Raw genomic sequence first — 60,948 nt, forward strand, 5'->3', positions numbered from 1 at the left:
ATCTATTGTTGCTTGGGTTAACTTTACAGCCCTTCAGATCCAATTATTTATTTAGGCCATTAAGTGTTTGAAAAATGAAGACTTAGATTTGAAACCCAATTTGGTCACTGACTGGTTTCAAGAAATTGGAGAAAATTATTTCCTTTCTCTCTGTTTTGATTTCCATATGTACAAAATTGGAATTAAAACATTTTCTCACTTTATCTCACAGATAGGTGTAAGGAGAACATGAAATGCAGTTTCAGAAAGAACTTAGTAAATTACAATGAAAAGTGAAGCATATTCTCTTAATGATAAGGAATTAAAAGTTCATAAATTGACATATTTGATTTCTCATGCACTGGAGATTTCTAAATGGGAGTAAACCTGTTAGGGTTGTAAGGATGAAAGTTTTATAATTACTTCTAGCCATTCATTCCAATATCACATCCCTGTATTCTTTGTGAGGTTGGTAAATTTAAGATGTTCTGGGTTCCCTTATAAGTGAAGCTGCATATTCTTGCTTTCTCAGGGAAGGACTACTTTTCTAAGGGTCTCTTTCATTTTGGCTGTGAGGGATCAGACATCTTCATTGTTCAGATGATAGTTTCACGTTCAGAGAAAATTAGGAAGGAAAAGAATAACTGGAAATCAAGCTATTTTCACAATTTGGAAAATTTATACACATTTCTAAAATCATGAAAAATCATACAGTAAAAAGTCATGACCATAAATCTTAAAAGAGCAATTCTAATGGGTTTCTAGACTGAATATATTATAATGCCTTTCTAGGAAATCATTAGTACATATCACTAAAAAATATTTCATATCTTAGGTTAACAGTTATAAGGGGGGAGACATATGGTACAATAAAAGAAAATGTCATGAGTGGTTTTTTTTTTTTTGAGAGTTTTAAATTTTATATCAGAAAAGAATATCTTATTGCCTCTCCAATTTTATCTCCTGCCATCAGACTTGGCCCAGGGAGGCCTCATTCAGACCCTCCAGCAGCCCAGGATCCTTGGTATCTTGTGGTCCACATATTTGTCACCTGGGATACACTTTTCAGAATATCTCCTGCATATCATTGAGACATTAAGTCTCTTCTGGGATAACATAAATTAGGTCCCCTTTGTAAAATCTATCACTTGGCATGTTGTTAAATAATTAAAAAAAAAAAAAAGTCCTGTGTTTGTGGTGAACATGAGGTTGTAATATTCTGCTGAATACAATCCTCACTGGTATATTTTTATAGTTGTATAATGGGTATATTTTTGCTGAATATATTTCAGGTTAATAAATATTATGTTGCTTTAATTTCCTTAAATCAAACCACTTGTATATTAACACCTCTTCCTTATGTGGTGAGAAATATTTATTCTATTCAGCCAATTTACTCAGTAGGGAGCTGTTTCCTCCTCACTGGCATTTTTACATTTGACCCTTGGGGACTTTCACTGGCTGGTAAGTTAGACAATGCTCTCCCCTACACACAGACTCCCTCCCTGACATGATCTATTCAGCACATCAATCTTAGGTCTCTGCTCTTTTTGAAAGCATCCAAACTAGTTGGCTAATGTCCTATCACTACTGTCATTCACATAGACAGAATTGAGTTTGCCAGGCTCCAGGACAAATGCCTATGTCTAATTTAAGTCCAACTATAGGCAATTGCAAAGGATTTACTTGAGGAAATTCACAGGGGAAAGCTGCTCAGCCCACCCAGACTCAGTGCCCAGCCAATGAATTGCAGTCTCAGAACCCAGGGACCCTAGTCATGCATGTCTTTATGCTTACCTCATTTCCTGGCCCAGGCCCTCCTCTTGGAGGCTTCATCATCAGTGTCTCACTGCAGAGGAGGCTCTCAGGCACCTCTGCCCTGATAACCTTATCAGGGACCCTTGAAAATATTTTTCTCTGTGCTATCCTAGCCCTTACCCTTTGGCTCCCCACAGACCTCAGATCCAACATGACAGGAGCATTTGGTTTGGGGGCTCCTTGGAAAGTAAGACAAATATTTTCATTGATCCACCTGGCCATTTCCTTGGGCAATATCCTGGGGGAAAGTGAACCACCATGGGTGCTGGCACTTTCTCCTGTTTAACCTCTAACTGTGTCATCTCAACAAGTGATAGAAGGCTTCACTGTTACATTCATCTGGCCTTTTGTCTTGATAACTACTTCAACATCTGACAGCTTATCTCTCTTTAGCTCAGCAGGCTCTGGGCAAGACCCAGAGATGGTGCACAGCAACAAATGCAGCATGTAGTAATAGAGCCAGAGCTTAGGAAAATACTCTATGAAAATCATCATTTGGGGCCATGCAGCTGTCTTTCAGTTATATTCTTTTTGCATTTACACATTTTGGAATACTCTAATTCTAAAATTTGAATATTCAAATTAGTTTCTCACCATTGTCCATTTAAGTCCAGAATAGCCACAATTCCCAGGACACAATGCTTCTCTGACTTTGAGGAGGAGGGTTACCATGGTCTCTCACTCTTTGCTGTGTAGGATACAGTTGTAAGAATAAAACAGGAATTAACATGTATTAAACAATCCTGTCAAATCTGTGACAGGAAAATCTTCTTTCTGTGTTATCCTTCCAAGGCTTAATTTCTCCTGTATCTTAAGTCAATTGCTCTCTTTCTGGGTCACACCTGCTACATTGCTTCTGTTTCCTGTGTGTTAAATATTTATGCTAGTGGGTTTTTGACAGCATTCTCTCTTATGATCTTCCCCTCCCCTCTACTCCTCTTCTCTTTCCTTATTTTTTGGGGTTTGTGTTTTACACTTGTACTTTGTTTGTTTGTTTGTTTGTTTATGCATGTATGCTTTCTGATGGAAAGGATAGTTCACCAACTTCTGGCCACTCTGCACTGTTACATAGTGTGAGAACTTAATGACAATACAATGGGGAAATGGAGAATGTGCACACAATCAGAAAAGTGAATCTTGTATCACTCTTGTTGTCATGCTTTATTCCTCTTGACACTATATTTTTTTATTCTGGAATTTGCCATGCATCAGTGTTTCATGCAGATTGATTGGGTGGGAGCGGTGCAGGGAAAAAGACACCATTTGTACCCTTGACTCATACAACATGGTTCCTTGACTCTGTTGAGAAATTCCAGATCATTTTTTAAAATATAAACATTTTTCCCTAAGGGAAAAACTAGATTTTGAAAGGAATAAAATCAGAAGAATATATGTCCTATGGATAAACATGATTGGCAGCTTCAGGTTTCAAACAAGAAAGAAAAGAAAATAGTAGAACAAAATGTATGGTTATCCATATTTTTTTCTAAAACTGAATTTCATACTTGTTTCTATTTATTTACAATCCCCAAGTTTGAAATGGAGAATATAACTAGTCTCTTAAAATATTAACTCTCAAACAGTATTTTAATATTTTAAAGAAAATATTTTGAGTTTATTCCTTTAATAATCTTACAACAATTAATTTTTGAATGTCCTAAAAATAGCTTTAAATGCATCTGAAACTATATACATCAGATATGTTATTAGGATCTGATAGACAGCATAATATCAATAGATGAGAAAGATCATCTGCAACCCTTCTTGTCTTCCTTTATGAGTATGGAAATGAGATACTGTCAAATATCTCGTTTCAATTATCTATTTTCAAATATCCATTGTCAATTGCTCAAAGTTTTGACATTGTCTGGGGTTTTTTTGACTTGTAATAAATCACAACTGTCACAGATCCAAATTTTTTAAAAAGCAACTTCCTTAGAAAAAAGTGTTCCCAAATTTGTATTATAACCAAATAAACTGACTTTTTTATTTTCTTTGATGTAGGGCAGCTCTCAGAGGTTATTATGCCCCTTTGGAGAATTACTGAGGAACAACACTGATAGAAAGTGAATACTGTTTGGAAGAAATCTGTGAGAATCAGATTTGTAAGAGGACAATAAAACATGTTTTACTATTGCATTATTCAGTAACCGTTTGGTTAAAAGTGACATTGATTCAAACTAGTTTAAGCCATAAAAAATTACTTATCAGTCCATACTTTGAGAAGGATAGATACTGTGATAAGGGAAATAAGAATTATCATGGTTCTTAGTGAACTGAAAAAAAATTAATGAGAGATAGAAAGTGTGATATAAGCAAGGTTTTTATTAGTAAAGTAAAAAGGTACTAAAAGAGAGTACACTCCTGAGAATCGGGAGCAGGACAACCGAGGGGAAAAATGCTTATTTCAGGTGAGAATGGATTCCAGGCTTCAAATATGTAACTAGCAACCTGTATCATTTTCTGCATCTCATTTCTGACTTCTTTCTGAGACACCCTCTCTTCATCATTATGAATGCTGCTCAGAGTTCCAGTTTAACAAAGAACTTATTTTTCAGGACCTCACATGCAGAGATATCCTCCTTTCCAAATTCCACGTTGAAAACTCCACATATGTCTACTTCTACCACCCAGAAAAAAGAATCAATCAAGATAAATCAAATTAATCAAGCAATCAGGCAAGGAAGCAATCCCAATTCTGTCTTGCTTAGCTTAAACCACATAATCATCCTTAAACCAATTGCAATCTGTGGAAGATTCATTCGAACTGAAATGTTGGTCTCTGTGTTTTGCAATGACTGCTTCTTGACAAATTATCAAAACTTTTGTTGTGAAAATTCATTTTGCTGGTTGGTTCTGTGGGTCAGTGTTTCAGACAGGGAATGGAGGGGAAGCCTTGTCTGCTTCACTTGACATCTGCCAGGGCATCTCAGAGGCAGGGGTCTGAAGTAATCTGAAGTCTCTCTCACTCATATGTCTGCAGGTTGAAGTTAGAGGGAGTTGGACAGCTTAGGGACAGAATAGACAGGAATCTTATGGCATCTCTTCCTTACTCCATGTGGTCTCATCACCTGACCTCAGTATGAAGCTTAGGGTAACCAGGCTTTTAATGTGTCAGCTCAAAAGTTCCAGAACAAGAGATCCAGGTGGAAGGAAGTTGCATTTCCTTTTTCTTTGAGTCACAAGTTATACAATGTAACTTCTGACACATTATATTCATTAGAAATGAGTCAATAAACCAGTCCATATTCCAAAGACTCATATATCTTGTGAGAATTTGAGAACATGTTTGAAACAACCTCAATGTGCCTAATTTTGGGAATGGTAAATGACACATTTTGGTAGAAATTTCCACAAAGTAGAAGAATAGATAACCAAAAAAAGGGGGTGTTTGTATTTGTTACAACCATGTAAGAAATAAATACATAATAATCACAATCAGTTTTAGTTTTAATGGTCCAATATGCTATAGATATTATGTTATTAATTATAATTTGCTGTTACAGTTGTAATAAAGTTAACAATTATTTATATCATCTCTGAATTACCATTAAGCCTTGTTCATTGTTAGACATTTTAATCAATCTTTCTATTTAAGAGTATTAATTTTCCTTTTTCTATCAATTGGTTAAAATAGATCTTTATTTATTTATTTATTTTTAGGCAAAGTAAACAGGTTTAAATTATTCTTGAGTCCTGTTTAATTTAAGTGGATTTTATCTTAAAAAGGAATATCTGATCATGAGCTTTTATTTTCAATATTAAACTATGGATGATGCTGTGAGTTTATTTTTTCTTCTATCATTTTGTGTTTCAAAAGAAAATGTGAGGAATATGAGTTTGTTTATTTGCTATTTTTAGTATGAAGCTAACCTTTATCTTTGACTTTTCTGTTATATATTTTATGGGATGAATTTCCTTCCTCTCTCCTCTGTGTTTACATATAGGTGTCTTAAGAATTATATTACATGTAACATAGGGAGCATTTCATTGCACATGCAATGATTTTTAAAATTTTTCATTTGTCTAGAAAACATATCCACACTACAATTTTGGCTACCACTTCTTCCCTTTTTGTTCTGTTCTATCAGTAATCACCAGTAATCTGCATTTTAGAATCACCAGTTTACAGGTTCTATAGATACTTGCATATTTTTTCTGTTAATTTTCATCTTGTCCTGTGAATTCAGGGAAACCTTTTCAAATTGTTCCCCATGTCACTTAATCAATAATATTCTTCTGAGAATTCAAAACAATTTCCCAAACATTTTCCAAATTATGGAACAGATCATTTTCAGAACTAATACCCTCCTTTAAGTGTTTTGTATTTTGTTCAATATATTTGATTCTGCACTATACTTTCATGGCTCACAAGTTGTTAGTAACTATGTTTTTCTTTTAATATCATTTGAATTGTAATCCCTCCAACATTGTTTATCAAGAGGTGGGTTATGTTAACTTGATCTCTATCCTTCTGACAGTGCCACACCATCTTGAATAATGTAATTTATAGAAAGTTTTGAAATTGGGAAATGTGAGTCTTCTACCTTTGTTTTTCTTTTCCATTTTTGTGGTATCCTGGACCCTTGAATTTCCATATAAATTTTACAGTCAGCTTATCAATTTCTGTGAAAAAGTTAGGTAGAATTTCAATAGGGAATTCACTGAATCTAAATCAGTCTGGGAACTACTGATCCCCCCAAAATATTGTTTGCCAATGTATGAATACAAGATTCCTTTCCACTTATGTAAGTTTATCTTAATTTCTTTAAAAGAGGTTTTACAGTTTTCAGTGTACAAGTCTTATAGTTCTTTTGATAAATAGATTTTAAACATTTTATTCTTTTATATGCAAGATCATAAATGTATGAAATTTGTCCACTGCTATTGTATAGAATTACAACTAATATTTTATACTGATTTGATATCCAACAATCTTGCTAAACTCATTTGTTACTTGTAATTGTGTTTGAGTGTGTGTGAAATACTTTGTAATTTCTGTATCCACTCACATGTCATCTGTAAGTATATGGAAACATTTTTATATTTAGCAAGGCATAACTCTTATGTTTTCCTTTAGTTCATTAAACATGATTTAATTTGATTCTTGGGAGATATTTGTAGAAGTTGATATAAAGTCTTTGTAAAGTGTATCCCACATTTAAGTTTTCTTAGGGACAGTTTCTTTACTCTTTTTTCCCTATTGTGTAGCATAGTTTTGTGATTCTTTGCATGTCTCATAAATTTGTTTGTTTTTTTTTTTTTGAAAACTGAACATTTAAAGTAATATAATGTGGCAATTGTGGAAATAAGATTTTTGTTCTTACAGCTTTTTTTTTTTTTTTTGGTACATTTCCTGAACAAACCTGTAAAGTCTGTGTTCTATATCACTTGTCACCAGAACTACCTCTTTTATTAGCTTAGCGGTCACCTAATAAGTGCACATATTTTACTTAAATGCGATGTTCCAATAAGTCTCCTGGATATTGCTGAGGGGTTTTATGTGCATGTTAGACACATCTTTAATGCTCCTTCAGTTTACACTATGCTTCTTCTCTCACTTTGAAGTTTCAATATCAGCCAGAAGTGAGATATTAAGACCTTCTTAGTTCCTCCTGGGCTTAAAAACTGCCCTATACATGACCTTCCACATTCTCAGGAATATATCAGAGCTATTTAAAACCCCCTATGGATGTCCTATTTTCCAATTTTTCCTTTAAAGTCTTTTGGTCATCTTCCCATTTGCTCCAGGTGTTGTTATTGGCTCAAGCAGTTGTGGTACTAAACAATTATGGCTGATGGATTTTAACACGTGTCCTGGGGTAAAAATTTCCACTCTACATGCTGACTCGTATCAAATAAAAAGCAGCTGTTGAATTTGGTTTTACAGGGGGCTGCCATGCCAAATAATAATAAAAGATATCTGTAGGAATAAGGCTCTATGGGGTAGTCCAAATCTATTCTACCCTATTGGGACACCAACTTCAGGAAGTGATTATATTTGTTTATATTTAAATAGATACATAAAAGTATTTAAAGAATATTATCCTATTAATGCAATGAACAGAGGGTAGCTATTTTAAGATTGTAAATGATATATAACTTTCTGTAAAAGTTAAATGTACTAGAAAAATTTATATGGGTTTTTTTGGTATTAGTTTCAGGTATGCAGCATCGTGATTCAGTATTTTTGCAGATTTTATTCCAGTATTTGTTATTATAAGATATTAGGTGTAATTCTCCATGTTATACAGTAAATCCTTATTGCTCATCTATTTTATATATTGTAATTTGCATTTGATCATTCCATATTTTCTTAAGATTGACAATAAGACCAGGTCACCCACTATCACTACCCAAACCATCATAACTTCAGTGAAGTTTAAATTATAATTCCTGACAAATTATTTTTAGTAAATACTCAACATACATACACAAGAGCATCAATTTAATAATAGTTCAATCATTTCAAAAAAAAAAAAAAAGATCCTGGAAGACTTTTCCTACCTGAGAAGATGTCATATTTTAAAGAAACAAAACAATGTAGTATAAATATCACAGTAAACAAATCAGCTTCTTGGAATAAATTGGAAATTTTTAAAATAGAAATAAAAGACATATGAATGAATCTATTCTATGGTAAAAGTATCACAAAAATTGGACAAAGTGAAGCTTGTTTAAAGGAAGGTATTGGAAAAACTGAATCATGGAGAAGATTATAACTTTGGATCTCTACATATCAATATACACAAAGAACTATATGGGAATAGTAAAATTGTAAAGGTAATAGAATAAAACCAAGGAAACTATATTCACCATTGTGTTCAGTAAGGGATTTTAATAAAGCATTTGAAAGCACATATACAAGGCCAAAAATTAAAAATTCTGGTTCAGTATTGGCAAATTTAATATTGTTGTTCAATCAAAGGCACAACTGAAAAATAAGCTGAGATAATAGAGATATGAAGGTATTTGCAAAATTAGTATCTGAAAAATATTTCACATCTACACTGTACAAGTTTATATCAACATAATAAAAAACAGTAGAGACCAAATGCGAAGAGGACAAAGCTCACTAATAAGCAAAGGAAAGAGGGGCCTCTGTACATGATATGTCCTTTAGTGTATATTTTCAAGATGTTTATTACAGCATTCTATGTGGAAGCAAACAATTGGAACCATCCTTGTTACTGATTACTAAAAATAACAATGTAAATGTAGGATATGTGTAATACATACGATGCCATAATAGGTAGCAAATGTAGGATATGTGTAATACATACGATGCCATAATAGGTAGCAAATGTAGGATATGTGTAATACATATGATGCCATAATAGGTAGCAAAACAAATATGTATAAACTAGAGGCCCTCAGAGCATTTTGATGGATCTTAAAACATGAAGTTGAGCACAAACAAGAAGAAAAATAAAATGTCATTGTATTATCATTTCTCAATCACATTTATGCATGTAAACAATGAAGATATGCAAGAAAAATACATTATACTTAAAAGCATACATATATATTCAACATATGTGTGTAGACACATATATTCAATTATTCATGCCCAAAGCATTAGAATATCTCTGTTGGGGGAACTGGGGATATTGAAAGCATGTAGAAAGTAGAATGGGGAAATATGTACTTAATTCTTGTACTACAAGTCTGCAATAGTGAGAGGAAAAACAAAAATAGAGCTATTCTAACCTAATGGGTGAAACTTAAATCTTAACCTGTGATACACTGGTTTTATACTTTACCTCCTACAATCTCTTTTCACAATCAACCTATTATTTATATAATAAATAAATGTTAAGTTCCTGGATGCTGATGCCCAATATCTTGGATGTGTTTTCCTATAATATCAAGATAATACAGAAACCTAATTCATGGTGTTGTTTAAAGATTACATGATTTAATATGTGAAAATATTTAGAACAATGTTTGAGACATATTAAATGCTCAGCAAAATTGCCTTCTTGAAATATTTGATTGTTTATATATATATAAAAAAATTTTAAAATAAATAAAAATATATGTATGCTATAATATGTACAATTTTTAGAATAAATGATATTGCAATGTTATTTCTTCATTATTAAGTGATTAGAAATCTGAATTCAGCATTGTTTCACTTACTTCTAAGGCTTATTGGTAGTCTCAATTTTGAACTTGGTCTTTGAAAAATTTAAGAGTTTTATGGTTAAATATAACTATATACATAATATATTTAATATATGAAATATTTGTAAATAAATGTATATATACTCATTTAAATAAAAAGGTAACTGTTTAGATCACAGAGCAGAAAACTTAAAAAGAGCCCTGGATTCTTTTGAATGTTAATTTCCACATTCACACATCCTCAGAAATTTTGCTTTATTTCTGTGTATTCTGTGATGTTTTGGGCATTTTTTTCCTCTGTGAGTCACTTTCACCATTAGGACAGCTCATCTGATGAGTAAAATATATATAGGAGTTCCTAAAATCCCTATGCTACTCCAACCAGTCAAATATTCTGTTGTTCTCAAGGAGTTAGACAAAGCTTCTTTCCTTACTGCCTTAGCTAAGTGTTCTCAATGTCACATGACCTGGATTAGGTCTTGTGGTCATCTCAGAACTGAATTCTGTGGCTAGGAGAATAGGAGTCCTTCACGGAGCTTAAGATTAATCATTCCCATCGAACTCAAGGAGAGAGTGGAATGGGAATGCCATTTCACAAAAGAAAAACTGAGTGCTCTAGTTAGAATTCTAGGGAGTGAGTCTTAAGCAAAGAACCAACAAATAGAACATTTAAAATGAATACACAATAGTTCCATGCATTCCCTCTAGAGTCTTTTTTTTCTTTTTTTTTTCTTATTATAAAGGATTATTCAAGATGTGTGTCTCCATTTAATCTGTTTTCCTCATGTTTTTAAAGACTTTCCCAATATATCTAAGTTCTTGGCTTCTCCTTATGACAACATTTCAGATATTGACAAATCCATTGGTTTCATTTGTTCATATTGTTTGTGGAGTATTTAAAGGCTCTGCTGTAAAAGGCAAAAAAAGAAGAAGCAGCACATATATTTTCCTGAAAAAAAAAATTGTCCTACAAAGATATTCAATGTTGTATTTCTTTGTTATTCTTTAGCTTTAGATGAACAAATCCAAGTGCGTGTATTTTGATGAAGTCTAACTGAAATTATCATGGTCAAGCTAAAGGATATAGGTTGGTTGCATCATCTAACTACATATTCAGTTTTCCCTACAGTGCAAGCATAAAATCACAGATGCTGACAATCTGAAAAGGCCCATCAACATGATGCTGGAGATGTGCCTAGTGAGGGAGCCAGGAAAATTTCAGAGGATGTACTATGCTTTTCTTTAGAGACATGATATATATTTGAGAATGCTTTCAGAGAATGTGTATAAAGAAAGAAATGAGTGTAGGGCTTTTCTCTCTCACCTATAGGTGTCAGATTGCAGAAAAAACACAAGCAAAAAACCTCACATTTGGGGGATTGAAAGATTGTTTAGATAAAATAAAACATAACAACAAAAATAACCATAATAAATTTATCTCTGACCACTGAATGGCAAGGATTATATTTTATCCAAGGAAACTTGGATTTTTTTTCATGATTAGTCTAAGCTGCAAATGAATATTTTACTTGATGTTGCAACGTGTAACATGAAAATCACTAACTCAGCTTGTTTTGCTCCTTTCACTAAGTATTTAATAAATAAAGAAGGTACAAAAATAAGAGGAGCATTTCTCAGTACTGAAAATTTTGCTGTTTGAAAATAAAAGTTAGAATATATTAAGGTACAGATTTTAAGCCTTAGGCCATAGTTTATAAAATTCAAGTGTTAGATACAAACCTTCTACATCCCAGAAACAACATTGTAAGGCAATAAGTCCATCAGGAAATTTTCTAGAGAATCAAGCACAACAGGCTGGTACATATTGTTAGATTTCAAATAACAGAAGACTCCTAAACAACTTGCATTTAACTGTATGTATATTATTTGTATACAAGACATTTAGAGACAGGACATTATGAAACTGTATTTGTTGACATGCAGTGACATCAACAAAGACCCAGTTCTTCTCATCTTTCTTCTCTGCCATTCTCAGAGTGTTTGATTTGTCCAGCCCTCAGATGAGGCTAATGGCTGATGAACAGGAAGGAAGTTGGTGCATACTGATGTAGCCAAGGTGGGTAAATTCATCCTGCAGTAAGAATTTCTTTTTCTGAAGACAAAGTCAATGAATTTACCTAGAACAAAGTCCACAAGCTGGGATTAATAGCCCAGTGGCCTGCATTATCAAAAACTCATGAAAATGATCCCATAGTGCATTTCACAGCCAAATAAACATATGAAAGACTGCGCTAGACTAAGAATTTCAATGAGATTTGTGTCTTGAATGGATGAATTTTTTTTCCCCAACAGGGATTCCTACAGAATTGAGAATTTTCTTAACAAATCTGAATAAGAATAATATGCTTTCTCATCTAGTGTGATACTGGAGGCCATGAATGTGGTCATTCTTTGATTCTTATGTGTTCAATTCTGCTTTACAGATTTTTTGGTTGGCAAATTTTTGAAGCTGGCTTTACTTGTTTTTGTCTGGGAGTAATTTTTCAAATGTCAAATCTGTGAGTAAATTTTAATCTATTTTGCTGATAGAAAATTTTCTTATTTTATATGTCTTGATGAGTTCATTAGAAATGTTGGAGACTAATCTTGTGGGGGGGGAAACACATCCGATTTCAATATGTTTTAATCTTTACATGATACCATGTGAGCGTTTCTATTTTATGCATATGGACATTAATACATTAAAAATATTTTGCATCATTATGAACATTTTGATCAGCTGTTTTATCTTAAATTACTTTATAGAAAAAAATGAACTGTCATTGATGGCAGTACTATAGGATAGGTAATTATTGCTATTCATATAATTCATTAACAGGAAAAGATAACAAATTATTTTAATGAGTCTCCCAGACATAAATTTGTTTCAATCTACAAACTCATTTATGGTTTTGTGGTATATCCATATTAAATTGTCACTCTCTGATATTCTCAGAATTGTTCTTTCTTGTAAAGTAATAAACATAGAATATAGATCAAAACAATTTCTTTACTCAAGTGTTATAGCACTTCCAGGAAATTATTAACACTTCTGGCAAACCTTCTACTTATGATTTTAAAAAACAATATCATTTTCCATTCAATATGTTAAACTCAGACATCACTATATGATTATGTGCAGTAGAACCATGAACAGCCACTTATCTAAAGAATCTTATTTAAAATATTTCTAAATTATTTTATCCAAACAATTGCAGCTATCACTACATAAATGTACAAATGTTTAAAATAGTAAACTCTAGAGTAAACTGCGTGGATTGGAATTCTGGCTCAGGCATGTTCTAGATATAATCAAGTAACTTAAAGCCTTTATGCTTTAGTTTCCTTATCTGTAAAACTAAGGATTAAAATAGTACTTTCCAAATGAGTGATTATGGCAATTGATACTACAATATAAGTAAAATGCTCATTGAAGGCATATTATTTTAATTATTAAATATATTTTCTTATCTTGAATATATGAATATATGTGAAACATAGGATATGTATTTGGTCTCTGCCACCAATTTCTGACACAGAGCTTCTAAATCTCTTGTAACTTCCTGGATGATGAGAATATCTTTTGTTCTAATGAGTAAATTCTTGGTGGGCTTTTGGATAGCTTCATCATCAGAGCTGGTCACCAGACCAAGCCATTATCAGAAGTTTGGAACTTTCAGCCTCATCCCCTGTTCTCCAGGGAGGAGAGATAGGCCAAAAATTGAGTTAATAATCAGTGATTTCTACCTGTACCTCAGCACCTCCCTGTGTCTCAGGGCTGACAGCTTTTCCTTTTCTATGTGAAAAGAAGTGTTTCCTATGTTCTGTGCATTCTCTGAAAGGCAGAGAAGGGCTTCTTGTTTCCTTTTTTCTGGACCACTACTTATCATCTGCTTCTAAGCAAAGATAACTCATGCTATTTAAAATTGAAAAGATTCAGTTCTACTATCTTTAAGATGTTAATAAGAAAGAAAAAAAAAGAAAAAAGACAAAGATGGAGAGGACAAAAGAGAAATAAGCAAAGAGAAGAAAAGGAAGGAAAGGAAAGGAAAGGAAGGAAGGAAGAATGATATATGGAAAATGATAGGCAACAAAAATAACATTTAACATTGTTTTGTTAGCTAAACTATAGAATATAGGATGCAATAGAAACATCAGAATTCTTTGATATGACCCTTTAACATCAGATGAGAAAACTGAAGAACTGCTGTGCTTGGTATCCTTGAGTTCATTCATCAGTGTTTATTTAGTGCTAATGAAAGTCAGGCTTTGTTCTAGATGCTAGAACACTGCAGTAAATAACAGAAAGTCTGGGGATTTTCTTAGCAGAATTAAAGTTCTTGTTCTGATTTCCCAATTCCTAATTATTCTGCCTACCTCATTTCACCCATGCCCTAATGAAAGTGACCTCACTGATGCCATGAGCCTGGTGTGTATTTTTGGAAGAACTGGCTACATTTAGCATTTTAACATGCTAAGAATCTCTGGTCCTAAAAGTAATTATTTAAAACACCAAATTATTAATTAGAAAATTATTTCCATAACATGTATTCTACTGAATGTGTGCTGGTCTCACTAAAAAAAGAATAAATGACTTGTTGTTGGTAGATAAAAACAGCAAAGGGATCATTCTTAGAAAGTTACTTTATTCTTTGTTTATGTTTCCAGGCTTTTAGTGTGCCAGTTATTCTGGCAAACAAACAAGCAGCCCTTAAATATTGTTACAACACAGAAAACATGCTTAGGAAAAGATAAAGGCTATATTAGAGAGGATTTAAAAATACTTGGAAATACTGCATGTGCAAAACAGATAGAGGAGTTGCAGAAAATGCTACATTTTTACTTGTCTTGATTGGCATAGGTAGGGGAATGTAAATTGCTTGGGGTCCATCAAAACATGGCAGGTGACTCAAAATGCCCCATGTGACATTGTACAAGCTAGACAATTTGTCACTAGAAACCTCTTTTCATTTTTGGGTGTGTCTTTGTTTGGAATCATATTGTTGAGTTATCACATTTTATAGTGCATTCAGTATGCATTTATGTAAAAAATAAACATTATTCTGCAAAAAATGTTTTCTGATAAGAGATAAAAAAATGTTTAAGAGCTTTGTAGCAGGAAAGCATAAGCTGAACAGTCCTATGTCAGGGAGGTCTACAACCTTCTCCTGGTTTTACCTTCTTTTCTTCTTTATCAAAGTCTCTGCCTTTTCTTTTCATTTTTTACCCCCATGGGGAAATGTCTGTCTCTTTATCAAGGTCAAATTTAAATGTCAGCACATTGTGAGGCTGGTCTCACCTCCAGTTCTGTCTTTCTTTTATCAATCTCTTCCTTTTCTGCCATTCTGAATCCTTCACATTTACTTCCTTTATAGTAGTTTAGAAAGATCAGTCCTGCAGTGTTGATAGGATTAGAGTAATGAGATGAGGAGGCAGGAACCCTAGTTAAAAATCTGATTGCATAATCCAAGTAAGAATTGATGCTGACCTGATATAAAATAATGTGGTGGAGATGAACGGAAAACAATAAGACAGGTATTAGGAAATATAAAATAAAAATATGAAATTAAACAAAGTAAAGCACAAAACCAAAAAACAAAATAAAAGCAAAAACAGAAAACCAGATGAAATAAACTAATAAAAAAAAACCCTTGATTCATCAGACTAAAGAAAAACAGTAGAATAATTTGGGTGAATATATAATTTATCATCTGAATCAGGAAAGAGTTTAGGGTGAAAAGGAGCACTATTGATAATTAAATCAAACAAGAAACTTCTAACTAAAGCAGGCTGTGAAAACCTGGGCATCTGGTCACCCTGAGGATAATGGAATCATTGCTGAATTATACATTGAAATGTATTTAAATCCTAATCTTAATTAATCACTACTTTTCTGGGAAAATTTTTGAAAATTAGCTAAATGATTTGATGGTTAGTTTTATCTTGCCAAAATTGGTCTAGATGTACTGAAAATTGTGGATGAAAATGACTGAAATCTAAGCATCTAGCTATTTTTCTATGATTGTATGAAAACAAAGAGGATAAAAGCTCTCCTTCCTCTCCCTTCCTTCCTCACCCATCCTCCAACTCCTGAACACAAATAAGCAAACCAGACCTCCTCTGAAGAAGCCAGGTGCTCACCATGGTCACATTGTCAACCCATAGGAAGATGTTACTCCTTGCTAACCAAACACACTCTTTAATCAAATCATTAATTTCCAAAGCTTCAACACCATGTTTTTACTGATGCTTTCAAAATGCGTATCTCCAATCTCAATATCTCTAATGAATGGAAGACAATATATTTAATGGGGTACTCACCTCAAATCTTTGAAAACTAGCATGTATTTTACACTTAAAAGATATCCCAATTCAGATACTAGATTTTCATCAATTACTTGATCTGTATTTGGATTTTATAAAATTTGCAATTCAGAAAGTAGAGTCACAAGCTAAGCTGATCCAAATACAAGGAAAATTTTTCAGTGAGTTGAGTAGCAGCTTTAAATTTAAGTTTAACTTCAGTAGATTAAATAAAATGTAAAATTTGGTCTCTGCTAAGTACCAGAGGCTACCATATAAAACAATGTAGGAAAAACAGGTGTCTCAAAATTACAGATTCACAAATTGCATGTTTACCCTACCCTCAAATCTGCTTCTCTCCTAGGCTTCCCGACTACAGTACCTGGCACTGTCATTTGCCTGTGGGCTAAGGTCAAAAAACTTGAAGTCAGACTTAACTCTAGGCTATTTCCACCCCTCATATCCAGTGTCCAGGAAATTCTGATACAAATGTAAAAAAAAAAAAAAACTGACCACCATTCACCACCTTTGCTGTTAAAGCTCAAATATTTATTGATTCTTCTTCTTTCACTTTTAGTGCCTATATGGTATTTCCCAGGCTAACTAATCCTTTTCATCTGAATGTGCTGCTTAGTTGCTCAGAGTTCCTCAAAATGTTTTCATTAATCATAAAAAACATACTGCAATCAAAAGTCTGACATGATCTGGTCATTTCTCGCTCTGTTGACTCATCCGCCATCTGCAGATCATCCAAGGTGTTTTCTTGATTATGCCCTGACCACAGGAAGCACATCCCACAGTAAGGCTTTACCTTTGCAGACCCCTTTGAAGTTCCTTCGCATCTAGTTACTTGGCTAACTCCCTTATCTTCTCATTGAGGCTCTCCTATTATTTTTTTATTTTATTTCATTTTTTTAATTGAAGTATAGTCAGTTAGAATGTATCAGTTTCTGGTGTACAGCATCATGTCCCAGTCATGCATATATACATACCTATATTCATTTTCATATTGTTTTCCATTAAAGGTTATTGCAAAATATTGACTATAGTTCCTTGTGCTATATAGAAGAAATTTGTTTTTAATCTATCTTTATATATAATTGTTAACATTTGCAAGTCTCAAACTTCCAAATATATCCCTTCCTAACCCATTTCCCCCAGTAATCATAAGATTGTTTACTATGTCTGAGAATCTGTTTCTGTTTTGTAGATGAGTCCATTAGTGCCCTCTTTTTCTTTTCTTTTCTTTTCTTTTCTTTTTTTTTTTTAGATTCCTCATATGAGTAATATCATATGGTATTTTTCTTTCTCTTTCTGGCTTACTTCACTTAGAATGACAACCTCCAGATCCATCCATGTTGCTGCAAATGGTATTATTTTATTCTTTTTTTTTAATCACTGAGTAGCATTCCATTGTGTAAATATACCACAACTTCTTTATCTAGTCATCTATCAATGGACATTTAGGTTGCTTCCATGTCTTGGCTGTTGTATATATTGCTGCTATGTACATTGGGGTGCATGTATCTATTTCCTTAACTAAAAACTCTCTCATCTTTCACACATTCATGCTATTTTCTCTTAACAAGTTACACTCTAATTTGTTTTCAGAACTCTTCTTACATGGAGAACTGTCATAGCATAGTGATTAAGAGTACAGATTTTGGAGCCATAATTCCTTGGTTTTACTTCTTAGTAGTTATGTGACCTTGAGCAATTTTACCTACCACTCTGTGCTCTGGTTTCCATAACCCTAAAAAATGAGGCTAATAATAGTACCTTGATAGTGATAATGTTACTTTATCTAAGGGGCTAAAAACAGTGCCTGGCACATGGAAAATACCCAATTTTAGGTTATATATTTATTTGTTATTATTTATTTCTCACATTAGAGTGAAAGATACGTGAGAAGGGGCAATTTGTCAATTTATTTACACAATCTTCCTAGATCCTAGAAAAAATGCCTGGTCTATACATGAATAGAAAGACCAGAGTTAAAAAATATACATACAGATGCAAGAAGATATCAACAAATAATTATAATTAAATAAGATAATGCCCAGAAGAAATATTCAAACAGGGGAATTGGGAGAAGAGAGGATTAAAAAGAAAATCTATCTGTACTGTTTTGAATTAAATTAAATTGTTCTTTTAGCTTCACTCTTGTTAGCTCATTTCTGCATCCATCCTTCATTTAATATTTTACATAGGTAAGGCTAACTTGCCTTGGCTTATCAACAGGGCAAATCATGTGACATCCAAGATGCTCCATTTGAAAGCATGCCATGTAATGCAATTAAGAGAGGATCATGTCAGTAAATAGGAACCTGGATTCATTTCTTGACTATACCACCACAAGGGATTGATACTGCTTTGTGTCTCTCATCTTAGTTTTATCATGAATGGAACTGGATTAAGTAGTTACTATTAACCTTCTAGCTTTCTAATTTGTTGCATTTTTGTGGTATGCTCTGACTTTTTCCTGAATGTTTTCTATCTTTGCCCTCTCTCTGTCCTCAATTGGATATCATGGTAAACAGAGCATAATTGCAAAGATAAACATAAGGCACAAAATTATATGCTATACATGTGTACTCACTGATAGTTGAATGTTATGCTATTTGGATTAGCATGGGTAATAATTTCTTATCTTGCCCAACCAAATATGGTAATATGAATTGATGTCAATTGATAGGATAAAGCACATGAAAATGAAGCAGTAAAAGTAAGTGAAATAGAGAAAAGAAGGATACCAGATAAAATTACAAGTGGACAAAATGAGGGCAAGCAGATTCTATAGCCATCATAATTTATATAATTCCTATGGCTTCAAATTCTTTCTGGTTTCACAAATTAACCAAAACTGCTTCCTAGTGGAATAAGAGAATGGAGAAAATCAACAAATATGTGTAATCCTGAATCTGATTTCCAAGTGGGCATCTGATTCAGTGAGGATGTGTTGTTTTCAAGTTGCAGAAAATCTGAATAATTTTGGCTTCTACTGTAGGCACTTGTGTGCTTTCCTTTAATAGAAATTCTAGAAAAAGAGAATATCAAAAACGGTGTTCCAGTGATGGAATGATGGAATCATTTTCAAGCATTCTGCTGAGTATTCGGGCTACTCCCCCATTCATCAGATGGTGCTGAGGTTTCAGTATCACATCCTCAGTTAACAACATCTGAAAGCAGCAAGGAAGAAGTGTGTGGAGGAGATCTTTCTTACTACTCTCCCTTTTCATCAGGAAGAAATAATGTTCCCTGAAACACCAAGTATTTTCTCTTATGTTCTCTTTGAAGACAATCCCTGACAAACTAAGCCAATTGGGCTGAATATTGGTCATTTCCTGAGTTTAAGGTGTCATCTGAAAACACTGATAACCTTATTAAGTTTATTTGTGGTTTTTAACAGAGAAGTGGGAAGGAAAGACAGGCTTTTGGGATCAAAGGGTGTTTGTTTATCTGTAGTTGTTCTTGCTTTTCACACGTCCTTTAATAGGTAATAGTTCTAAACAAGGTCTATATTATTTTTGGCCTTGTATAAGGTTGTGCTCCATTTCTTTACCTTTTATTTTAATATGATTGGCCCCTCAGGCTGAATATCCCCACCGCCTTCCCAGGAGCAGGAGGTGAAAAGATGGAGTCCTTCTTTGGAGTTTTGCTGTAGGCTTTTGTATAAGTAAAGCTGATAAACACACATGGGAACATTCCTGGACCTACTATGTGGTGATGCACTTAATGCTTTTTAGATTTGTAAGTATCATAACTGCTGACTTCCATTGATCTTCACAAAATGAAAAATAGAAATAAGTGGTGAACAAATCACTCATAAACTCTTTAGCCACAGTTGAATCAGTCATTTCCTTGTGATGGCATTTTGGGAAGAGAGGGTTACCAATAAAGCAAAGTCCCTACTGGGAGAGTTTCAACCACCAAAACAAAAAAACAAGTATTAGATATGACACTTCCTTCTTAAGAAGGTGCCCTTAACATTGGCCAGTATATGATTTTTGTGTGTTAGTTTCAGTGTATGTGTGTCTGCATGTGTGTGTATGGACTAAATTATTAAATATCAGGGCTGTTGTTAATTCTTAGAATTATTTGTATTACTAGGAATAAAGAAGTATTCCATAAGGGCAAAGCATTTGCCATAATTTTTTGTGTCCTTTATTATAGTATTTTAATAATTTGTCAGAAAACTATATACCTATATATTTTTATTAATTATATAATTTATTGTAACTTCATAAACAGTAACTATATAATTTATTACAATAATATTTATAATAACATTAGAACAGTTTAAGGTGCTCAAATGTTTTATTATTTTGATATATAACAGAAATATGTGAGAAATTATCATTTAATATATTAAAAAATCAAATAAGGATAAAAATTAAAATAAATTCTTAAATGCTAAGTAGTACACACATTTCATGTTGTCGTGGCAACCTAAATATCAGCGATCAACTGGAGCATCAGGCAGAATGGCAGACAGCTTTAATGCATTTGTTTTAGAATCTTTGCCTCCTGTAGTGATAGTTTATGCATTTAACTACAATTTCATTCATGTATTATCATCTAATGAGTAGTATAAATGACTGTCAATGAACCAGATATGTTACTGTAGAAAATATATTTTTAAAAGACATGAAATCAAAGTGAATATTGTACAAGTACCATAAATGCAGACTTCCTTCTCATCACACATTAATTACAATATTATTATTAAAATTCTCTCAGTACAATGATTTTCAAACAGAATAACGTATATTCAGCTCTTAAAATCATCTTTATATGAGTGTCCTGTTTTCCTGTGGAGTTTCAAGTTAAGTGACCATTTCTTCCTCTTTTGCTGTTGTCAATCAGCCACATATTCAAAACACAGAGCTTACACAGTCATTGTCAAATGAAGGGCCAATCTGAAGGAAAATAAAGAAAAATAATTATCACGGACATCCTTTGAAAGCAGAATCTAAATAGCCAAAACTAATGCCAAGTAAATGCAAGGGTTTTTTTTTATTTTTTTTCTCTCTCTAATTACTGCTGTGTTTCCTCTGAGAGTAAAATTCTTTTTAAAACTGCTATAAAATTTTAGTTTTATTGAAAAGTCTCCAATTGATTCTAAATACATGAGAATTTACATCAACATATCTGAGACTGGCCTTTGGGGGCAGGAAAATGGATATTTCAGCCTCTTGAGGTCTTCAGGGTTTTTACGAGTGACAAGATGACAAATGCTAATGTCATTGTCCTGGATGAGCATATCAGTGATTTGATATATGACATTCTGTTTTGAACCACTTGTTTGGGATATTGAGATTGAATGCTATTGCATCTATGTGATTGAAATTTTATTAAACTTTATTCTCCACCCCCCATATTCACAATCAAATAACAGGGGAAATATTAAATCCGTGGTTATAGACTATTTCATTATGTTTCATTGATGTATTTCAGACAAACACATAATCCTAATACTTATCACAATTAAGTCTCGATAAATGCTCTATCCTTGGTCACATTTTGGGGAAAAAATATCAAAGTATTTTGAGAGAAGTCCTTAGTGTTTATGAATACTAGCTTTACAATTGGTAGCCTCCAATCCAGTGTTTGTGTTTTGGTGCCAGTCTAGCAGTTGTACATTCTTAAATAATGTCCTAGGATTTAAATTTCCTAATGTCCAAAATTACTAATTTTTTGGCTTCAATCACCAAATATGTACTGATGCATCTCTCATCTTTATTTCCAGATTAAAGAATCTTTGCATTCATCTTAATTTAATGTTAAAATAAATAGCAAGGTGAGTTTTTAGATTTACCAAATTCTCTGTAACTTACAGGTTACTATTTTAGTGGGTCCTTTTAGGATAAAGAATAAGAGACTTTGTTCCATTCTAAAGAATGTGTTACTAACCCTTTAAAATAATAGAAAAATTTCAGTCTTTTCTCTTTAGAGCTTGAACTGAATGTAGGCATTAAGAAATAAAGAAATTGTGGTAACAATAGAAGTTACATATAGAAAAGTAAAGAAAATGATCACTTTTAATTCCTAATTTTAATGACTTTGATATTGATAATAACATAAAACTATAGTATAAAAGTCTAGATGTTCTAATAATTTAATGTATTTTATCCTTTAAAGCCTCCCTGATAATTCCATGAGCTAGGTTTCATTATTAATCCAATTTTACAATCAAGAAAACAGATATTAAGAATTTAAGTTACTTGTCCAAGATCACACTACTTAGAAATGACAAACTTAGTATTAGAGCGAAAGGAGACCCGGCTTTTTACACTAGGTTGATACTTCTTTCTCATAAATTTCAGACATCTTTGGTGTCCAAACATCACAAATTTCTCCCTGCTTCTTCTTAGTCTATACATTGCTTTTATCCTGCTACCTTTTGAATATATATGAACCAGAGTTTAGTTTTAAGATTTTATATTCTCACCTTGTACCTAGCTAACTTGTTAATGTAACTAGAGTAATTTACTTCACAAGGCAGCAATCTTTTGGAGATTAAGACATTTTTACTCCATATTATTCAGTGGCTGCTGGAGGCATTTTGCCAATGATATTAAATCTTAAATGCGATTGAGCTCTGCAGTCATCACATAAGGTAATACAGGCAGACCTCCAAGTTTTCATGCTGTTGGGTTTAAGCCTCCTGGGAACCATGTGATAGCTCTGCCCTGTTTGCCATCAAGTAGAATCTCATACAAATCAAACCCTTCTTGCATTTCATCCAAGAAAATTTGCAAAGACTTGTATACAAAAATTCTTCCCTTTAATGCATCAAGCTTGTAAATATCTTGTGAACTTGTTTGATGGCAAGTTGTTTTCCAAGGCAGGGCAAACTTCTTCAATGAGGAAAATTCATTTTTCAAAAAAAAAAAAAAAGCATAAAGCAATAAAAAAGATCAACTTATATCACCTTTAACAAATGGAACTAGGGGAATTAAAGTTTTTCCTGAATGTTTTTCCTTTGATGAATGTGGTTAAATTGTATGTCACATATCTAAGGACAAAATGATGAGTTTTCATTCTTTGATTTACAAAGGCCTCTCATCTACTTCTGCTCTTCAACACACATGCCACTTTCCCCTTCATAGGACAGTAGGGAAGAGAGTTCTGGATTTAGAAATAAGAGATCATGGAGTAATAGTCCTATTTAAAAAAAAGATCAACAATCGCTTAGGCTCCTACATATGGATATGTGTAATGCAGTTTTTCCTATACGCATAATGTGTTTTAAAAATAAGATACCAAGTGCATAGTTCACACATAAAAAAGGAAGTCCTCTATATAAGTTTACAAATATATATAATGGATATTTTGTATGTTTGCTTGTGGGTGTGTGGATGTGAAACTAAGTAAATGTATTCATATACATATATATATATACACATACATATATATACACATATACATATATATATTTATATACACACATATACATTTATATATTCAGTGCTGTTCCAGAAGGTAGATTTTTACCTACATTTTTCAGACATACTGGATGTACAAATACACTAATAAACATTTTTCAAAGACATTAATCCATGCATAAAGTCTCTACCAGTTTAGCTATTTGCTTAGTTTCATCATTTATATTATAGTGGGCCTCATGACGTTAGATATGAATGCAATATGGTCTATTATGTCAGGCCCCAGGTTGTTAAACACTCCCAGTGAGCTGGTAACCTTTTCAGAAAATTGCATTGTCATTATACTTGTCAACCACAAGCAAATATTAAGAACTTACTTCTTCATTGTGCATTGCTAATTGCAGGACAATTAATTGAAGGGTTTTGTGACTTACAGAAGCAAAGTCCGTGATCTCTCTGGTATCATAGACACAGTTACATAACAGCCTTAGGAAATAGAGATAGGAAATGTTAATTAAAAATGAATATTTGGATAAGTACTAGAACAATATAAAACAGACATCCAGGAAGCTTTTCATATAGAAACACCAGAGAAGAATGTCATAGAGGTTTGAAAGATTTGGAAAAAATTTGTAAAGTGAGCTGGAAATTAGACATATTTTTTTAACGGAGGAAAGGATATTGATTTGGAATTGGATCAAACATCTACCTTCTTTATGTGATTTAAAGGACTTTTCAAATATTTCTTCTTCAATGATTTGATGAACTTAACAACCACAAAACAAGTTTTCAGTAATTCCTGTTAATCCACTGAAGAACTTCATTCTAACTCAACTATCCACATATATATGAGTTTTATGTTGTTATTAGCTTGTACTAGCAACCATCACCCATAGCTGAATAAATAATTGTACAACTATTTTGATGTCACAATTTACAATATTCTCACTCTTACATTTGAACCTCAATATAATGTGAGTTAAGGAGGACATGGTATATATTTTTTCAATTTTGCAGATGAGAAAAATGAGCATGGCATCTTGAATCAGATATACTTGATTTCAAATTCTGGCTTTATAACTTACCATCAATTTGCATTCCCATGCATTCTTCAGTATTTTTTAAATAAAATTGTTTTGAACAGTTAAATTAAATAGGGGAGGTAAAGCTGTTAGTACAGTCTAACAGATTAAGAAATGGTAGTTATTTTGTTTTAAATTTAAAGCGAACATTTTCTCACTCTGTCAAGTTGAATGCTAAATCTCAATCATTGAGGTATTTTAGAATTTTTGTATACTAGACAGTGTATTCATAAATATTCATGCAATTTAACTTTTAAACCCTGAGCTGTATGTTTTGGCACATATTCTATTCCCTATGTAATGACAAAGACATGCGAGTCCCAGTCATTAAGTGGAGTTAGGTGAGGCAGAAAGGAGAAATGACACTGATAAATAATTCCAGGCAATTTCTGTGAACCACAGATGTTTACATCAAGCTGATTAATATTTTCATAATTCACAATAGATTAATTTATTGTGGGTGGCCACCTCCAGCTCTTTTATAAATCAAATTATTAAAATTGTATTTAATAAATCATTTTCATTTTCTAAAAATATGTAAAAAATTTAGCTGTCATATTAACATATATTGTGAGTCCACAAAGGAAGATTTTTTGAACTCTAACTCTCATAATACAGAAAGAGATTTAATATATTGAAATACAGACAGCCTTTGAAAACACTTGAACATCATTATTAGATAATAAGTTTAAGGAAGGTGTCATCTTTTCATCTTTATCAATCGGATCAAGTTTGTCCAAATATTGGTCAAAAGAAGAATCTGAGTCTATAATCTTATTCCTGTCTCCTGCCCTGACAAAGGTTTAGTTTAGTTTCTTTAGAGACCTCTGTTGGAGGTACATATTTCTTGTTAACAACCTTCTTTCATCTCTCTATATATTTTCTTCTCTCACATTTTATGATTATAGTTTTCATATTATCTTTAAAATTATAAGCAGATTATTCAGAATGATTTTGTAATCAAGTAAGTTAATTATTCATACTTGACCCTAACTAGAAGCAAATCTATAAACTAAAAATGCTATTAAATAATTGATTTCCTGTCTTGTTTTAAGTGCCCTGTTCAAACTGTGATTGTTAATTTTGCTGGAAATTTCAATTTAATCTCTAAGATAGCATGAAGTTATTTTACTAGTTTCTTCTCTCCCCATCATGTTTTTAAAACAATTTTCTAAATGTATTATTGATGAACTTTACCTACCTATCTATCCATCTATCCCTTCCCTTCCTCAGGATTTAACTCATTTCTCATCTCCACCCTTCTGCTTATCTGTTGTGGACTGAATTGTGTCTTTCTAAAATTCATATGATGTCATATGATGTCCTAACCTCCAATGTGATTGTGGCCATACATAGGACACTTATGAGGTAATTAGTTAAATTAAGTCATTAGGGTAGGACCCTAATCCCACAGGACTTCTGTCTTTATCAAAAGAGGAAAAGATACAGGTTCTCTCTCCATGTACATACAAAAAAGGGGACATATGAAGACACAGAGAGCAGATCATCATCTACAAGGCAGAAAGAGAGGTCTCCCAGAGACCAACCTGTTGGCAACTATATATCAGACTGCCAGCCTCCAGAATGGTATGGAAATAAGTGTGCCTGTTGTTTAATCCACCCAGTCTGTGGTATCTTGTTATAGCAGCCTGAGCAGTCTCAAACTAAGCAACCAATTTCTAACACCCTTTCAGATTTCTGTGTAAATATTACCTTTTCCAAAGCCCTTTCTATCACATCCATTTTCATCAACACCACATTACTAGACTTGCTGCATTTTTATATGTTCTAGCTAATACTGTTTTGGATTTCTGTCACCTGTGACTGATTTAGAAGCTTCTTCAGTTTAGAGACTGTTTCCCACCAATTTAACATCCTTAAGACCTATCACAGGGAGTGGTGAATGTTAGGCTACAAGAAATATTTGTTGAAGTGCATTTTTGGAGACATATCAGTACCTGGAAGGCTAGCTATCATAAAGTTGTCAAACAATTGCACATGTTCAATTTAACTTGAATTGAAATTCTAAAGACCTTTTTTATGTGATAAAATCATGGGTTTCTTCCCTCTACTGAAGTAAAATAGCTACCAACGAGAGTATTAATTATATTATGCTATATCAACTCAATATACATTTAAGTGGCCTCTAAAAATAATGATTATGAACTCTGTGGAGCATTGTCGAAACATTATAATAAAATGTATGTGAATTGCATGTAACATAATAGAAACATTATAATAAAATGGAAAAGACAGGAGGTGAAATTGCTCATGAACTATGATTCCAAGTGTTAACAGATTGAAACATGAGAATATTTAGAGAATAATAGTTATAACATGGTGTCAATATGAATATTTTCTCCATTTTCCAAATTTCTGTGTTGTTTTCTATTTTCACCATTAAAATATTAAATTTACTTAAAAACGCAAGGAAACATGTGAGTAGCATAGATAATACGTATTAGAAGAATATGTGTTAAAAAGGTGAATTAGCATGGCAGCTGTACTCGTGGGCATGGGCAAACTGGATGGGGTTAAATCTCATATTTAATGCTTACTAGCTTGATGATCTTGAAGAAGTGATTTGCATGCTCTGAGACTTCATCTCCTTGTCCTTTGAATGAGAAATGATATTAACATAATGCCCACCAAAGAACTAAGACTGCTGGAATATCAGGAGTGCTCTTAAACGCCAGCTAATAATTTCCAATATAGTGTAAACTCTGTGAGGCTAGGGACCTGTGAATTCACTACTATAGATTAGTGCCTGGCATTTGGTAATTTTATAATACAACTTTACTTATAGATAAATGAATAAAAGGGTGAATGTAATGAAGCTAATAGAAAAGACTTCATAGAAAGTCTAGGAATTTTGAAGAAAAGAAGAGCAGGACTTTATATACATATACGTGCATATATATCTATAATTTCATTATATGCCTGATGTCTAAGCAGATAACTAAATAAACAAACACTTTTTGCTTCCTGAAGAGAATTAATCCAATTTTCCTTTAAGTTGTTTCCTGAGTAAGATAGTTTTTTTCATAAAATGCTTTAACCCATACCTTGTGATAATTTACTGTGTCTCTGTTCAGAATGATTTTCTTGTGATAGGTTAACTCAGGTTCTAGTAGAATCAGCCATGGTAAATATGTAAAATAAAATTACTGTACGAAAGATGAATAACATTGGTAAGATCATTTAATATTTTTGGAAGAGAAAAAAAGCAGAAACTGCCTAAAACTTAGAATGCCCCTAGGAACAAGCTGCATTCCCTGCTTTCAAAATCCTTCTTGCTACTTCTGCTCAGTGATGGCACTGAAATTCACTGATGCCTCTGCACACAGTTTTCTTTTTTCAACTTCAGGTCATATCACATTTACAGTTTACTGTCTTAAAAACACATCTGGAATGCACCCAGTGTATTGATTATCTCTCATATTTAAATTGAAAAATATAATGGACTTGGAAGGGAATAAACCAAGTGGTGGCCAGCTTTCTCTATCACTTTTTCTGTGTGTAGCACAGCAGATATATCTAAACATTTTCAGGATAAAAGGAGATTCAAGTGAGCCACTCAGTGTTGTCATAATAAACTTCCTCCCCACGCACACATAGGAGTGTAACACTGACTTACATGTGTTCCAGGAGATAAACCACTCACCCATTCTTTAGGAAATAATTATGAATGGAGTAAGTCAAAGTGTGTCTCCCTGTCCCCTCTTCAGCCCTTATTAATATATTCATACATCTATTGATTCAAAAGGTTAGTCATTCAAATATATATACTATGTATTCATCACACATTTTCTCTATACTAAAGGCTTGTGGAATTTTTGCATTCCAAGAACTTACATTCTAACTGGGAGAGAGACACTGTAAATGAAAAAAAAATAAGTAAAGTAATTTCAGAATGCAAAAAATAAAAATGTAAAGAAGAAATAAGGGGGCAGAGGTATAGAGTGAGGATGTTTTCATGGCTATTTTAGAGCTAGTGTTCTGAATGTCTTCTCTTAGGGAGTTACATTTCAAGCTGGGGTGTGACAAGTGGACACTCAGCCACAACATGATATTGGGAGAAGAGAATGTCAGGCTTAATTTCCAAGGAGGATAGTGGCTTGAGGTTTCCAAAGAATTGAAGATGAAAGGGAAGGTAGGAAGAGGGAGAGAGAGAGAGAAAGAGAGAAAAAGATGAGAAAATGTTAGTGGGATTGAAGAAAACCATGACAAGTTTTATGGGGTGGATGTGAAGGAATAATATGGGCTCAATTTGGCCATGAAAAAGTCTTAGGTATTCTTCTAATTTCAATTGATCTTCAGTGGAGCATTTTCTCTAAGGCAGTGATATTATCTATTAGATAATTTCTTAAAAAATTTACACACACACACACACACACACACACACACACACACACACTAGTCCAACATCTTTTGTCTTATGAAAAAGTTGTCTAGACACAGAGATAGGACACCATGTACTGAAAGATGTCCAAAGGAATCAATGTGAGAACTGAATTGTGAAAGCTTTGAGTTCCAGTCCAGATGAACAAGAGGAAAAAAGCACTTTTTAAGTATTTAAGTATTGGTGAATCAACTTTACACTAACATTTTTTAAACCCTAGATTTTGTCAAAAAACATAAATATCAGCAAGATGCAACTGAAATTTTTTGACATCCCTAAAATTTTTAACAGTCTAGACGTGTTTGCTTAAAGGTTGAGCAAAGGTTGAGAGGTTGACTTCTCAAGTATCTGCATATATTTTATTTACTACAAATATAAAAATTTCTTGTATAACAGAAACAGAATAGAAAGTGGTTCCTCAAAAATATGTTGGTGTATATTTGTAAAATATCTACCATTTATTGGACTATTACACTGTTCTGCACATATTTTAATTTTTCAAGAATTCAGATTTGAGGAGGAAGTTAGAGTTCAGTGGTAGAGTGCATGCCTAGCATGCACGAGGTCCTACGTTCAATCCCGGACCTCCACTATACAAACAAACAAACAGACCAAATTACCTTGGCCCCCACTCACCTCAAAAAAAGATTGTGTTAAAAAAAATTCAAAATTTACATTGACACTAACAGGGAACTATTATCATGTTCAATTTCCTGTTGAAGAAAATGAGTTTCAGGGAGGCTTCCCCAGCTCATTTCAGATGGCAAATGTCAGGGTAGGACTAGATCTGAGCTCAGGTCCACCGAATTATTCTGCTGTCCCACACAGTTTAAACCATGGCTTCTTTCAAAGCATGCTTGATTATTCAGCAGTAGAATGTGGGTTTCTTTTACTGTGTGGCTTACTCTGAAAACAGTAAAAGCACATAAAATTATGAAAAAGAGGAAAGAAAACATATAAATTGCTTTTTTGTAATTTTTTTAAACTACTCTATATCATTCTCCTCCTCATCCTCTTTTCTATTGTCCTTTCTTACTTAATGGCTTCAAACTTTCTTATGTCCCTTCTTCATGTCCTTCTTTGTACTGTGCTTTCTTTGTGGCATAAGCCTTTATTCTTAGATCTACAGTCTTATAGTACATTTGTGAATATATCTTATCTTTTTAAGAGAAAAATATTTAATATATATATGATCATAGAATAGCAAACTTTATAGGACTCCTAAATCTATAATTTTATACAAATATTTTTGTCATTTTTAAGCTTATAAGCAAAATCTCCATGTGAATAGTATGTTTGCAAATACACAGACACGAAATATAAAATGATATAATTTGGAATTTTTATATATTAAAAGCTATGGAAATAAGCCAGAAGCAAAGTGCTTATAATTGTTGTCATGGCAGAGAGAAAGTTACGTAGTTTACATAGCCTCAGAGCATCTGTTATCTGAATATGAACCAAAAACACTCTTTAAAAGATCCTGGGCACATTAATTGAATCATGATTTTCCCTAAAGTAAATAAACCTATAGATTAATATTACAGGAAACTGTGTAAGAGGATATAGTAAAATATTTATTCAATGTTATTTAAAAAAATACTACTTCTGTTCTACCACGTGAGGACATCCAAGTATCAAGAATTTGAGTGGAAAGAACAAAGTAAGAAAAAGAAATAAGTAGAAAAAAGGCTTGCAGTCAATTTTCCTAGAAGCAGTATCTTTTTCCTGGGCTTGGCACTTTATAAAATACAATTGTCTATGCCTGCTCTTCAAATAGAATCATTTATAAACATTGTGCAAATCTATATTATAAATTTCATAGCTCCTGCCAAAATTAAGGATATTTTCTTACTTTGAAAAACACCTCATTTAATTGTTTTAACTGCAAAATTAATGAAATTCAGAACATCTAAGAAAAATTACAAAACAAATGACTAACATATTTTATAGCACCTCCTATTCAAGAGATGGAATCTGCATCTCAGTTCTGTGAATCTGGGCTTGTCTATGACTTGCTTTGACCCAGAGAACCTGACAGAAGTAATGGTTATCTTTTTAAGTTGTTAAGTTTCCAGGTGTTTCTTTCATTCAACACAAAATAACTGATACAACACTGACCAACAGGAATTGGACAAAATTATTTCAATAAATTTTCCCTGACAAATTAAATATCAAGTGATATCTAGATATTAAGTTCACTATTCATGCCCCCTGCCAGAATGTGGCTTTCTTCACCTGTCTAGAAATTCTAGAGACCCTGAGCTGTGGTTGCTTCTTTCTTAGAAAGTATGGATGAGAGTGGACTAGCCTGCTTATTGGCCTTGTCCTCTGTCAGCCACATCTGAAGGTAGCTGCTCATCTAAAGGTGGGATTCTGCACTGTTCCTATTTATTATTTTCTCCAGAGCAGAAACTGTGGACCTGTGGTTACATGTGATCACAATCCATGGAAGGACACATCACCATGGTCTTTTAAATAGATATAAAATGTCAACAGCCCTGGCTTATTAACACATACATGTCCTTAATAAAGGCTTAGGTAAAGATTGATCTTTGAGCTTCAAAAATGAAACAAAGAGCTATTGGAGGTCATCAATGAGAGGATGTGACTTCAGCTGACTCATGAGCTGGACCCACCAATCAGAGGCTCCTCAACCCCTCCCCTGCCCTTGCCATGTACCTTCTGACCGCCTTTCCCACAGCTGGAGCTGTTTTCAAGGACACAGCCTTGAGAGAGCAATGTTTGATGCAGACCATCTGTAAAGTACATGTGACTGAATCCAGTAAAGGCCTCCAAATAAACTTTTAAGATTCTGGTGGGCAGGTTCAGAAGTCTATTTGTCTCACAGCCACCCAAGACAAACCTCATATGTAACTTCCCATGCTTATTAAACCTGCCACATACCAGTCTGGAGTGGTTTGCCTCTTTCTTCAGTCCCTCTTTGCACTCTATGTATGGGGTCTGTTTTTGAACCAACAAGAGCAGCTTCATTTCTGTAATGTGGCTATTGGCAGAAACCATAGATTGAATAAAGCACATCTGGTTACTACCTCCATCTACCTTAGAGGGTGGAGGAAGAGGGTAAAGGATAAAGGGCTCCTGACTTGAGTCCATGATGTTTGTAGAGAGGAGATTGCTCACTGCTTGTTAGTGAGTTCTTGAGTGCAGTATCTCAGCTTTACTACTTCAGACAAAGGCAGTGATTTTCGTAGGGAATGGCTGACAGCTGCGGCAATGATTCCACCAGGTATTCAAAGAAGAGAGGCTGAAGGATTATGCTTTTTAGTGGCCAGGTGTGTTGCTCAGAGTTTTTTATTTATTTATTTATTTTTTTAAGCAGTAGGTCTCCACCTGGAGTAATTCTTCCCTGGGACATTTGGTAAGATCTGCAAAGATTTTTGATTGTCATACTAGGAGTGCAATGCTATTGCGATCTCATCTAAGATGCTGCTAAATGTCATAAAATGTACAAGTCAGCATCCCTCCTCACTCCCCCCACCATAGACACACACACAAGCACAATCCCGTCCAAAATGGCAATAATGCCAAAGTCCAGAAACCCTGGTCTAGAGGAGCCAGGCCTTCCTTCCCAGATCAGGAGCACACAGGTAGTTTTTGCTCTCAGTCTTTCAAATTGTGTAATTAAATCCCAATGACACTTCTGTAATTGAAACAGAATGGTTGTGCTTAAATTTAAACTACTCTATTATAACGAAATAATGTTATCCTATTTAAAATTTACAGGGAAGAGATTTCAAATGATTTAGGGAAGAATCTGTTATTCAAAGGGAAACAATAGGCCCAGGTCCCCAGTGTGGGATTCCATGAAACAATTTACATAATACATTTACCATTTACTAAATGGTATTATTTATTATTATTATACAATTTTAGTTTTATAAAGAAGCTTTCATGTACCTTGTTATTAACAATAGCCCCAAATCACTGCTTAAAAAACTCATCTGTTACCGAAGTTGTAAATGAATCATTTCCTTGTGATGTCAGGGATCTTGGGGCCCATAAAAGGAATTTTTTTAGTGTCTATCAGAGTACACTACAAAACAGATATCATTAAGCATATGAAAAGCAATATAATGCCCTTGCTTTTTGAGAAGACTTAGAAGAAAACACTTATTTAATGAGATCCTCACACTGAACATTATACAAAGAAATGTGCAGCTTAATTAGGATTAAATTTAAGCCTTGTTTAAGTTGTAATTTAAATTATGCTTTTATGTTAACTTTTTTAAAAATCTGTTTATGTGTATTTCTGAAATTTATTTGGATGGATATTTAGTTATATCATATTTACTCCTCTCATTCTTTCTAAAATAGAATCTAAAATAGATTGAGGGTCGTTTATCATCTGAAAGTTAACACTCAAACTATAGATGATTTTTAGCTCCTTACGCCGTTCATTTTTCCCTCCATTGTGAACTGGCCAAATGCTGTAGTTATTTAGAAGTCTTTTCCATTGTCTCCTGGAGAGAGTGAAAAGAAACAGAAATGGGATAGGAGAAATTAGCCTAATGCATTGACTTTAGAAGAAATAAATGTGAAAGCTGTTATTGTACAGTTTTGCAGTTGGGTAACTATTGTATAAAGTGAGAGAAAACCAATTTTTATACAAGTTTTATACCATTAAATGTATACTTAATTTTTTTTGAAATTCTTGTTTTTCCCTTTGTTACTTACAGATCAAAATTTATAATGAGTGCTTTTTGTTATTTTTTCTTCTCCATGAAAGTCATTTTGATAATTAGTCAGTTTATTACTGTGTTCCTTGATTTTAAGTTATTTCTGCTTCTTCATTACCTTGATTACATTATCTTATACAGTGACCCAAAAAACTGCTGTTACCCCTTATATTTACTGATTGATAAGGCAGTGAATATAGTTAGCAGAAATTATGTAAAAACTGAAGTGTGTCATGCATGTGGAAGAATTTAATTTTATTTTTCTTGAATCTATATCCTGACATTGATGTTGTCATTCAAAACTGCTTTAAGCATTGCTTTCTAAATTCTTACATTTATTCAACAAATATTGAATACATATAACACATCAGAATGTCCTTAGACAAAGAGATATAATGATTAAAACAAAATATGCCTGCCTCCACGAAACTTGCATTATAGCATCCTCTATCCTTCTGATTATGGTGTTTCTCTTTCTCAATCTATGCATTCATCTGTATAACAAATATTTTTGGTGTTCTTATGTGCTTGGCTTTGTTCTACATGTTTGGTACATAATGGTGAGATGATTACTATCTTCGTGGTTTTTAAATTAGAATGGGGAAATGAATATTATATAATAAAGGCAGACATGAATACAAAATAATGACATTTTAAGTACTAAGAAAGAGACAAGTGCTTTGTAAGAAAACAATCTGGGTAGCAGATTCTTGTATAGAATATGCAGCCCAATATTGTCCTTAAAGAAGTAAATTAACCTGAGAGCTGAGTGAAGAGAAGGAAATAGCCATGCCCAAGAATTCAAATTCATGTTTTTCTGATAGAATATCATCACATTTAAGTACTGAGATGGGTAAAAGTCACAGTCTTCAGTACACCAGAGTCCAGTGCAACTGAAATTCAGTGAATAAACGGAGAGAAAGATATTAGAAGATGCTGGGTGGTGGCCCTGATGCTGAAGATCAAGAAGGTGTTTTTTGGAAATATAATTATCAGGAATTGGTGATTTTTTGTATGTGAGGACTAAGGAATACAGAAGTATCAAGGATGGCCCCTAAAATCTGAGCTTAAGCAGCAAAATAGGGGACATAGTTTATGAAAGGAGGGAGATGAGTTTGCAAAATGTGTTAGAGACACCCTTTCTGGCACTAAAGCAGAGATGTCAGGTGGAAAGCTGAGTATAGGTCAAACTTCAGAGGAGGTGATCAGATTGAAGTTAGAAGTATAATGAGAGATATCTTGGGCTGCAATTATAAGTCATAAAAACAGGTTCCCCAAAGAGTATCTAGAGAAGATACTTCCAGTATAGATTCAATAGTAAGGTTTGAGTAGAGGAATAAAATCTGGGAGCATGCACTAGGAAATGGAGATACAGAAAAAATAGAACAAAGCTTTGACTTCTAGGGGATTAAGGTCAAGCTGAAGAGATATACAAGTATCTGAATAGTTATATGATAAACGTATGTACTAGCTACTAATGGAGAACAATGGAGGAAACATTTAATTCTACTGAGGTTAGTTCAGAGGAGTTACAGAAGGATAATATGAAGCAATTCTGAAAAATCTTCAAAATAAATAACAAGCTAATAGGACACAGGGAAGAACATTCTGAGCAAAGGATTTGAGATTAAAAAATTCAAAGCATTTGAACAATTGTAAATAGTTCAGCTTAATTACACGGTTATAGCTTGTTTCACAATTCAAGATTTAGGTTAACCTTCACTGATGTACCTTTCCACCTGCATTTTACATGCCTGTAGTAATTAACAAATCATATTGCTTTTGCCCTCTCATTGTCTCCATTAATATTTTCTCTCCTGGCTTGTCTTTAATCTGCACACTAAAAAGAGGAGCGTAATTCCTTTTTATAAGCAAATGCTCATGCAGTTCTATGCAAAGAGCAGATGGTCTACAAAAGTATCATTTTCTAAACAACTGTATTCTTGTCCCTTTGTCCTTGGTGGAGATGGAGGTAAAACTTTTAATTAGTGTGAAAACCAAAATAACTGTATCCAAAATATTACAACATATCATTCTATCCTATCTGTGATGCCCTGATGTAAATAAAACAATTCAGTGATCTGAAATTAACCTGTAATTAAAGTGTTGAGAATCAATCAGTACAATTTAAGTTTCATTAAATTCAAACACACTCAAAATTGAATCAATTTATTAAGCTTACTTATTTCCCAGTCCCCAACAGACACAATAATACCAACATGTAACAAGTTCACATATAAACAGCTTCACTATTCCACTTACAGAAGTGAGACTACAACTTCCCAACTAGAATAAGGTACACTCTAAATGCAAATTAAAAGCAAGACAAGACACTCTAAATTGGAGATCTGCTTGCTGTTGGTGAGAATGCCTTGAAGTATTGTTTTTGATCTATATGCAAAAGTATAGGGACACACACTTGTCAAAAGAGAATACAAAGTTCAATGTAACTGATCCATATTGTGTAGATTTTCCCTTCATTCAGTGCAAATTTAAAATGTATAAATTATTTTGATCAGAATTCAGCAATAAAATCTTAACTCAAAAACAGAAACAACAGAAGTGTCTTGTTCACACAATGCCTGTGTGTCTTTGAAAAAAGAAAACTACCTGGAAGCAATCGTCTCTGTACCTCTCTGCCAATTTTGATTAACAGATTCCCTCTTCTTGACTTGGAGCAACTCTCTTAGAATCATAAATTGTGAAAATGAATTGCACATTAAAGGTTCTGGCACCCGAGGACCTTGAGTTTTCCAAATTATGTTTTTCAAGACATTTAACTAAATGCAACTATTGTGTAAGGAGACGGTAGTTGTCAATATGAACACTTCAATAGAGTAGAAGTAGTCATGTTGAATTTTTTGCATTCAATTATTCATTCTATTTTATGTGATAACACATAATCTATGAATTATTTGTTAACTATCACAATTAAATTTGTCAGTTTTTTTTTTTGGTAAAACCACTACCAAAAACAGCAATGACTAAACATGCTTTTATAAAGATAAATCAACCAATGCAGTTTAACACATGATCCATTAGAACCTCTCTTTTCAAAGCCTGGAGTTCTTTGACAGGTGGAAAAAATGTACATACTGTATACATTACAGAAGAGATCTTACAAAATTCTATCAATAAATATCCACAAAACTTTTGCATGTCACTGCTAAAATTCAGTTTCACTATTCTGTTGAAAAAATTCCATTGGTTACATATCTCATTTAAGTGTTGGAAAGAATACTCCATGACTTCTAAGAAATGATGGACAATCTGAATTAAATAGCTAACTAACTTAAAATCAAAACTATAAGTTACATATTTGATAAAAGTAATATATAAGTGTGCTTATCACACTAATATAATGTAGAATAAGATGGCTATAATTGTGGAAGACTAGATCTACAGAGGTAGTAAAATGGTCCTGCTAGCTAGTAAATCTGATCATTAAAATCAGGAAGGAATAAGAAGAAAGTAGGGAAGAGAGGGAGAGAGTAAGATGAGAGGGAGTGAAAGAGAAAAAGGAGGGAAGGAAGGAAGGAAGGATTTGTAGTCAAACTGTTACAGGTCAGGCCCTAAATTAAATTCTTTCCTTAATTCCATGAATTCACTTATTACACAATATTAACAAATTACTTAAAGAATGAATCAAAACCATATAAGATATTATTTCTCATGTAATGGAAAAAATAATACGATAAAGCAAATTAAATCTAATAGTGTTAAAATATTCAAAGACTTTCTAATGATAAAAACTTTAAATATAAATTATTCTACTTCAAAAATGCTTTCAGAGATGTTATCAATGGTGAGAGGATGTATATATCATATATAGTTTTCTGTTTATGAATTTGATTATATTATAGCAATGGAACAGTGTAATATTAAATTTAAAAAATGCATATCAATTGAAGATATAAATTAACCTCAAATTTGGGTTGTAAATAATTTTATATTTAGCTTTCAGTTTTCTTTGTTTTTATATAATTTTAGGAAAATAATTATCATACATAAATGTACAGATCTGAATCTTTATCTAATATGTCTCAATCTCAACAGTTCTAAAACCCCTCAATTTCCTTCTTTCCTTTCTTCTTTTCTCCCTTCTTTCCTATTCCTTTATTGGTAATTTGGTGTATAAAAGTTAATTGTTGGCAATATTTTATCAGAACTTATAATGTGTATGAAGGATGAAAGATATATACATATATACACACACGCATATAGTGATGATCCAACTTGGAATAAATATTTCCATATTTCTATGAAAAATTGTGAATGAATTTAACGATAGTATGTTATTCCTTAACATTTTTCATAATATACAGTATATGTACTTACAACTTTATACTGTGAACTTAATTGTTTAATATCTACCTTCATGCATGGAAGAGTTTTTATGTTATTATAAAGCATACTTTAATAATGTGATAAAGGAGAATGACATGGTGTTAAGAAATTACGTTAATGTAATGGGCTTTATGAATTCACAAATTAGCTGAGCACTAAGAGTGATTGGAAATAGATAGGCAAATCTCTTGAGGGGAGTAGGGCATTGATGTGTAAAAGATTATTTCTGAGAGTGAGAATAGCATGTGTATGGCCCTGTAGCATGAGGGAACATAGTAAGTACGAGGATTGTAAGACGTATATCTATGGTAATGATCATGAAGGTGAACAAGGAGTGATTTGAGGCAACTAACAAGGGTAAGGCCAAATATATAACAGTCAGCATATTACAGCAGGCTGTCCGGCGAGCCAGCCCTCCGCCCGCGCCGCGGGGTGGGCTAGCGCCCCGCGGGGGTCTCGGGCTCCCAGCCCACTGCCCCGCCTCCCCGCCACCCGCTAGGCGTCGTCCGGGGACGCCCCTCGCCGAGAGAGAGACCCTCAATCACAAGTCACCCCGCCCTCCCCACCCTCCTCGCCGTGCCACGCAACCCCGCCCCCGAACCGCCCTCCCGATCTCCCTGCAGTACCCCTCGCCCCTCGCCGGGAAGAAGTGACTCCAGCAGCCGTGGCGGCTCTTTGGGCCCAAGGGGCGGGCGCGGCAGCCATTGGCGGAGGCCGCTGCCTCCGGCTGTCAATCCCGCGGCCCGTCCCCGCCCCACCGGCGGAGCGTGGCTGGACGCAGGGCCGCGGGGGCTGTCGGGACGGCTCCAAGATGGCCGCGCGCTTGGGGTCCGCACCTGCTGGCGGCCTCGAGCCCCGTTAACTGCCACCGCTGCTGACCGGAGCCGCCAGTCGTCCTGGCGACTCCGTGGGCTGTCCCTGCGGGGCGGGAGGCCGCCATGGCGACCCTGGAAAAGCTGGCGAAGGCCTTCGAGTCCCTCAAGTCCTTCCAGTGGCCGCCGCCTCAGCCCCCTCAGCCGGCACCGCAGCCGCCGCCGCCTCACCCGGTACCGCCGCCGCCTCAGCCCCCTCAGCCGGTACCGCCGCCGCCTCAGCCCCGTCAGCCAGCACCGCAGCCGCCGCCGCCGCCGCTTCAGCCCCCTCAGCCGGTACCGCCGCCGCCTCAGGCCCCTCAGCCGGCACCGCAGCCGCCGCCGCCGCCGCCGCCGCCGCCGCCGCCGCCGCCTCAGCTCCCTCAGCCGGCACCGCAGCCTCAACCGCCGCCGCCGCCGCCGCCTCAGCCCCCTCAGCCGGCACCGCAGCCGCCGCCGCCTCAGCCGGCACCGCAGCCGCCGCCGCTTCAGCCCCCTCAGCCGGTACCGCCGCCGCTTCAGCCCCCTCAGCCAGCACCGCAGCCGCCGCCGCTTCAGCCCCCTCAGCCGGTACCGCCGCCGCCTCAGCCCCCTCAGCCGGCACCGCAGCCGCCGCCGCCTCAGCCGGCACCGCAGCCGCCGCCGCTTCAGCCCCCTCAGCCGGTACCGCCGCCGCTTCAGCCCCCTCAGCCGGTACCGCCGCCGCTTCAGCCCCCTCAGCCAGCACTGCAGCCGCCGCCGCCGCCGCCGCCTCAGCCCCCTCAGCCAGCACCGCAGCCGCCGTCGCCTCAGCCGGCACCGCAGCCGCCGCCGCTTCAGCCCCCTCAGCCGGTACCGCCGCCGCTTCAGCCCCCTCAGCCGGCACCTCAGCCGGCACCGCAGCCGCCGCCGCTTCAGCCCCCTCAGCTGGCACCGAAGCCGCCGCCGCCTCAGCCGGTACCGCCGCCGCCTCAGCCCCCTCAGCCGGCACCGCAGCCGCCGCCGCTTCAGCCCCCTCAGCTGGCACCGAAGCCGCCGCCGCCTCAGCCGGTACCGCCGCCGCCTCAGCCCCCTCAGCCGGTACCGCCGCCTCAGCCCCCTCAGCCGGCACCGTAGCCTCAACCGCCACCGCCGCCCGTCCACCGTGGGTCAGGAGCCGCTGCACAGACGGTGAGTCCTTGCGGGTCCCTCCCCAGCCCTGCGCGGGTCTCCGTCTCTCCCTCGGCCTCCCCCGAAGGCCCCGAGGCGGTCCGGGCCCCAGACCTCTGCTTTCCCGGCTGCGAAACTCGGGAAGGAACGGGGCTGTGTTGTGATCCGAGGCCGCGCGTCCCGTTCGGCTTCCTCTGGGCCACTCCCCAGCCCTCTCCTTCTCTGGGCCAGGTGTAACATTTTGTCTTCCCTTTTCAACTGAGGGTTTAAAACAGTGTTTCAGATAACTGTCAAAACGCTATGCATGCAAAACCCTAGGTTAACTTAAGGGAAGGAGTAGGAGAGAAGAGGGGAAGGAGCGAAGTTCACTGGTCACTTCTGTGGGGGTGGGTTAGATGGTCACAGTGGTGAACGCTTAACTGCTACATGGCCCCGTGCGCTTACCAGCATAGTCGTTACTGTTACTAACCCCGGACAGCACTGGTGTTAAGGAGGCATGACCACGGACCGTGTGCTCATTGAGCTTAATTTTACACAAACTAAGATTTCCACAGAATCAAGACAGGCAGTAAATGCCAGCTGCAGAGGACAGCTTGTGCAGGGTTGGGGAACAGCATGGCATGATCAGAACTTTAGTTTGACTGGCTTGAAATGTAGAGGGAAAGGGAAACTTCACACTGATGAATCAGAGAGGAGATAGCTGTTTTTATTAAACTAAAATGGTTAAATGAGACTTGTTGGTTAATGATTTGCCTTAGCAATGTGAATTTGGATTCTGCAAGTATTTTATAAGTTCTGTAAGAAGCTTGTTTTAAAATTTCAAAACTCTTAAGATACTAGAAGTTCAGTTTTATTTTATAAGAATTTTTTAAAAAGTGTTTATTTAACTCAATTAGAACTGAGTTCCTTTAACATAGACTTTATTATCTCATGTATTAATACCCTCTAGAGGTACACAATGAAAAATGTGATTTATAAACAGACACATACAGACACAAGGAAAACAGAGTATGTAACTTCAGTAACAGTTTAAGAGAAAAGTCAGAAACAAATTTTCCCTGGTCAAAATATCAAAAAAAGCACCTGGGGCTTATATCCTTTAATTGAGTTGAGCTCTAAATGGACAAATACACAATTTTTTTTTTTTAAATTGCTAAGAACAAGATTCTTTTTCACGTTGAATAATGATTTTGAAGTTTAAATAAATACCAACAATAGAGCTATGAGGGAGGAAAAATATAAAATACTGATTTTATTTTTAATCTCACCGTAATGTGCATTCTTAAATACATAGGAGAGAACTGTCATGATTTGCGCAACTCGCTTGCAAATAGTTAAACAGTATTAACAATGATTGAATTTAGATGGTGGGTATATGGGAATTTATCATCCTATTAAACAGTTTTCTGTACTTCTGAGACTTAGAATAAAACATTGGAAGGAACCTGTTAGACATAATGCTCTATGTGAAGTAATTTGTTCCCTTTGTGAAATTCTAGGAAGGTTAAAATGCATGTTCATAACATCAAGAAAATCACAAGCATTTACGATGTAATCAGAACTACCTGAGGATCTGTGAAACTTGGTGAGTTGGTGGATTTTTTAAAATGTCTTAAAACATTTTGTTTTTACAAAGTTTACAGGAGTAAGAGAAGATAAATTTTAATCAACTCTTAATATTTTTTTTTCCTGGTTGATGTGATATAATTAAATGTGGGGAAAAAAGGTAAATTCTAAAAGGAGACACTACCTTGATGGTTTTCTATGGAGGAAACTCAAGCAGGAGGAAGTTTAATTTAAAAACATGAATTACTGCTCTTTATAATACATTCTAAGTTGTCATTCTTTTGAATGCCTTCCTTTCCAAACAGGTGTGTTATTCTGGGAGATCATCAGGACTTCTGGGTATTTGGAGGTACTGACCTAACCAGTGGAACTGCTGATTTATAAGAAGTTGTCCAGAATTTTGAAAAACTGATTAGTAGAGGTAAATAATGTTTCCTTGGCAAGTGATGACAGAAAGTGACTTGAGTGAATTTTCCTTTGTTTTTAGGCAGATGTACCTAACCATGTATGTTAACAATGATTACAGGCTGGAGACCGAGAACTACCATTTTTGCCAGCTGGGATGCAGAAAAGTTTGGACTTCTGGGTTCCACAAATGGGCTGAGGTAACTAAGACAGAAAACGTATCTTCTTGGTCAACATGTATCTCAGGGTAATCACAGATGTGTTCCATTACCTGATATTGTTTTAATTTGGATAAATACTCAAGAAAATTTAAGAAATAGAGTTTGCTTTTGCTTTTACATCAGTTTGGTAAAACAGAACAACCTCTTAATTACTAAGTACAAACCAAGTTTTTCATTATTTTTAAAATATTTTAGTTTCTATTTGTATTTGTTTTGTGATAAGTAAGTAAAATCTGTAAGCTCAGAAAATAGTCAAACCTAGGAAGCTGCTTCTGACAAGTGAATTAGCTTATTGAAAATCTGATATAGATCCTTGGCATTAATTTTCAAGTTTTTACAGTTTCCTTGGATTTCTTCTATCTAGGAAAACAACATGCTCTTTTAAGATAACTATACTCTGATTATAGTCTCTCCTTTATGGATTCCGTACTAAATTGGAACCATAGGTATATTTTACCATTTACAAAAGTGCCTGATTGGGAAGTATAATACAATGATTTTGTAAATTGAATTACTCTAAAATTTCAAGGATTTATTTTTAATTCAATTATGATTAATTTTCATTTGTCACTGGCTCTTAATGCTTTATTTTAAAGTGTCTTTCATAGGCCCCCTTCTTTCATCTTCTTCCCTTAGGCTCTCTGTCCAGTAACTCTAAGTTCTTACATGTTCATGGTAGGCTTGTGTGTTTTTTTAAAGGCAGGTGCACCAAAAAGCACTTTCCTGTGACTATCCTCTGTTTTGTTCATCATTTATGAGTCCAAATTTTATAGAATTGATTTGAAGAATGTCATATCTTTCTTACCATTGTATCTGGTTTTTAAAATGCTTTCCTTCTGACTCATTTCTGCATACTTTAAAATAATAATATGAATCAAATAAGTATGGGAATAAAATCACAGTTACTTGTATCACATTTGATTCCATGTATATTGCAAAGTCTTATTATTATGTTGGTGTTATGAACATGCATTTCATAATACACTTATTTAGATGAATCAGATCTTATTCATTAAGGTCATTTACTTTTAGAAATATGTAATTTCTTGTGAATACATGTATATAGAAATACATGTGTCTTTCTATAATTTAAGCAGCTTAGAATACAGATAAAATAAATCCAAGATACAAGATAATATGCCTTACATTAATTTAAATTCATGTGAGTTAAAAGACAATTTGAATATTGTTTCCCATTTTCTACTAGCTTCTTGATCATATTCAGCAGCACATTTACCTTTACATATATTTAAGGAATCTTTTTTATTTCTACTGTAGCTCTGTCATAATGGAAACTCTGCAGCAGAATCAGCTGTCATCTATCCCGTGTGGCCAAGTGCAGAGGTGAGAATTCTCATTTGTGGGATGACCACTCACAGCTTTAAATGTTTTTACTGTAACTGCTCTTATAAGATAGCAAGCTAGAGAGAGAGAGAGAAACAGAGAGAAGAAAAGAGTTCTCTCTGCATATTCCCATGTGTGTGATGGCATTAGTCTTCTTCTGCTGTATTTTTCTAGAATGTGTGTGCATGTGTGCATGTATGTGTGAGAGAGAAATGTCTTGTCTTTGTCCTAATAGCCACTCTTCTCTCCCTCTAGTTTTTTCTCTATCCTCCCCTCCTTTCTTTTTCTTTTTCATCAATATCTTCTCTTTCAAAAAATTCTTGATAAATCAAGTTTCCAACTTCCTCACTTTTAATATGGTAAAGTTACTTGGATCCCCAACGTCAAGGGATCTCATACTTTAATGTCTGTAAGGATTGCCAGGGACACCTTTTAAAAGTACAGATTTCCAGGCCTTACTTTGAGCAGTTCTCTTCCAGTAGATCCAGGGTGAGGCTGAGCATCTCTGAGCCTTCCCCCTTCATATTATGGTGCAGGGGATCAGGGGCAGTTTTCCTCTGGGTCTCCGTGCTGTTGCTATGAAAAGTGGCTACAGCATCACTAATATTTTTCTTTCTTGTTTTAATTGCATTAATATAATCAAGCAGTTAATAGCATTTTCTTAAAATTATGGTCAAAGGCATAGGCATTTGATTTATAATGGTATCTGCAAACCACTCTTTTACTGAATTAATTTGTTTTGCTTGTATTTCCACAATTGTAAATGCCGTGAGTTAAGTGACTGCTTTGCTTCAACTACAGGAGAATGTGAAAACACTCCAGGAGAGAGAGGTTGCATATATCAATGCAGACTCATACACAGAAGGTAAATTTTATTTCAGATTGTCATTAAATAGTATACCAGTATTTAAGTCTGTCAACTCCAACTCATAAACTAGGATTATCCTCTTTCTATGAGATGCCTCAATAATACCTCCATTTCTCCATTTTACCAGAGAGAACATTATTATGATTCAAATGAATCAATATGATTCATAACTAAGCTATTGATACTAATTTCTTTAGTATATTTACCATTGGCCTATGTTGGATTACTACTTAAAACTTTAGTACTTTTGACATTCTTCCTGTGGAGCTATTTTTAAAAGTTGGGCTAAAGTATTTCATACAGAAATAGTTCCTGTATGTATTGGAACAACTCTGAAATAAGCACCCACTACAGACTTCCTTTTGACCCTGACATGTGGCATGTGCATCTGTAGGCTTTCATCGTGTTATGGTTATTTCTAGGTAAGTGTCACAGGACACATGTTAGTTACTGACACGCTCTAGTCTAACGTCTTGATATTGAATTGAATGAATGAATAAAAACGTGAACATTATGGCCTTACCACTTCCTTTGCCAAAGACCCCTAGGTACTGCTGCCATAATGAGCAATGGCCCTTACTGTTACTGCAGGAGTTGCGGCCTTAGCAGCAGAGTCTGCCTCTGCAGTCTCCTATCCTGAGTGTGTGCTGCAGCCTCTCTGGCTCCTGAAGAGTTATTTCCACCTTGTGTTTTAGTTTTAGCCAGACTGTCTGCCTGTCTATTTATCTACCTACCTATCTATCTATTCTAAAATTTTATTTATTTGTTTTTACTGAAGTACATTTGATTTGTAATATTAGTTTCAGGTGTACAGCGAATTTACACAGTTATATACATATACATATACATATACATATACATATACATATACATATACATATACATATACATTGTTTTTAGATTCTTTTCCATTATAGGTTATTATAAGATACTGAATATAATTCCCTGTGCTATACAGTAGGTCCTTGTTGTTTTTCTGTTTCATATATAATAGTGTATATCTGTTAGTCCTGAACTCCTAACATCTCTCTTCCCTTCCCCCTTTCCCCTTGGGTAACCATAGTTTCTTTTCTATGTCGTGAATGTATTTCTGGTTTGTAAATAAGTTCATTTGTATCATTTTTTTGTTTGTTTACATTCCACATATAAGTGATATAATTTGATATTTGTCTTTCTCTGTCTGACATACTTCACTGAATATGATAATCTGTAGGGTCCACCCTATTTTTAATTCACCAGGAATGATGCCTTCAATTTGAAATCTGTTATATCTTGTTTATAATTAGAAAATAAAGTTAGAATTAAATACAGGTTTGAAGTCCATTTGGAGGTATTAAAATACTCTCTATTTTATTTTGCAGGCAATTATACTCTCAGAGTTGACTGTACACCCCTTCTTTTCCAGTTGGTATATAAACTGACAAAAGAGGTATGTAAGTAGATCTGTCATAATGTTTTTTTGATGAGTGGATAAATCAATAACTTTTGTTTTCTAAATTACTAATATTTAAACTGGTGACAGACATAGCTGATTTGTATAAATAACAAATCAGAATGAGCTTTAATACACTACTTATGTGACATAACTATGAGAACAGTAGTGCTAGTCTCTGTTCTAATAATAGTTCCTAATAATTGTATACATTTGTTAAAATGTGCAGGGTCTATTGTTTCATGGGGCAGAGTCTCTTTGATATAACAGAAAGAATACTGAGCTGGGATGGGGAAGCCTTGGCTGTGAAGATTGCCTTGGCTATTCATTCATTCATTCATTCATTCATTCAGCAAGTATTTATTGTGTGGTTACTATGTATCAGGTCCTATGAAATGAATTCTAGCAGCTACAGTGATAAAAGCACAAGGTTTCTGAATCCAAATACTTTATAATCTAGAGAGGCCACAGACCTGTAAATGAGGACTCATACTTCACTTGAATATTGGATACTATATACAGTGGAGGACAGTTGTGGAAGAGAGAAGTTAAAACCCTGGGGTAGCTGGTGAGGTTGGAAAGCACTAGAAGGTGTTCACAGAAGGATTAGTGGTTAGGCTGTAAAATGGAAGGATGTGAAAGTGGGGAGAAGGTTTCTCCTCAGAGGACACAGGACCTAATAAAGACATGGATGTGTGAAAGAACATTTCCCGACCTCTGGGTAATGCAATATAACCTAAATGTAAGGTGTTGGTGAAAAAGCTGTCAAGAAACGGGGCCTGACACATAGGCCTAAGTGTTCATAAATCTGGTGATGGAGAAATTAAAGAATCTTTAACAAGGTTGTATATTATCATTTTTATTCATTAGAAAAATTACTCTGTATCAGTGCATTGAATAGGTTAAGCTGTAGTAAGTCTAAAAGCAAAATGGAAATAATTCCACATAATCATTTAGCGCACAGGAATTTATAAATACTAGTTATTGATGTAAAAATTACTCTGAAAATGCTAATGCACTCTGAATCTCTAAAAATTATGTGATCTACTCATTGAGTATATGTGTGCTTCATTTAAATAACCCCCCATTATAGAATTTAACTGTAAAAATATTTCTTTCAAGTAGGTATCACTTAGATGACAGTGGGAAGTAGATGTCACATCTCTGTGGTCCTGTTTCCCAATCGCCCTTCATCTTGCCCTGTCCTTTTCACTGTTAGTGTCTTTAACATCTCATCCTCCCAAGTGAGCATCCTCCCATGCCCATCACAACTCCCACCATACTGGGAAGCTTAGGTCCTTGATCCTTTTATTGAAATGTCCCATAAAAACATCTTATCTAAAAGCACGCTGTAAAGACAGCCCTTGTTGGGGAATCCTTCTCAGGAGATACATTTACACTCTGTCCTACAGAGGAGGCTCCTGCCTTTATAGGAGGGGTAGTAAGAATTTTAGGGCCAAGAAGGAGAAGCTTAGGTCTATCCCCTTTGTACATTTATTTAATAAGTATTAAATGTGTAAATGGTTACCATAGTGACAGGATAACTCAAACATAGATTCTGCTATTAGTGTGTTACCTGTGTAGCCAGGAGAGACTATGATCAGGAATTTTCAAATCCAAGATAGAGATTAAAATCACCAAAGTGAATACAGATAAAAGTGTGGGAAGCAAAAAATAAATATCTTAGTTTATTATTTTACATGTTGGAATTAAACAGCCTGCTTAAAGGGAAATTGCAAGTTTTTTTCCCATTTTAAAGCCTCTTTTATGTTAATTTGAATTTAATTTTCATGCCACTTTATATACAATATATTTGTCTTTCAGAGTTTTTGTTTTAGGTAGTTTTTTAACAGTGTAACTGGGAAATTAAAATGTATCTTTAGAAGTTACATTATCAGGATGAACTAATTAATTGTCCAGAAGAGAAGAGTGAGATTTTATAATCTTGTTTGATTTGTTAGTGGAAGAATCAGACATCATTCATCTGGAGAAATGCTATTGGTTGCTGAGGGCTCAATCCTGAACTGGATGACTTGATTTAGAGACATTTGGCCCATTGGCTTCACCACCAATTTGTCCATCTCTGAGTGAAGGTGGGAATCCTATTTTCTACAAATGTTCTTTGCTAAAAACGTGAGCCTTGTTCCACCTTTGGAGCCTTGTGTAAGTCGGTTTACCTTTCTGCACCTGAATATTCTCATATATAAAATCGGTTTGACCAAGAAAATCATTATGAAACTGTGCTCCAGTGCGGTGCCTGAGCATCTGGTGCAAGATCAGGGTGGTGGACACTGAATAGGCAAAGCTCTAGCTTCCACACATGACCCCACCTCTTCCTCAGCTGAGTAATGTCTATTGTATTTCTTTTATATAGAAGAAGGTTCCACTGCTGTATCCTTCCCCCACCCTTAAAAAATTAAGAAACCACTGGACTAGACCATCTCTAAGGTCCCCACTTAGCTCTAAACTTTTCACTACTATATATATATATAATTAAATGAGGTTTACAAGGAGTAGTTGTGGGTGATAATCACAAAAACTGTATTTGAAATCTGAAAGCTTGGGTTCTGCTTCTGATTCAGACCTTTTTAAAAAAAATTTCTTACTTTCAGCAAGTCATTTAACTACTTCTTAGCTTCAATTTTCTGCTCTTTGAGGGCACAGAATTAGATTCTTGAAATAGTCTGTATTCTTCAGGTTTCTAGTGTGTTTAGAAATACTTGTTAGGGGAGCTAGAACAGACAGGGCTTCCACTTCAGCAGTGCAGTTATGTTTTTACCTTTTTAGAATTAGAGATTGAGAAATCATTTCATTTGAAAACAAAATGATTCCATTTATTTTTTATGAAAAGTTTAAAATCCACAGGATTAGATTATAAATTGCCCTTTATTTCTGAAATTTAATATATTTATGTATACAGATTAAGTGGTACAATGAAGACTGCAGTACAGAATTTCTTTCTCTTATAATATAGTGTGTTAGTTTTCTTTGCTTCATGAAGGAGCTGTATGAAGCTTGTTAATAACAACATAGTATATCTTTTATAGAGTTCAACTTTTCTTCTTCTTTTTTCCTTTTTCTTCTTAGTCTTTCCAAATTAGGATAATTGTGGTCTCTGACTTTTTTCCAGTTACATTTTTAAAATATACTTTTATTTTTTACATTCTACAATCACTTTAGACTTTTGGAATTCATATAAGATAGAGACAGGTAGGCAGACAAAACCAAATACTAAATGATAGTATTTTCTTCTAGGAAGTTAAATTTTGGTTATAATTATGCCAGGGGGGAAAAAAAAACTTCCTAAGACAGTGGAAACTACTGATAACTTTTAAAAACTAAGTCAGTTTGTGCGAGTCATGCCTCCTTTCATAAGCATGTCATTATTAACAGGAAGTTTGTTGGCTGTGATTTATTCTGTGTTCCTATTTTACAGGTTTATTTAACGCTTTTGGTGAAAATCATGACAGCCACATAGATTTTAAGGAGATATCCTGTGGGTTATCAGCTTGTTGCAGAGGACCTCTGGCTGAAAGACAGAAATGTAAGTGTGTTAAACATACAAAATTTGGAAGCTATACAGAGAAAAAAATTAGCATCCATTCATGTAAAAAATCATCTGATTAAAGCTTGAATTTTCATCCCTTTGGCAAATAGCAATCTCTTGCTGAGGTTTTACTGAGGTCAGTGTAAAGGTTCAATCATCTGTTCTTCTTTACTGTGGAGTAATTTAAGATCTTTTTTATTAATAATGGTTGATTTTCCAGATGAATGTACAATTCATGGTAAATGAACTACATCATTCATGATGTGTTTGAAAATGTTAAGCATATAGAAAATATTTTCTGGTAGTCTATATAGAAAATTTGTCTTGCTTAACTTGAATTCCAACTTATTTTCTAGCACTGTGTATATTGATATTTTATTAGCAAAATTAAATTTATGATAAAACAATTTTATTAAATACTAAATTTATCTTTTAAACCTAGCTAAAATATTATAGCGTAATTTATAAGCATATTACATTAATAAATCTTAACCATATTTGGTTAGGAAAATGCAGCAGTTTACATTTAATTGGAACCTAATTCTTATATATTCACTAGGGTCATTATCTCTGCATATTTCTAAAATACAGCTTCACAAATACTGCGTATTTTGGGTATGATACTTATTAGTTCAATATTCTTTAGTAATGTTGTACTGTGATGTACTCAGTTAATTTCATAGCATAATTAATACATAATTATTACACACACGGGTGTGTGAAGTAGATAATTATTTAATCTTAAAAATTTAGATTTCTTTTATTTTCCCTGATAGTATACCATTACTCTAACCTGGCTTTGTGATAGATTATTTGTTCACATTAAAGTTCTGGTATTAAAGAGGCTGAAGTCTTTGTTTCTCAATTGAGGTTAATTATTGTCTTAAATTTTTTTTTAATTTATTTTTTGCCAGTGGACTAGTGGAAGTTAACCAACTAGACTAACTAGCAATTTTGCTGATATTGATGTTAATTAGCAAAGTGCTGATATTTCGGATTTTTAGCTTGTTGTATATAAACTTCATTGAAGATTTGAGATTGTTCTTAGGCAAAAATATTGGGTGCACATTAATTACACTGGAGAGGCAAAATCTTTATACAGTCATCTCTCATTATCTGCTGAGGATTGGTTCTGAGACCCTCTCAGATACCAAATCCATGGATGCTCAAGTCCTTATGTAAAATGGCATAGTATTTGCATATAACCTATGCACATCCTCCTGTATACTTTCAATCATTTCTAGGTTACTTGTAATACCTAATACAATGTAATTATTTGTAAATACAATGTAAATGATATGTAAATAGTTGTCAGTGAATAGCAAATTCAAGTTTTGCTTTTGAGAACTTTCTGGGAAAATTTATATATATATATATATAATTTTTGATCTATTGTTTATACCTGTGAATGCAGAACCAATGGATACAGGGGGCTGACTGTACCAGCTTTTTGTTGATTCTTAATGTAGATGGAATATTTTGAACATTGTAAGAATCAACTCTGAAGTGATCAGTTTTAAATATTAGAAATTAATTTAAAAGCTTGAATTACCTTCTCAAAATCTGTGAGATATTGTATAGTAACTTGGCCCTTCTTTTTCAGTTTACAAGAAATTTAACTTTAGATTTAGGTGAAGGATAGAGTTCTCTAAGCTGGCTAATGATATAAGGAGAGAGACTTGTGAAGTGTACAGGAATTCCTACAAGTTCAAAGGACTTTAATGACACAATCTCCTCCAAATAAGAACTTAATCCAGAATGTAATTGTTTGAGGAACTAAGTAATTTTACTAGGGCAGCTTGTAATAAAATGTATTATACTTCAGAATATGAAAGTAATTTCCCTCCATAAGAGTTTCTTTCCTTTAGTTTGCTTCAAGGTATTTGATGTTGATGGTGATGGAGTTCTCTCTAGGGTTGAACTGAGAGACACGTGGTTGCACATTTAGAGGCCTGGAAGGACAACTGCACCGATCATACCCTGGTAAAGTCTGATTGTATACATCTTCTTGAATGTAAACTTCCAACAGGAACATAGAGTGAAGAATTTTTTAAAACAGGTTGAGAAAAAGATTTCTTACTACTTCTAGGTTCTATATTATGCTACTCAAAATATTCATAGCCAAAGATGCAAAATTGGGAAGAGAATTTGCCTTAGAAAATTTAATAAGCTGAATGTATTATATTAAAAAAATGAAACCACTGGAAAATTGTCATAAATTTTTAAGGCAAACAAACAATCTATTTCTGTAATTAAAAAAAGAAAAAAAAAGTTGACCCAAAATACTTTATACTTCAGCTACTGGCTAATAAAAATGATACCTTCTCTATCCTAACTACTGATTTGGGTTTCTGGTTTTAAAGGAATTACATGTGGATGTATCCAACATTGTAGAAGACACATAGAATGCACATGACACCACAAAGGTGAGTCTAGCAGAGACTAATTTATTCTTTTCTAAAAATACATTATATTCTGAATTGGTATACATACCTTACGTATACATACTTGAATCTCTTCTACATCATCCCTGCTAAATGCTTATTTGGACCTGTCGTTACAATACCTCCGAGTTGTCCCTAAGGAAAGCCCATTCCACCTTTAAACAACTCCATTAAGTGTTATTTACATAAAAACATTATATTTTATAAGCTAGGCATTTTATAAAAATTAAGTAGAGACAGCCCTTGACATCTGTAGTTTATAATCTTTACTTCTCCCATTTTAATACATTATGGTAAGACAAAGCTTATATTGAGCAAAAGAAGCCACAGAATAAAAGAACACATTGTACAATTCAATTTATATGAAGTTCTAGAACAGAGACAACTCATGTTAATAATTGTTACAATAGTGATTTTGGAGATGGGTCATTTAACTGGAAAGGACCATAGGATATCTGGGATGATGGAAATTATTTTTTATCTCAATCTGGGTGGTGTATATAGTTTTAAAAAAATTTTTTTCAATAATATTGGTGAGGGTCTGTTCTAAGTTTTTTAATAGCAGCCAGAATAAGTGTATAATAGCAGAAACAAGCATGTACTTTACAAAGAATAAAGCCTTGAATTTTTTTTTAGTTTCACAACATTTATTAAAGATATTATAATAGGTTTGCCTTAATGTCTATGTATCCCTGTGAAACTGAAGATAATCCATATATGTGAGACACATATGAGTTAATTTGACCCTTTCTATTCAAATGTTGACATGTACCAAGTAGCAGATGGTAGGATGTAGACCATAGTGGTCTTCTACAGGCTTAGAAAAATAAGTAACTTTTTTTTTCAATCACAAATCCAGAAGAAATCATCATAGTCTTATTAACTGACACTCAATAGAAATAAATAATAGAAATGAATTTTTCAGGGCTTGATCTTTGGCAACTCAGATAACAGTCTTCATTTACTTTTCTGCCCAAAACTAAGGTAGCCATTTCTATTTGGTATATATGAAAACAGAAACATAGGAAAGTTTCTGTTAGGAAATACCTTATGTAGAGATACAATTTCCATTGCCTTTTTTCTGGGTGTTTGATAAGTATGGAGGTTATCATCGCTGTCTATTTTTATGTAAGACCGTGTTTCTTCTTATGGCTGTACTTTTGAACATTAAAAAAAAAGATCATTTAGCTGCTCCATCTCCGTGTAACCATAATAATGAAATGGTAAAAATTTAGAATAGAATTTGGACCTTTCAACCAAACCTATTACCCATATTCACTGGTGACTAGACTGTGACAATATTACCCATTATTTTGTACCATTACATTGGTATTAATATACTTTTATGGAAGTTGCATCATGAAAGCCAATAATTACCATCATAGTGCTTTAAAATCTTTTCTTATAATACATGGTATTATATATTGAATGAATACATGAATATCATTAATAATAAATATTAAATATCATTAAATAATAAATCATTAGATAATAAAAATATAATTAAGTAATAAAAGCTAAGAACATTATTATTCATCTAGGATTGTTAAGGTGATTGTTCAAAACATGAAGTAAGAAGCATTTGGTTATATTTTTGCCTGCCAAGAAATATTGTCTACTGTATATAAATGTAATTTTTGGTACACTTTGACACCAAAAAAAAAAAATACTGCTTTATTCAACTTGTGAAAGTAATGTTAAATTTTATTTTGAGGAAATGTTAATATAGATACTCATTTATTATATATATTTAGTTTTTTTAAATCTCTTAAGAAGTCTAATAATATTGCCAGATGTTTTAAAGAAGATCTTAGAAAATTGTTAGGGTCAAAGGGCATAATCCAGAGAGTTTGGAAAGATGCTTTCAAAGTTAGTAAATAGTCCTTTTTCTCTAACCAGAACCTTTTGTGGGTTCTGTTAGTAAACTTCACCTTGAACCAGAAGATACTGTGAGTTATTTCCCAGGTCTTACTGGAGGAAGAAGATTTTTGGTGATAAATTGCCCACGTTGTGACTGACTACTTCAGAGTTTGGTTACTTTTGAACTTATTCTTGCTGGCCTACTTTCAGATGAACACATAGCATCTACGTTAAATCATTAGTTTTCTTTCAGACAAATGACCATTGCAAGTTTAATAAAACAGATTTTATTCAAATAATATAACAAGATGAAGATTTAAGATATTCTTAAATATTGTTTCTCTTTCAGAATGGCCATCTTAACTCTAGAGAAATATCATATCTGGAGTGTGAAAAATGTTCTTGCCAATGAGTTTTTGAATCTACTTTTCCAGGTATGTTTAAGGTAAATGACAGAGACCGAGGGCAGTGGTACCAGTAGTTCTACATCTTTTCCATTATGTAGTAGTTAGACAACTAGACTACAAAACCATATATTGTCAAAAGAACTGCATTAACCTGTACACCACCTGCAGATGGTAAGTTAGAGCGTGAGTGCTTCTCAGAGTCACAATGTGCATGATAGGAAAGTAGAGTATAGCTGATAATGTTTATCTTAATAACTCATGATAGAGCAGATTGTAGACACATAGAAAAGAATTTAAAATGTAAAAGCCATTATAATTTGCTATTTTTCTTTACCTTTTTTTTTTTTTTTAAGACCCTTCTTAACAAGTAAGGCAGTGTGGACAGAGACATAGATCATAAGTCGGCAGCTGTAAATTTTTCACAAAGTATACAATCTTTCCAGTTAGGAGGTTATTTTAGATGCAAATCTGTTTCTTAATTTTCTTTTATTCTTTCTTTCTTTCTTTTTTTTTTTTAATTTAATTCTTTAGAAGGTCCAAAAAAGATTGAAGGAGAAAGGAGGAAAAAAAGCTGCCAGGGGTGAACATGAAATCATAAAACTTGCCAGATTTTAACTATTTTCCAGTTAAAGTAGTTCTCTTTGCTCCAATTTAAAGAAACAACTTATAGTTTCCCATTTTTCATAGTTCTTCATAAATATATATTGATTTAATAGTATTTTACAGGGTGTGAGTAGGGACAGACTGGAAGTTCAAGATTTGTAAATACTGACAGGTATCTATAGAATAGATAAACAAGTTTATACTGTATAGCACAGGGAAATATATTCAAAATTTTGTAGTAGCTCATGGGGAAAAAATATGAAAACAAATATACGTATATTCGTAAAGTACTGAAAAATTGTGCTGTACACCAGAAATTGACACAACATTTTAAACGGACTATAACTCAGTAAAAAAATAAAAATAAGATAAAACTGTTAGAACACTATAAAAAAAGTAGTATTTTAGATTTTTCTTATTTTATTCTCCTTTTCTTATAAAAGCACCCCTATGAAGATCAGTAAGACTTGATATCTTTATATCTATCATGATTCTCCATTGTAAATACAGAGTAACCTGCCTGTGACACAGCTATGTTAGAATAAATGAAAATTGAACTCTTCCTGACAGCTAATAATTAATGTATATTTAAAGCATATGAAATCTGATAAGTCTATGATACCCATTTAAATCAATCAGTTGCTCCACTGTCAGTTATCAGCCAGGATCTAAGTTGATGTCTTTATAAAATATAAATACATATAAAAATAATATAAACCTACTATAAACAGAAATGACTTGCTTAGTAATATGAAAATTGAGCAGCTATTTTTATCTCATTTAAAATGATGTCCTCAGTTACTTTAAGTTATCATTAATTATATAAACATTTTGACCACTTAAGTTTGTGTCTGAGTCACCTTGCAGCTCTTACATAGCAAAGCATTTTGAACTTTTATATTGCCTTTCCTATTTTCTCATGTTTATCAGGGACTTGCATAGGCACTATTTTTTCTAGGACTCTATAAACAGATGTATGCCTGAGATTTTCTTTTGTGTCTGTGTTTCTAGCATTATATTACTGACAGATTTTTTTGTTGGTTATCAATCTAATTTTTTTTCTTGGTATATATAGTCCTTTCAGCCCTTTCAAATATATATATATGTAGTCAGTTTACAATGTGTCAATTTCTGGTGTACAGCACAATGCTTCAGTCATACATGAACATACATATATTACTTTTCATACTCTTTTTCACCATAAGTTACTACAAAACAGTATTGGATATAGTTCCTTGTGCTATACAGTATGAACTTGTTTATAAATTGGGAGTTTGAGATTTGCAGGTACTAAATATTAACATTACATTTTATGATGCTTACTTTATCCCATATTCAGACATGCTTTTAAAACTTAATTTTCACTTAATATATAAGTAATCAGACTTACTCTAAATTGTTTTATTTTCTGTCTGTTTCTAAAATAGAATTAGCTAGTAAATTCAGTGATAAAAGCTTGAATTATACTTTTATTTTATTTGCCAAGATCCCACTCCTGGCTGACCATTTTGGGTATTTAAGTATAAAGTAAGTAAATGTCAGTAGAATTAGGAAACCATTCCTGTGGTAATATTATTTTCAGTCCTTTCAAATAAACTCAGTGCCCAATATTTTGCAGAGGAAGCATTCTAAACATGATCAGGATCTTCTATCTTGTATGTTTGTCAGAAAGCGTCAAATGTTAAACAGTTTGATAAACAGAATAGTGCACCACACTGACCCCTACCTATATCCATGCTCTAATCCTGAAATCTGTGAATATGTTATTTTACATGGCAAAGGGGATTTTGCAGATGTATCAGGTTAAGGACTCTGAGACAGGGAGATTAGCCTGGATTATCTACATGGGCCTAGTCTAACAATAGGAGTCCTTAAAAATTGAAAATCTTTCCCAGCTGTGGTCAGAAAGATATGACTTTGGAAGAAGGATTAGAAAGCTGTAAAGCTGTTAGCTTTGAAGATAGATGAAGGGCCATGGGTAAAGAAATGTGGGTGAACTCTAGAAGCTGGAAAAGACAAGGAAATATATTCTTCCTTTGACCTACAGAAGGGCATACAGCCCTGCTGACATCTTGATTTTTAGCCAAATGATACCTGTTCCTGACTTGACCTACAGAACCATAAAATAGTAAGTTTGTGTTGCTTTAAGCTACAAAATTTGTGATAACTTGTTACAGCAGTGATAAAAATAAATATAGGGGAGGTAATCCAACTTTATGGATTGGAGGGCTCAGCATTTTAAAGATGTCAGTTCCCCTTCAACTGATTCAAAGATTTATATGTGCACATCAAAATCCCCAACAGTTAATTGTTGTTACTGTTTTTTTGTAGAACTTGACAAGCTGATACTAAATACATAGAGAAGCGTGAAGGGCCAACAATAGCCAAGATGATATTAAAGAACAATGTTAAAGGACTTATTATAAAACAATATTAATTCTATGTGATAACAACCTAAAGTTAGATATATAGACCAATGGAACAGTATTGAATTAAACCCTGTACCATACATGAACAGTAATTTTAGATAGATTATAAATCTAATAAATTTGAAACATAAACAAAGCATCTGGGGGAGGGTAAAGCTCAGGTGGAATGTGTGCTTAGCATGCATAAGGTCTTGGGTTCAACTCCCAGTACCTCCATTAAAATAAATAACCTAATCCCCCACCAAAATAAAGCATCTAGAAAATAGTGTAGGAGATATTTTAATGACTTTGAAGTGGCAAAGAGTTCTTAAACAGGACACAGCACTAAACATAAAAGAAGAGTTTTAAGTTGGAATTCAGTAATATTAAGAATTATTTTTATCGAGATACCATTAAGAAAGTGAGAAGCTAAGCCACACGGTGGGAAAATATATTTGCTATACCTATATCCAACAAAAGACTTGTATCTAGGGCATATAAAGAACAAAAACCAGTGGAGAAAAAGGCAGAACCTTAATATTAAAATGTGCAAAAAAATTGAACAGGTGCTTCTCACACACAAAAAAAAATCCACATAAGCTATGAAAAGGGGCTGACCTCTTTAGTAGTAATGGAAATACGTACTAAACCCACACTTGGAACACCATTAGACATCCACTAGAATAGTTAGTTGTTAAGTGATATGAAGCATTGGTGAGGGCAACAAGCAATGGGGACTCTTACACATGGCCAGTGGGAATATAAATTCTTATAAATACTTTGGAAATAGGCTTTTTGAATGAAAGTCATATATGTATATGTGTGTGTGTATATGTGTACACACACACACACACACACACCCTATTACCAAGGGTAACCCATGTGTGTACCCTTCAGAAACTTCTACATCTGAGCACCAAAGGACATCCAGAAAATTCTCATAATCACTATTTGTTATACCCCCAAATAGAAAATGACCCTAACACTTTTCAACAATACATGACCATAAGTGCTGGCACATGCATACAAGTTGTATAATTTAAAGCAATAAAAATAAATATACTAGTTTACAGAAAACACAAGTGGATGAATCTTACATAATTTTGAGTGGAAAGTATGGGACCAAAAATTTCAAAAGCAAAAAAGCCAATCCATTGTGGCTGAATTTAGGATGGTGAGTCCATCAAAGAGGTGCCGTAGTATCTGGGAAGAAACCCAAAGTGGAACAGCAATGTTCTGTTTCTTGACTGGATGAAGGTTACATAGATGTGTTTACTTTGTGAAAAATCACTGAGCTGCATACTTAAGATGTGTTCACATTTAAGCATGTATATTATATTTGCATTTTTTTTAAAAATGTTTGCTTGCAAAAAAAGATATCCAAAGCCTAAGTATTTATTAGTAGGAGGATGGATAAAACAAATGATAGTATATTCAAATAATGGAATACTATTCAACAATAAAAAAAATCAACTACTGATACAAGGATGAACCTCAAACGCCTAATTTATACATCTCATTGTCAGGTAAATTTTAACTCAGAGGGTAAACAAAACTGTAAACAGGCATGTGCCCTGGGGGGAGGGGTGCTTTAGCCTTTGTCTCCTCAGACCTGTGCCATTACTGGCACATCCCGCAAGAAGAGAGGCAGGGCTCAGCCACAGCTACCATCTCCTCCTGTGCATAGTGCCCGGGCGGGGGCGGGGCTGAGGCCTGAATCTGCACGTGGGGGCTCCACAACCTCCTAGGCAGGACTGAGACTTGTTTATAGCCTGAGGCAGGGAGGATCTTTCTACCCTGACACCTCAGAGAACTTGTGCTGCCAAGAGAAACAAGGAGCTCAGATTTGGCACAGAGCGTAGGCGGGGCTGTTCCGCGGTCTTCCCCGAGCCCACCTACAGACCGCCTACCCGAGGCAGAGCAGGCAGCTGCACAGAGCAACGGAGTGACCAGCACCAGGAGAGGGCACAGCACCTGACCACGGTGCTGGGATGGGGTGTGATCTGCCCACCTGCCTCCCCCTGAGCACAGCATCTGACTGTGGCATCAGGAGGGGGAGTGACCTGCCTGCCCACTGGGTAAGAGCTCAACTCCTGACCTAGTGTTAGGAGGGGGCACAATCTGCTAGCCAACAGCCACTGAGAGCAGCACAGATGAGGGCGCCAACAGAAGGCCTATGAAACAGCAAGCTGAGTTCGTGAAGCAGGGAGAAGACACAAAGACCTCTCGATCAAATCATTAAGGGCACACCATCTCCAGGTTAAGTAGGTAACTGATACTCCTTAAGCCACGGTGCCAGAGAGATATGAGCAATGTGAAGAAGCAGAGAAACCACTCCCAATTAAAAGATCAAGAGAAATCCCCTGAAAGCATGATCAAGGAAATAGACATTGATGGCCTACTAGATCAAGATTTCAAGAAAAGAGTGATCAAAGTACTGAAGGAACTAAAAGAAATAGGGTTTAGGGATATAAAATATGTCAAAAATGAAATAGAAACTATAGAGAAGAACCAAGTAGAATTAGTAAACTCATTGGCTGAGATGAGAGCTGACCTAAAGGCTGTGCAAAGCAGACTAGAAAATACAGAAGAACAAATATGTGATCTAGAAGACAGGACAACAGGAAGCACCCAATCAGAACAGCTGAGAGAAAAACAAATAAAAAAACAATGAAAACAATATATGGGACCTATGGGGTAATATAAAGTGTGCCAATCTATGCATAATAGGAGTTCCAGAAGGGGAAAAAGAACAAAGGGGATGGAAAAGATATGGGAAGGACTCATGACTGAAAACTTCCCAAACCTAAAGAAGGAATCATATCCAAGCACAGGAGGCTCAGAGGGTCCCAAACAGGAAGAACCCAAACAGACCCACACCAAGGCACATCCTAATCAAGATAGCCAGAGTCAAGGATAAAGAAATGATCCTAAAGGAAGCAAGAGAAAAACAGAGTGAGTTACAAGGGAACCCCCATAAGGTTTTCAGCTGATTTCTCTACACTGTTTACAACAGCTAAGACATGGAAACAGCCTAAAATGTCCATCAACAGATGACTGGATAAAGATGTGGGATATTTATATGATGGGATACTATTCAGCCACAAAAACTGACAACATAACGCCATTTGCAGAGACACGGATGCTCCTGGAGAATGTTATTCTTGGTGGAGCAGAACAGAAAGAGAAAGAGGAATACCATATGAGATCACTCATGTGTGGAATCTTAAATATATGCAAGATCTTGTGGTAACTCACAGCAAAAAAAAAAAGTGACAATGAATATATGTACGTTCATATATAACTGAAAAATTGTGCTCTACACTGGAATTTGTCATAACATTGTAAAATGACTATTACTCAATAAAGAATGTTTAAAAATAAGTAAAATAAAATGTAACCTTTAAAATACTGTATAATGAGAGGTGTGATGTTCTAGTATCTGTTCTAAGAAGTACGTTAGACACACATAAGAATAGCCAATGGTCAGAAAGATCACATGTTATCAGCTACCACCCCATGCAAATTAATGGCATTTAGTAGATATTCATATATGTGTGTACATATATAAAATGTGTATTAGTATATATGTAAATCAAATAAAATAATTATATTATAATCTAATGTAAAATCATATCAGCAAGCACACTGTGCTGACATAAGTGTCTTGGTGTAAACAGATTACAATTTTTCATTGAGTTGTCATAATGGGATAATA

At 34.6% G+C, this 60,948-nt stretch overlaps 1 protein-coding gene across 1 annotated transcript; it reads left to right on the forward strand.

The window, feature by feature from the left end:
* Window positions 1-32,317: 32,317 nt before the first annotated feature.
* LOC141576074 (uncharacterized) lies at window positions 32,318-60,649 on the forward strand. The gene is made up of 13 exons (XM_074358568.1): window positions 32,318-32,349; window positions 38,770-40,146; window positions 41,625-41,710; window positions 41,997-42,112; window positions 42,218-42,296; window positions 43,596-43,661; window positions 44,463-44,526; window positions 45,891-45,958; window positions 47,923-48,054; window positions 49,398-49,505; window positions 51,377-51,491; window positions 51,872-51,934; window positions 54,162-60,649. Exons 1-3 carry the CDS (start codon window positions 32,318-32,320, stop codon window positions 41,692-41,694), a joined length of 1,479 nt encoding a protein of 492 aa, XP_074214669.1. The 3' UTR covers window positions 41,695-41,710; window positions 41,997-42,112; window positions 42,218-42,296; window positions 43,596-43,661; window positions 44,463-44,526; window positions 45,891-45,958; window positions 47,923-48,054; window positions 49,398-49,505; window positions 51,377-51,491; window positions 51,872-51,934; window positions 54,162-60,649.
* The last annotated feature ends 299 nt before the right edge of the window (window positions 60,650-60,948 follow it).

Source organism: Camelus bactrianus, chromosome 36, assembly GCF_048773025.1.
Source record: "Camelus bactrianus isolate YW-2024 breed Bactrian camel chromosome 36, ASM4877302v1, whole genome shotgun sequence".
Taxonomy (NCBI): Eukaryota; Metazoa; Chordata; class Mammalia; order Artiodactyla; family Camelidae; genus Camelus; species Camelus bactrianus.

Coding starts and splice junctions, on each gene's coding strand:
- LOC141576074 (XM_074358568.1), top strand. CDS start 32,318: ATGGCTGACAGCTGCGGCAATGATTCCACCAG. Junction 32,350..38,769: donor TGCGGCAATGATTCCACCAG/GTATTCAAAGAA, acceptor ATCTCCCTGCAG/TACCCCTCGCCCCTCGCCGG. Junction 40,147..41,624: donor CAGGAGCCGCTGCACAGACG/GTGAGTCCTTGC, acceptor GTGAAATTCTAG/GAAGGTTAAAATGCATGTTC.